This window comes from Vitis vinifera, chromosome 13 (assembly GCF_030704535.1).
Source record: "Vitis vinifera cultivar Pinot Noir 40024 chromosome 13, ASM3070453v1".
Classification (NCBI taxonomy): Eukaryota; Viridiplantae; Streptophyta; class Magnoliopsida; order Vitales; family Vitaceae; genus Vitis; species Vitis vinifera.
The window spans coordinates 17,433,398-17,505,486 of NC_081817.1; the positions used below are offsets into that span (position 1 = coordinate 17,433,398).

Consider the following 72,089-nt stretch of genomic DNA (forward strand, 5'->3'; position numbering starts at 1 on the left):
TCCTCAGAGGTTGCTTGGCTTCCAAGAAAATGATAGAGAAAAATTAAAGCAAAAGAGATCCCTGTATTTCCTTAAGTGTAAAATATACAAAAGTTGGTCTCCTGGAAAAAGCTCCCCGAGAGAGTCCTTTTTCAGTGTTTACAAGAGAGTTTATATAGGAAGGTAATTTACCCTTCCTTGGATACTTCCTAGCTAAGGAATTACATGAGTGGCTGAATACAAGGAGAAAATGGAAATTTAGACAAAAATATCAGAAGAAAAAAGAGTCGGCATAAATATCCCAGTTTCGCACGTTGCATGGTGACTTGCGAAAATTTCGCAAGTTGATTTCGCAACTTAGAATTCACTTTCGCAAGTTGAGATCCAAGTTCACAAGTTTCAAAATCAACTTCGCATGCTGGGCTTCACCGCGACTTCACAGCTGCCATCCACTTTAAATTTCGCACGTTGGAGTTCCAATTTCGCAAGGTGCGAAATTGTCCCTCAGCTTGATGTAGTTGTCTTCCAAAGGCCATATCTTACTCATTTCAGCTCCAAATCGTACACGGTTTGAAGAGTTGGATTCTTGACTTCCTGAGCTTTGAAATGGTATATAGCATGTAGAAAATAGACTTCAGGAAGTACTCCAAAAGTGCGAAGGAAGACTGCAGCTGCTGTCCCCTGTTTTCCTTACTCTGTTTTCCTCTTCTCCATTGTTCTTTCCTTGCATACTTTGAACGACTAAGGCAAAGGACTATGAGGCTCCAAATCTTGGTTTCTTCATGAATTTGAGCTTCCAAAAGCTTTGCCATGAAGAGTATACAGCTCTCCCTCATTCTTGGATTGCTTTGGTGAGCAAAAAGCTATCAAAAAGCACCAAAACTTACCACAAAATGGTTAGAACCAATTACTAAGGACCTTAATGAATTAATTGGGTTAAATGAATATGATTACTACTCAAAGGTGCTTAAAACCATTATGATTAGGTCTACAAAATGGCACTTTTTGGTAGTAATCACTTCCCTCCTCCTATATAAGCCCATGGGGAGGGTCATTTGAAGCATCCTGTGACACTAAGGTCCATTATTAATACCAAGTAACTCTCATTAGAGATCATATGATTCGTATGATTGTCCTCTTTAATGAAATGTAGATTCTTGGTGTTGAGATTAATGGGGAAACCCAGATCAATATGATCCTAAAGACCTTATCAGATTCCTTCAAGTAGTTTAAGCTCAATTACACTATGAATAAGTTAATGATGAGCTTCCTTGAACTCATAAGGAAACTCATATGGCTAAGGGGATTCTCAAGGATGTTAGAGGTGTTCACATGGAAGTAAAAGATTCTTTAGGTTTTTCCCACAATAATAAGAAGAAGAATACTTTCAAGAAAACCAAATAATGAAATATTAAGGCTAGGAAAAAATGTTTGCCTTATTTACTTTTAGTTGAATCATGCTTGGTAGTGGATTCCACCAATTCATGGTGAATAGATTCTGGGGACACTGACCATATCTGTAATTCTTTACAAGGGTTTCAACTAGGGAGAAGTATGAATGAGAAAAAGATGTATTTGACTCTGGCATCTGTTATGAGGGTAGTTGTGTAAGTAGTGTGAAATGTCCCATAGTATTTGAAAATAATACACATCTAGAACCCAAGGATTGTCTTTATGTATTTGAGTCTAGAAAAAATTTGATTTCATTTTCTAGTTTAAATAAATCCGATTAGTCAATTTATTTCAATAGAAATGTTAGGACATTAAGTCTTGTTTATATGTTGAAAATTTTATTCCTTCTTATGTTTGGCCATAGAAGTCTTTTTGGATAGTGACTTACTCTCTATTAAAGATTAAGGGTTGTTGTTTGTCCAACTGAGAAGTCATAGGTATGCTTAAAGAGGTTTGAATTATGGCATATTAGGCTAATTTGAGGTACAAAAAGATTCGGTATCATTTTTAGACTTAACATGTTTTAAAATGATTTTTCAAAAGAAGTAGGGGTCATTCAAGCAACTAATCCCGCTCTAGTGGATCGCTCAAGCAGCGTAAGTCTGCTCAAGCGGCCATGTTTGTCCTGTTGAGATTAGAAATGAATTTCACTCAAACTCTATTTTGGAAACTTAAGATACAAAAACTTTTTGTGGTATTACCTATAAATACCTCATTATAACCCCTAAAGGGTTAGAGATCGAAGATTGAAGATATATAGTTGAGAGACCTTTCATTCCTTATAAAGGATCTCTTTGAGAAAGCCTAACATGCCACATCTTTCTCAATCTCTCATTCAAACATTTGATCTTTGGTTATTAGGTTGAAGACCATCGTCCCTTCAAGGTGGTTGAAGGATCTACTAAGAAGCAACAAGAGGTTGCAGACGTAAATCAAGTTATAGGTACTAAAGAGTAAGCCTTTAAGGTAAAACAATTAAGTAAATCTTTGTAATTTGATTTCGAATAATGGATTTAGATTAGCGGTCTTATACCTCGTGGTTTTTTTATCTCCATAGTTAGTGTGGGGTTTTCTACGTAAAAATATTGTGTCTTATTGAATATTTTTATATTCCTGTTTATATTATGATTGATTATATTGATTTCCTTTTATTGTTTTTTTGGGTTGTGATTGAGTTTGTTAGGGTGGTTATTTTGGTGGTTATTATTATCCCTAACATTTCTTAGCATATATTTTGGATTCTAATAATTATATTATTTTATCCCTAACTAATCATAGGATATTTCTAAAAGGTAAAAATCAGTTCTTTATATATCTAAAGATTTTAGGTGTAACTCATTTAGTTATTTGAGACATCCTTGATATCTATTTGGTTAAAAGAATTGGGTATAATATATAAATATTTATTGAAAATTTTTAATCACCCATGCACCTTCTCTCTTCCCCTTTAAATGTTCCTTATTTAGCTTTCGATGGTTTTCCAAGAAATGTTTTTATTAAAAAGAATGATTTGTTTATTTGCTCAATTCCATTAGTTGACAATCTCTTTTGTATCACTACTATTTCTATCTTGTTTATTGTTGAAAATCATCATATCTCATTAGAGAGGAATACACATAGCACTGATTAAACATATTTATGGCATCTACGCCTAGGTCATGTTAATTTAAAAAGGATCCAAAGAGTAGTTAAATCTTGAACATTACACTCACTAGTTTCGGAAGACCTTCTAATATTTGAATCTTGTATAAAATGTAAAATGACTAAGAGACCCTTAATGCTAGAGAGGTTAGAGCCAAAGAATGTTTGGAGTTAGTGCATATTGATGTGTGTGAACCTTTTATTGTCCAAGCATGTGAAGGGTATGAGTATTTCATCACTTTTACATATGATTACTCTAGCTATGATTATGTTTACCTTATGCATAGGAAATCCAATGTCTTAGATAAATTCAAGGAATTTAAGGCAAAATTAGAGAACTAACTGAGTAAATGCCTCAAGCTACTTCAATTTGATCGATGTGAAGAGTATATGTTAGTAAAGTTGAATCTTTCGTTAAGAAGCATGGGGTTATATCCTATATGACTATCCCTAAACCTTCATGAAAAAAATGAAATAATAGAAAGAAAAAATTGAACTCTATTAGACATTGTGAGATCTATGATGAGTTTTTCAAAACTCCCTACATATTTTAGGGATATGCCTTGGAAACGGTAGGATAATGTCTTAATCTAGTTCCATCTAAATTAGTACCTTTGGCTCCTATGGAGATTTGGACAAGTCATAAACATAGTTTAGATCATGTTTGCATGTAGGGGTGCCCAGTACATGTATTGAAGCCAAAGGTAGATAAGTTAGAACTAAGGTTAGAAGTTTGTTAGTTTATAGGTTACCAAAAAGGAACAAGGGGTTATTGCTTTTATAATCAAGTTGACCAGAAAATGTATGTGAGTTAAAAAACCAGATTTATTGAAGATGACTATATGATGAGTAATAAGTCTAGGAGAAAGGTTGATTTAAGAGCACTACATGCGACTCCTATCATAACGCAGAAAATTATGGATCCAATGCCAACTATTCTCATTTCTAGTACATCGATGCCTTGTCGTAGTGGAAGTTATACAACTAAATCGATTCATGTACTTGAGAGAGACTTTCGAGGTCATTGTAAAGGAACATGAGATCGATCCCACAAATTATGATGAAGTGATAAATGATGTAGATAGAAATCTTTGATAAATAGCTATCGAGGCAAAGTTAGAACCTCTGTATTCTAACGAAGTCTAGGAACTTATAGTAGCACTTGAAGGGATAAAAAAACCATAAGGTACAAGTGGTTTTACAAGAGGAAAAGGGGTGTAGATGGAAAGGTTGAGACCTATAAGACTAGGCTTTATTAAAGGGTTATAGTAAAAAACTTGGTTTTAACTATGAGGAGACCTTCTCATCGGTAGCCATGCTAAAGTCCATCAGAATACTCCTATCTATTATAACATATCTCAATTATGAGATATGGAAAATGGATATCAAGATTGCATTCTTGAATGGCTATCTTGATGAGATCATCTATATGATGCAACCAAATGGTTTCATAGAAAAAGTCTAAGAGCATATGGTACACTAATTATATAAATCTACTTATGAATTAAAGTAAGCATCCCACTCACGGAACAAAGGTTTCAATCAAACAGTCAAGGCCTTTGACTTCGATCAAAATAAGGATGAACCTTGTGTATACAAAAAGGTGCAAGGAAGGATGGTGGTCTTTATGATCTTGTACGTAGATGACATTCTACTCATTATTAATGGTGTAGGGCCACTGTCATCAATCAAGATCTGGTTGTCTACTAAATTTCAGGTAAAGGATCTAGGAGAATTATAGTGTATTATTGGGATTAAGGTCCTAAGAGACCATAAGAATAGGAAGCCAACACTGTCTCAAGCCACCTACATTGACAAGTTTTTGGTCAAGTATGTAATATGGAATTCCAAGAAGGGTTTGTTATCTTTCATGCATGGAATTCTTTTTTCCAAGATCAATGTCCTAAGACACTTTTGGAGAAAGAGTGCATGCAAGCAATACCTTATGCCTCAACAATGTAAGACATGTATGCGATGTTATGTACTAGATCAAATATTTGCTTTCCAACAGACATGGTAAGTATATATCAGTCAAATCTGGGTCTAGAATATTGAACAATTGTCAAGCATATTCTTACTTATCTTAGGAGAATGATGGATTATATGCTTATATTCCAGAGTAGTGAGTTAGCACTTAGAAGACACACGGATTCAAACCTTTTAGTGTAATAAGGATTCTTATTGGTCTACCTCTGGTTTTATATTTACTTTTGGTGGCATGATTGTTGATTGGAGAAGTATGGAACAATCTTATATTGCTGACTCTACTATGAAAGTCAAGTGCATTGCAGCTTCTAAAGCAATGAAGGAAGTTGTTTGGCTTAAGAAGTTCCTCATAGGACTTGAGGTAGTACCCTTGGCTATACAACCCATTATATTGTTTTGTGACAATAATGGGGCTATGACACAATCTAAAGAATCAAGAAACCACCAGAAGGGTAAACACATTGAAATGAAGTATCACTTCATTTGTGAGATAGTTCAAAAGGGTGATACAGTGGTTGAGAAGATACCTTTTGCGAAATACCTAGAAAATCTCTTCACCAAAACATTGAAAGAGAGAGTTTTTAATGGTACAATGATAGAATAAGTGTTAGATGTGTACCTAGTTTGCTATAGTAACATGATGCTTCAAGGACTAATGGAAGATTATTAGGATAAATCCCTTAAAAGCATGACATGATGTAACAAGTTTGGAGTTTACTTTAATCTATCTTTATTCTATGTATTGTACCTTATGAGAATCCAGGGCTATATCTCTTGCATTATTCATAACTTAGGTGCATTAGGAGTTGCATAAAAGATCCAAGTCATGAGTTCCTTAAAAATAAATGATTTGTTCAAAGTCAGTCCATGGACTTAGGCAATCCATTGGAGGTTGTAGTGCACTACCTCCTAATTGGAGGAATGGCTAGTCTTAGCCATCTGGATGGATTTCCTATGGTGAGTGTACTAGTCCATATGGTTACACATTGGATAGAATCTACGGTAAGTCATGATGTAAGGCTATCAGATAGTCATGACTTCACCAAGCTACTATATTCTATTGTCCCTCAACCCTGAGAGAATATTGAGTTTGCCAAAGTTAGCAATGATTTAACCTACAAATGAGATCTTAAAGTGATCATGTATTCCATATGGATTGGGTCATTGTTGCTAGAAGCTAGTTGTAACAACATTTTCAATAGAGGAACCATGATATTTCATGGGATTGAGATAGTATGTCCCCTTAGGTGATCCTAAAGAAATGTGTTCAAGTAAACTATGACCATAATAGTTCCTTAAATGAAACCTGACATAAGATATTTATGAGTTGGAATATCTAAGTTGATCACACCATAGGAGGATCTAAAACTTATGGATGATAAAGGTAATCTTGAGGGGTTGATAGCTTTCACCTTGTTAGATTATGAACACTACTTCATGGGGAGACTATGTACAATGGATAGTAGGTCACAAACCTAAACACTTAGTATCTCATTGTTATTTACATAGGATGTTAACGTGTAGTTAACTTTTTGTAGTGGGATGATGAGTCAACTTCAGAATTGGATTATGAGGGAGCCAATACTATCTTATGGATCCTAATGGTCCCCAATTGAGGTCATGTACCTTGATGGCATAGTTTATGAGGGTTGGATCAACTCTTAGTTCACTTATGTGTATAAAGACATTTTGGTAATTTTATAAGGTTGCATAGGGGTTAGTGAATATGTGGACCGGCATTTTTCATGTGTGCCGCCACTAATTTTTATTTATTTTTTAAAAGAAAAATAAAATAAGAAATAAAACTCTAAAAATGACTCCTTTTTTTGGAAAAGCATGTCTTTGAAAATCGAGTCTAAGTTCGAGGGTCAGGTTACCTATCAAGAATGTACCATAAGGTAGTACCCCTATATGCCTTAAATAAAGGTGTTTACTAATTAAATTGAGGTAATTGTAACAATTGATTTGTAAATCATTGATACCCAAGAATTAAGGGATGTAAAATCAAGACAATAATGAAATCATAATTTACATCACTAGAAAAAACCATGCATACTTGAAGAATCATTGATCAAGGAAAAGAAGGAACGAACATTAATATCATGTTAATCACTTTCATAAAACAATAGAGTTAGTGCACAAGCAATACATAACAAAAATCTCATATCATACATAGTATGCATTTCACCTAAATCAAGAAACAAAGAAATAATAGTATATGACAAGACAAAGCAATAAGTAACAATCATGAGAACAAAGACTATATGTTAATGGAAACAAGTAAATAACGAAAAGAGGAAGCTTACTTTGATAGCATATAAGTGGCTTTCATAAACTATATGGTTAGTTCATAAACAAAATAAAGAACACAGAATCATGGCAAGAATCTCATATAACATACAACATGTATGCAACTTGAATTAAGAAGCAAAGAAATGACAAGGTAAAAAAATATGCAATAACCAAGATCAAAGATTCAACATTTCCAATAGATATGAAATTAAAAAAGAAAAAAAAATCTAAATAAAATATCAAAAGAGGGTTTATGACATAAAGCAAGGTGCATCTATCATGTTCAATATGTTTACAATACATAACAAAGGTCAAAGAATTTTTTAAACAGACTAAACCAAGTGAAATTAAAAAAAAAAAAAAAAAGCTACAGAACACACGACATCAAGTTAATTAGAACAGGTTCATGCACAAGATAAATCCAAATAAAATATGTAGACATGGTATTTCACTAAAATAAAAATTCAACACTATACTTAATAAGTCTAGAAGACAATCCAACTGGCCAAATAGATTAATCATGTCTCATTTAATACCAGAATTAAAATAAATCAGCATCATTCAATCTATAGAACATTCAACATTGGTTAGAATAGAGACACTTGCAAAATAAATCCTAAAACAAAAAAATTAGAAATGGAATTGAAGCATGAAAAATATTGGAAAACATCTACTAGTGTATATATTACAAGCCAAAAAGCCAAATCATTAAATTATATCCCGTTTAATACTAGATTTAATCATAAGCACATTGGTAAGAAACACAACAAATTCAATAGCATATCAATACGAATTAATTTGACTAACCTATAATCATGATAAAATCAAGAAAAATATTGTACAATACATTCAACATGTTTATATAACAGAACAAATAGCAACATGATTAAATCACAAAAGGAGAATTTCTAAACTAAGCCAAACAACCTGACTATAGAATAGGGTTAGTGCAATAGGTGAAAGAAAAAACATTTTTTTAGTCCACCTAGGGAATTCATTTTCATCGAAGCAAGGTCCTAAAATTAACTTTAAGAAGTGTAACTTAAGAAGAAAGTATCAAACAAAATTAAAGAAGTTGTGAAAGAATTTAGTTTTTCAAAATCGGCTCAGGTATCCCGAATTGGGTCAAAATGGGAAGTTTCATCTTCTTCTTTGTCATGATAAACTAGAATATCATGTTATAGTTTATGTCAAAGAAAGTTCTAATATCACATGTTGGTGCAATAACTAAAGACAAAAAAATAAATCATCCACAAAGGCATATAAAGTTTTAATATGGTTTGATCAACCATGCCTTCATACACCAATGAAAGGACATAATTTCACTATACTATAAAGAATATTGTGGCAAATATATATATATATATATATATATATATATATATATATATATAGCCATTAAGTCCTAAAATGTATTATGTTTTTTTTATTCTTTAGATCTTTACCTTAAACCATGACCCTTCACTCTATCATGTATCTACCACTCTTCCTCACATCCTTATTCGGTTTACTCTTTACATGCCAATCTTCATGTCATAACTCCATCCCCTTCCCTCATCCCTACCTTCATATTCTAGAAGATACATAAATATAATCCTAACAACTTTCCTTATTCCATAAGGATATCTATTTAGAAGGAAATACCAATATCTAGAGAATATTTTACCAAAATATGCCAAATAGGAATTTGAGACACTTTTAACAATTTTCACCTTGGATCAAGTTCTATTAAGTCAATATTTTATCTCTCCGTGGTACATGACTTCTTGTATATTTGCATAATATCTTTTTTTTTTTTTTTAAAAAAAAAAAAACATGCATCTATTCATAGGCATGATTGCTTTGGTATGTCACAATTAAGGTAGTCATATAATGTACTCTTCTTAGAAACTCATTTAAACCAAATTCTTATTCCACCCACAATTTCCATGTTATGATTTCTCTATGTGCTACAGTTGTCCTCGTATTCCATAATCCTTTTCATGCATTTAAATTCAAACCGTTTAACCAATTCATTATTTCCACATTTCAAAATCTAATAAGTGTATAGAAGGGACTACTTGTATTCACATAATGAAGGACATCTTCCAAGCATCATATTTTGATGAGAAAATAATTGAATTCATATTCAACTAAAATTTCTTTTGTAATCTTTTCACACATTTTGTCCTTGGATTTTCTACAAATCTTCATCTTAAGCTTTGGTACCATTTATTGTGCCAGTAAAAAGCTTTGATATTAGATGTGGTGCAATAATATAAAACAAATCATTGACAAAAATGTAGGAGCATTTAAAATGATTTAACCAGTCATACCTTTATCAGTAGATATGAGAGAATAATTCCACTATACATTGAGAATATTAGGATAAAAAAATAGATATAATTATTAAGCTCTATAACATCTCATGTTTTTTCATTCTTTATATCTGCACTCTGAACCTAGAGATCTTCACTCTATTGGGTATTTCTTACACTCCCTCATATCTCTATTTGCTCAATATAGACTTTATATGCTAGGCTATATCTCATCACTTTTGTCCCTCATCAATGTAATTATAATTTTTAACCCCATTTTTTTTTATAGGATATGGGTTTCTATATACGAAAAATTATCCAAAAGTGAGATTGGACCTTCATAAGGACCCAAAAGGATCACTTACTTCATGAATTCTTACGGAGGACCAGACTTATCATAAGACAATGTTGCCATTTGAATGATATATTTTATATTACTCATTAATGAACTTGATAGAAACAATCCAATAGTAGTAGTGGATACCCCATTTTCCAAGAAATTCATTTCCCATTTTAAATAATAGAACCTGCTATCTAATAAAGTTTCTTTCATTATGTCAATTTATAAAAGAAAATTCAAATGTAATGATCATCATTAAAATTATTTTATTTACTTCCATGGACTTTCAAGTGATTAAGTCCAATAAAACACTAGAATTATCATGAAAATGATTAAATAAATTTACGTATATATCAATCTAGTGTATTATTTTGTATCAACACCATAAATTGTTTTATATCAAGATATCAATCCAATATATAGGTAAAGAACAATTTAATAAATTTGTTCTATCCTAAGATATTAAAGAACTTATGAAAATGGTGTTGAGCAAATTGAATGTAGGTAATTGAATGAAATAATAACTTTAAAGATGTCTTTTTATACCTTATTGGCATCCAACACATCATACAAGTGTATTAATATCAACAACTCGATGCATTGAAATTACTAATTGATTTTATATATATATATATATATATATATATAAACCTACAATCATTATCAATTTTGCTGCTTTATTTATCTTTTAATATTGGTTTATGACATTGAGCATGCTAGGGATATAGTATGCAACCTATAACTTCTAGTTTCATAATGAAGTTTAAAATATTTTAAATTAGGTCTTCCTGTAACATATTGTAATGTTAGTGTACTTGTATTATGTGTAATGCATTTGTATTGTACCTATATTTTAGAATAAAAGTAATAGTTTTAGAGATGCCTTTTTATATCCAATTGACTTCCAACATATCATACCAATGTATTAGTATTTAGGATGACAACAAGGTAGGTTTGATATGTGTCGCCCTATCCCGACCCTATCCCATTTATACAAAGTAATTCTCATCCCCATCTTAATAAAAAAAAAAAATTAAATTGAGTAAGGCGGGTATGAGAATTTCTCTTACTTGCCCCACCCTGTCTAATTATTTTTTAAAATAATTTAATTTTTTTTAATTACATTAAAAAATATATTATATATTTTTATAAATAAATAAAATTTTAAATACTCTTTTAATTGTTGTTCTCTAAAAATAGTTTTTAAAAACAAGGTGAAATAGAGAACAAGTAAAACTTGTTTTCATCAGTTTTGTAAAACAAAAGGAAAACATAACATTTTAAAAAAAAATTAATAAATAAATAAAATTGAATATGATATCATTCACTTTCTCTCTTCACGATCTAATATCAATATTTAAAATCTTCAAATGTGATATTCCTTTAAATTACACTTGTTTTTCTAAATCACTTTTAACTTCTCTAAAAAATTTTATTAAGTAAATAAACTTCAAATCAAATTGTACTTAATACATAAAATTTATTCATTTTAAAAAATAATTTAAAATTCAAAAACCAATTTAATTAATACTAAAAAGTCATAGAAAAAGTTATAGACCAAAATTTATTTTAAATGTCTGGGTTAGTTATTATATATATACACTATTTTTATAATTTTTATATTAGGTAAATAAACTTGAAATTAAGCAAGGCTTAATGTGCTGGATTTAAGGGTCTCCAAAAAGCCCGCTGCCCGCGGCCCGCGGCCCGCTTAAGGCCCGACCCGAGCCCGTTTATGGCGCGGGCCGGGCCGCGGGCCTAAATTTAGGCCCGGCCCGGCCCGTAGGCCCACCCGTAAGCCCGCCTTTAATTTTTTTAAAAAAAATAATATACTTTATTTTTATATATATATAACTAACTCATTTAATAAGCACAAAAGGAATGTAGCTCAGTTGGTTAGAGCCTTGAAATTTAAGCTTGAGGGGAGGGGTTCGAATCCCCCCCTCTCCCTTCCTTTATTTAAAAGCCATTTTGGCTTATTTAAAAAAGCCCGCGGCCCGGCCCGCCCAGCCCGCCAGCCCGCTAGCCCGCGGGCTCATAGGCCGGGCCGCGGGCCTAGCATTTTAGCTCGGCCCGGCCCAAGCTGGGCCGCGGGCCTCCTATTTACGGCCCGGCCCGGCCCGCCCGTTGGAGACCCTTAGCTGGATTCATTAACGAGTCTAGTAATTTTTTACAAATAAGTTAAAACTCAAATAGTGAAGCCATTATTACAAAAAATTTATGAACAAAAATTATTCTATAATAACTTTATTATTTCTCTTCTACATCAAATTATTTTTTAAAAAAAAAATTTTTCACTAGGCAAATGAACTCCACATTAAATAAAACCCAATGCATTGGATTTATTAATAAGTCTAGTAAATTTTAAAAGTATTTTAAAATTCAAATAGTGAACCAATTAATACAAAAAAATTTATGGACAAACTTTAGTTTAGAAAGACTTTATTATTTCTCTTCTACACAAAATCATTATTTTTTTTATTATGCAAATGAACTCCAAATTAAACAAGACATAATGTGTTGGATTCATTAAGAGTCTAGTAATTTTTAAAAGAAACTTAAAATTGAAATAATAATTCAATCAATACTAGAAATTTATGAACAAAAATTGGTTTAGATTGACTCTATTATTTATATTTTACATACAATCATTATTTCTAGTTTGTTTCACCATGCAAATAAATTCTAAATTAAATAAGACTTAATCTATTAAATTCATTAGCAAGTTTAATAAGTTTTAAAAATAATTTGAAACTCAAATAATAAACTAATTAATACTAAAAATTTATGGATAAAAATTGGTTAATAATGATTATTATTTTTTTCACATAATTATATTTTTATAAATTTTCTCATTATAAAAATGAACTTCAAATCAAGTGACACTTTGTATAGAATTTATTAATGGGTTTAACAATTTTTAAAAATAATTTGATACTAAAAAAATATATCTAATCATTAAAAAAATATAACAAATCAAAACTGATTTATTATGAGCTATATTGTTTTTCCTGTACACACAACTATATTTTTTGAATTTAAGTAAAAAAAAGTTATAAATTAAAACATAATCAATAATTTATTTTTTTAATGAATTTCAAATTTTTAAGAATAATATTGAATTCAAAAAACCATATTAAATAAAAACATTTTAAAATATTCATGTTCATACTTTAGTACTAAATATGTACATGAAATGGAAAGCTTTAATAAAACATTTCAGATTCATTTATCTATTAGTCAAACTTTATTCATTATTCATTTTAAATAAAATATAATTAAAATTATTATTATTCATTTTTAACCACAAAAAATTTACAAAGTTAATATCTCATGTTTCTAACATCTACTAAAATAGTTTTTTTTTCTTTTTATAAATAAATGTAATTTATGATTTTATTATAATATTATTATTTATATTTTACCAAAACCTATTTTTAAAATTTATTTATAATTAAAAACTAATTTTATTGTTAATAAGACTTGAATTAAACACCCTTATTTTTATAAAATACTAGCAAATTATTTTTAGTTTTTTAACTTAAAAATAGGTTTTAAGAACAAGTTTTGAAAAATATGACTAAACGAAATCTTATATTTTCAATAGTTTTTGCATGTTAACCTTAGTAAAATGGAATATACATATAATTTCTTTTTTCATTCATTCTTTATGTTTGAATAAATTAAATAATGATAAAAATAAGATAAAAAGTAATTTCTATAAAAATAAAATTCCACTCAGAATTGAGATTTCAATTCATTTTTAATAAAATGTTATATTAAATTGATAGGCCTCTTCAAACTTGTCATTGAAAAATAAATTAAACTAAAAAACCATTTGTTATATTCAATTGGAAGCAAACGACAAAAACAATGTTGTTGGTTTTGTCATCCTTTGTCGTGGGAATATGACGTGGACTTGCTTTTCTTCAAACCGCATCAATGACGTTGTTTTATGGTCAATGCCAACGTTTAAAACGCCAGCAAGTCAATTTTTTATTTTGCAACACGTTATTGAGTTTCTACGTGATACTAAATTTGCGCCGACATTGTCGGTTTTACAATATTTTTCTTTTCTTTTTATATAAAAGTAAAATTTTAAAATAATTTATAAATTTTTTATTATCTTTGATTTTTGTCTGCTTCTTATCAAAGAAAATATACTCCAAGTGGCTAGACAAAAAACTAGGTACACTTGTTTTTTCTTCGTCTTGGTCTTTTTTTTTTTTTTTTTTTTCTTTTTCTTTTTTAATATGAAAGTATTGCCAACCCCAAACCATTCACTACTAACCCTCGTCATCATAGGTTTATGTCTACCTCATTCTTCTAATATATATATATATGTATGATTGGTTTATCTCTCTACCTCATTCTTCTTAGTCATCAAGCAAGCTTAAGCTTGTTGCCCTTGTCTGTCATGGCTTCCCTCTTCTTGTCCAACCCTGAGACTAACCAGGTAAGTGGTTCTTGTTAATCCATGGAAGCTTTTTCCTTATGAGATTGTTTCTATTTCTTTAGGTTTGATTTTTTTCTTAGTGAGTGCATTTTTACGTTGTATGATAAAGAAATTAAAAGGTCACAGTATTTGATATCACTATCCTTGGTAAAGGATGTAATTAAGGCTTTGTTTGTATTTCCTTCTAATGTTTTTTGTTTTTAAAACTATAAACTTTTGTATAAAAAGTTAAAAAAAATATATATATTAAAAAAGTATGGACTTACCTTATATTTTTAAAATTTAAGGTACTAAAGTTTTTTTTAATGTCTCTATTTTTTAAATCGGTTTTTGAAAAAGAATTATTTTTTTACTTTCCCTCTTTCCAATAAATAAAACAATTAATTTATAAGTAACCATGAAGTTTAATTAGCTAGAATTATATTAATTAGAGATTTGATTTCAATCAAGGACATAATATGGGGAGACCAGAAATTTAATACACTTTTGTCAAAATTTTGAGAAAGGTGTTGATCCCAAAACAGTTTTATCATAAAATTTTAAGATAAAATTCTCTCAAACAAAATCTTCTTCAATGATTATAAATAATAATAATAATAGGACAAGATATATTTTATGGGTACAAATTCTAAGTGTTTAAATTAATTTTTAGAAGAGTAGCTAGTTTTTTTATTTTTTATTTTTATTTTTGTTTTTATTTTTATTTTTTATCCTTTTGTGATTTTTTCCTTTTTGTATGTTTCTCTCTTTATATGCAAAAGAAATATACATTAAAAAACAAAGCATGTGATAACTAGAATAACCTACTCCTAGAATTATATTATATGCTTTTGTTTTCTTCAATTTATTTGACTTCATCTAGCAAATAAAGATAAATAAATAAGAAGGGAAAGTTTTGATCAAATTAAGTCAATAAATCGTTTTTAAAGAAATATTATTACATAGCTACAAGATGTTGTATTTATCTCACAAACTTGTATTTGTATTGCTTGGTGCCATTACTTACCCAATGATCTATTTGAATCTTAAGGTCCTTTTCGAAGAAAGTTCATATGCACGAAAGATGATATTAAACCGACCTCACAAACTAAATAGTCTCACCTATGAAATGGTACGATGTTATTTTGCATATGTCTATAAAACATTTGATATTTAAACTCTTAAATTAAGTTTCATTATTTCATGGGTCTTATGTTTTGTAATAGTTATTTATTTTTTATCTCATTCTGCTTCATTTGGTTCTCCTTGCTAAAGTCTATGTATTTTGGAAGTTTAATATCAATGTTTAAGAATTCTTTTCTTTTCCCCCATAAATTGATTACCCACTCAACTACATACAAATAGAAGATAAGGTGTGTCAAGGGGTCAGTCTAAGTGCAACTGAGTGGATATAAAGTGTGACCATGTCTACATATGTAGACCCAACTATTGCATTAAAGTATTGAGTTTGGATCTTTATCACCAAAGAGGCTTGTGCTCAGATAATGTTCGATCCAAAGCATAAGAGCCATCAAAATAGTACCCTTGTTGAATATGTAGGTTGAACTCACAGGATCTAATGATTTCAATATTAGATGTATGGAAAATAGGTCTTTAAGGTGAATGATTTACAAATTAAGGTAGCTTTAAATCTCAATGAAAATTAAGGAATTCATCAAAGACTGATTTGTCAAATTTTGAAATAACAAAGCAATAAGAAAATCAAGCACCAAACATAAAGATCCACTAAGGAAATCACCTTAAGCCTAAATCCTCCTCAACTAGATGCTTAAGGGAGAAACAATGGTATTAAACCAATGCTTTTAGTCTTTGGCTCAAACCTTGAATATACACTAGAAATACAAATTCTAATTAGTCCAAGTGAATCCATATCAAGTTAGCTCATGCCTGTGCCTAGGATTGCTCAACTTTTGGCCTTTACAACTAGTGAAGTAAGCATTTATGATTATTAGGATTCCCTTGAACTTTACACAAACAATTAACTTGGCTTCACTCACCCCTTGGTGCCTTAATGGATTGAGCTACTTATGTTCTAATAAAAAGAAGCAAGCAAAAGAATTAGATGAAAGGGCAAAGGCATGAAGTTTTAATTGAGAATGAAAACTAGAATTTTATTGATAAGCTAGGAAAGTGAAATGAACTATGCTAAAAGATTATAGAGAAAAATTAAAATTGTTTTTCAAACACAAAACTAAAAATAAAATATAAAAAAATTTTAACCTAAATTTTAGAAATAAAAAAATGAAAATAAGATTAAATACTTAGTGTTGAAGGTAGAAGAAGATGTAATGACAATGATGAATAGTTGATCAAAGAAGATTATTCCTCCCTCTAAAACATTGTTTCATGATGAATTGACTAATTTTTATCCTTTGGAATCTCTCCTAAATTAGATTTGATTTGGCTCACTAACAAAATTAATAAATGACAACTCTTTAGTCATTTTGGTATAATTGTTTTTTAGCTCCAAATACCATGTGGAGATGTTGTCTTAAAGTGAGGAAGAAGTGTCCCTTAAGACTTGTTAGCTTGACATTGAGCACTATGCCTATAATTCAATGCCTTATAAGTTTACATATAGTTTTGCTTATATTTATGCAAGTCTGTATACATAGACTCATTCTTGGCAATGGAGAGCTTTAGATGTGGGCATTCATTGTATTGAAGTGCCTTATGCAAAGGGTTTCCTTAGTGTGTTGATTACTTGTGCATAAAGGGTTGCTTCAGTGTGTAGAGGCCTCTTCATATGTGGAATCTTGAGTTTAGCTATATGCATAATCTTGTGATTGCACAAAATCCATGCACCAGCTTAAGTATGTGTTCATAGAGCTTCTATGCAGTCCATTTTAGATAATTTTCCTTCAACTGTTCACTAATTTCCTCAAGTCCTTTTTCCTTCCAACCTTATCATCAATGGAGAAGCCAAAACCACCTCAAACATACTTAAACGAGCTTAATTTGAAGTCTTAAGTTTGGGTCCTTATTACAAGGCATCACTTGTGTTAGGATAGAGCTCTTAAAAGCATGACATAATGTAACAAATTTGGAATTCATTATTTAATGATATCCCAAATTCACTTTTATCTATCCGTATTTCATGCATTACACTTTATGATCATTCTCGCCTAGCATCTTTTGCATTGTACATAATTTGGGGGCATTAGGAGTTGTATGAAATATCCAAGTCATGGGTTCCTTGCAAGTAGATGATTTGTTCATAGTCAGTCCATGGGCTTAGGCAATCCATTTAAGGCTTTAGTGTACTACCTTCTAATTGAAGAGATGGTTGGTCTTGGCCATCAGGATAGATTTGTCATAGTGAGTGCACTAGTATATATGGTTATACATTAGACTGGATCTATGGTCAGTCATGACATAAGGCTATCAAGTAGTCATGAATTCACCAAGCTGCTTCATTATATTATCTCTCAACCTTGAGAGAATACTAAGCTTGTGCTAAAGTTAGTCATGGCTTCGACTTACGGATGAGATTGTAAACTGATCATATATTCCCTATGAATTGGTTCATTGTTGATGGAAGTCGATAACAATAGATATTCTCAATATAGGCACCATGATATCTCATGGGATTGAGATAGAGTGTCCCTTTGGGTGATCTTAAGGAGTTGTGTTTATGTAAACTATGACCATAGTAGTTCCTTAAGTGGAACTTGACATAAGCTCTTTATGAGCTAAGACATGTTAGTTAAACACACAATAGAAGGATTTATAACTCAAGGATAGTAGAGGTAGTCTTGGAAGGTTGATAACTTTCACCTTTTAGACTACAAAGACCAATTCATGAAGAGACTGAATGCAATAGATAGTAGGTCACGAACCCGAACACTTAGTGTCTCATTTCTATTTACATAGGATATTGGAGTTCAATTGATTTATGTGGTGGGAAGTTGAATCAATTTCATAATTGGATTCTAAAGGAGCCAATCCTATTCTATAGGTCCCAATGGTCACCGTTCGAGCTCATATACCTTGTTGGCATAGTTTATGAGGATTGGAATTGCTCTAGGTTCATTTTTTTTTTTGCATAAGGGTGTTTTGGTAATTACATAGGGTTGCACAAAGGTAAGTGAACAAGGTCTTTGAATTGAGCTAATTGATCAATTAATAGGCCTTGTTGGGTTAATTAATCAATCATGACCACCCATTTTGGGCTAGATTAAGTGACCCAAGCCCTTAGTGGACTCAAGTCACTTAAGCCTAATAGGGAACCCTATAAATTCCCTCTTAGGGGTTAAGGTTTTTATAGCTTTTCCATAAAGTTGTCTTCCACCTCCAAAGAAAGAGAACCAACCTCCACATTCTCTTCCATTCCCATTAGAAGTATGTTAAGATCAAGATTCGAGTCATCGGGTAGAAGGCTTTGAGTTTATGAGACTTTTGAACAACATTGATTTGATTCTTCAACACTTAGAATTTAAGGTTTGGGAACATCTAAACCTAAAAGTCGGTACTTCAACCCTAAAGATATATATATATATATATATATATATATATATATATATATATATATATATATATATATATATATATATATATATATATATATATATATTATAAGAATGGTATTGTTTCTATTGCTTAGATCTAAGATGCCAACAATTGGTATTAAATATTTATGGTATCTATTGCTTAGATCTTTGTTTGGGGTGTGCTAACCTCTTTTTTGAATCCTTGATATCATCCCATGGCCAAGGGATGCAAGCATGTTATTTTTTTTTATTGTATGTGATGATTGAATGGGATAATTATTTTGTTTCTTGATTTCTTCATAGATATGGTTGTAAGCTCTGTTAAAGAAGCATAGATTTTCAAGTTTTCTTATAAAGTTTTAATATCTTCCATATATTGAGATGTAAGCTCCATTATAGTAGTACAGGATTTAATTTTATGATGTAAAGTTATGTTTTTTTATCATCTATGGAGGGCTATAAGAAAAGAATTCCTCAATGATGTCGATAAAGATTTGATTTTTATTAGAGAATCATCTATGAAGTATCAAGGAGTTTAATACCTATGGAAAAGATGAATCTTTACTTTGAATAAAAAAAGAAAACAAAAAAAAAAAAACAAAAACAAAAGGAGAAAAAGATTCTTGAAAGTTTCTTTTCTTTTTGAGATTGATGACAACACAACATTCACTTTGACTCAAAATTGGGGTTGTCTCCAATGATTTTCGTAGGGAAAGCCACATATTGTTTTGAAGCTTAATAAATTAGGAATCCAACGCTTCAAACGTTCATAAATCAAAGTTGGAATGAGGGAGATATGAACATTTGAAGCAAGGTTGTGCAAAGGACAACCTATTTCGGGATTGAGTTCAAGCCAAATTCTTTTTGGTTGTTTGAGCTCGTTTTTTGGGCCACTTGTTAGGCTTAATTTGTGGTGGAAATTGGCTTATCATGGACTAGTATTGGGGCTGAAATAAGTGTTGAACTTCAATGGAGAAAGTTAATATTTTATGGTAGCAAAAGTTCATATTTTCTTAAATTGAGAAATTTTCTATTTTGTGGTGCATAATGGGCAACCATATGGGCTGACTTTGGGCATGCTCACACTTGCCATTTGGGCTACATCTAGGCACACTAATCGTTCTATACTAGCTGATTTGGGCACACTCACAACCGGAAATACAAACTATACTTCAGGGCATTTTTTTTAGCAAATTTTCCATGCCAAAAATCTAGTGCTAAATCATGTTTATTGGTAATGCAATCTACCACACTAGCATAGACAATTGTATAGAAGCATTATTTTGGCAAGTTTTGTTGCCAAATATTGGTGCCAAGTTATGGTAAGTTAAAGACCAATGGCTCTTATTCACAACTGGAAGGTTGCTTGTGAAAAAATATCCCTTGGCCATGGGAACTCTTTTTTAATATTTCCTTTTTATGTATATTATTTATATTTTATATGATGACAAGTATTTTCAAAGTTGGTAATTTTGGATTTTCTTATGAAAAATGAGTTTTCATGAGAAGGTTATTTCCAAAATAATGTTTTATTCAAAATTGGAATTGTGCTACTCTTAAGGAATTTTTTATATGGAAAGATTTTTTAAAATTGTGAGAGAATCCAGTTTCTTTTTTTTATAAAATCTTTAGAAGATTCCTTCTTCAAAGTTTCTAATTTTGAGATCTTCAAGGACTTGAGTTTTTATATTAAGGAAAGATTCTCTTATTTTAAAATATTTATAAAATTAGATATTCCTTATAAGCACAAGTATTTTAATTTAGTGAATAAATAAAGTTTTTGGAAATTCTCATGATGGATAATTTATTTTAAGAAGATTACCAAAATTATTCAAAGCCTCTTATTTAAATAATATGACATTTTTAGTAATTTAATGGATATAAATTTTCTTCAAAATTAGATTCCAAAGCATATTATTTACTTTTCTAAATTATTCTAAAGGATTCTAAACTATGTTCTTTAAAATTATTTTGATGAGAATCCTTGTAGAATAAAAGTTTCAATTCCTTTTTGGATAAAGTGGTCTCTAGTTTTTTATTTAAGTTTTTAGAAATTTTCTTATTACACTAATCCCTAATTTGGAGGTAAATATTTTTTGAAAATTTTCAAGATGGATAATTTATCATTAAGGGAATTATTAAAAGATTTATTTTTGGTAATTTTAATGGAATAAATTAATGTGAAAATTATATTGCATATTTAAGAATATTTATTAAATTTGAAATGTGTAGGAACAAGAAAAATAATATTATGAAGAATTTTGAGTATGAGAGCTAAAGTTCCTTTCTAAGTTTGTTCTTAAGGATTTAAAATATTTTTCTTAAATTTATTTTTTGAGAATCCTTGAAGAATTAAATATTTTTAAATTGGATTAGGTGCTCTCATGTTTTCCAAATTTTATAAATTGGAAGTTTCCTTATTACACTAGAGTTTCCAATTTGGAAAATAAATATCTTATGGAACTTTCATTAGAAATAATTTATCATTAAAAGTTATTACCAAAAGGATTTTTTGTAATTTGATGGAAATAAATTTCTTTGAAAACATTTTCTAGGCAAAATATTTATTAATTGGAATTATGTGAGAAAAGAGATTATTTTTTATGAAAATGGATTTTAAAATTTGAGAGTGGACATTTTATCAAAATTTATTTTTGGATAAAATACTCTTATGAAAATTTTAAAATTTTCATATGGATATTCTCCTATTACACTAGGTTTCCAATTAGGAAATAAATATTTTTGGAAATTCTTAAGGAGATAATTTATTCATCAAGGTATTACTGTTTTAAAAGTTCTTAATTATTTCAAAATATTAAGTGGAAGAGGACGATAGACAAGCCCATAGCCTCCAAGATCAAGTCTATCTTGATTTTGGGTGCATTACCATCCTAAAGATGGGGTGACCTAAGGAATCAAGGGATATAGATTATCCTTTATGGATGAAACTATATATGTTTGTAGCAAGAGTGGCAATCCTGAAGATGAAACTCTTCATTTAGTAACATTGAAGTCAAGGATCTTGATTATACACTTAACTAGGACATGAAGTGGTAGAATCACCTAAAGTGCTCCCACTTGGATGGGTTAAGGGCTAAATTAAAAGGTATGTTAATTATTACCTTAGGATAACCTTTTAAGGTTTAAGGCAAGTTAATTAATTAGAAAGGATTTCTCCTTAGTAATAAGAATCATGACTTGCTTGAAGTAGGTTTGATACTTATGATACTAGGATACCTTGCAAAAGGACATATAGTTTGAGAGCATTACATTTTTGCTAAATTAATTACCTACTTGCCTTGAATGCTCAATTCTCTTAATAAATGCATGGAATTATTTTATTTGCTATAGATATCATGTCGTTAACTTGATCACCTCTTATCTCTTGTTTAAATTGGACCTAGTTATAGATTGAAATTCAATCTAGATATAATAATTAGTTGCATAGAAGCTAATTTTAAGCAAAGTTTATTATTTCCTTTGACCAAACATAACAGAAACAAAGAAAGGCACATAAAAGATGGCATAAGACATATCAGAAGACCAAGTGTCTCATACTTGGATTTTTGGATAATGTGTTGTAAAAGTAACACATGTCTATTGTCATGGTTTATGATATTCTCTTTAAAATTACAAGGGTTGTTTGATGGTAAGGGCAAGTCAATTAGAAAAAGTTGCCCTTAGTATTATTATGAACACTAGGATTCATGTGATATTAGAGATCTTACCAGATTCCATTGAGCTAGAAATAGGATTCTCAAATATTTAAAGGGTGTTCATATGATAGTTAAGGTTTTTTTGGCTCTTCTACCAAGAAGAAAAAGAAAAACACCAAATAAGGAAAGTTCAAGAAAAGGATATAAGAGAGTAAGCTCAAGGGCAATGATTCATTTGTAACCCTTTAAGATACACAAAATGAATGCTTGGTTTACCTAAAGAAAAAGAAAAGTACACATCATGTTCTCGTTATTGAATACGTAGTGGTGGATTTCACCAATTGTGGTGAATAGATTCCAAGCCCACCATCTATAGTTCTTTATAGGGCTTTCAACTAGTGAGAAGGCATGATGGAATTATACTTGCCTTAGTTTTTGTTGCAAAGTCAATTGTGTTGGCTAGTGAGAGGTATTACCGTTCTTTTATTTGCAACTTCATTATTACTTTGCCAAGTAATGAGAATTGTTGACTTTTATTAATAGGAATGAACGTAGCACTAATCAAACATTTGGTGTCTAAATATAGATCATATTAATCTAAATAGAATCCAAAGACTAGTCATATCTAAAGCTTTTGATTCTAGATGATTTTCTAGTTTGTGAATCCTATATAGATGGTAAAATGACCAAGAGGCCCTTTACTTTTAAAGGACTAGAGCCATAGAATGCTTGGGGTTAGTGCATATTGACATGTATGAACCTTTTAGTATTCATGAATTGGGAGGTATGCGTACTTCATCACTTGATGAATACTCTAGGTTTGGATATGTACATAAGAAATTCGATGCTTTGGATTCATTCAAGGCATAATTAGATAACCTATTGAGTAAACATATCAAGGCACTTCAATTAGATTGAGGTAGTGTGTCTAGTATGTTTGATTCTTTCTATAAAGAGCATTAGATAATATATCAATTGTGTACACTAGGGACTCTATTACAAAATGGAGTGATGGAAAGAAAATATTGAACTTTGATAGACATAGTGAGATTGATGATTGGTTTCTCATCACTTCCCATATCCATTTGAGATATTTCTTGAAGGTTGTATCTTACCTCCATTACTAGATTGGTACTTTTAATTTCTAGATAGATGTGAACACATTATAGACTTAGTTTGTGACAAATTCACATATGAGAGTAGCACTCGTGTGAAATAGAAAAGTAGACAAATTGGAAGTAAGGTAAAGGGTATATTAGTTTATAAGATATCTAAGAGGATTTTAAGATTATTACTTTATAGTCAAGATTATCAAAAGATGTCTGTTGCTACAAATACCTGATTTATGATAAAGACTAATTGATATGGAATAAGGCAAATAGTGATATAAACTAGAGAACAATAGAAGATAGTCCCACTATACACAAGATACTATGGATCAAGAGGTATAGAGACATACCATTCATATTACTTCTAGTACATGAGTACCTCATCATAGTGGGAGGTTTATACCTCACAGATTATGATGAAGTGATGAGTGTGTTAGTGCTCATAACTCGACAAGGGGCTATGAAAGGATAGTTAAAATCTTTGTGATTCTAATGTAATCTAGATTCTTGTAGAAGCACCTAAAAAAATAAAATCCCATAAGTGTAAGTTGTTTTACAAGAGGAATAAAGGAGTAGATCGAAATGTTGAGATTTATGTGGTTAGGTTGTTGCTAAAGGCTATAATTCGAAACATTGTTTCTACTATAGGAAACCTTTATACCAATAGCCATACTCAAATCCATCAAAGTACTCTTATCCATTGTGGTGTATCTCATTTATGAGATATTGTAATAAGATTTCAAGATAGTTTTCTTAAACAATTATCTTGATATTAACATCTATATGATGTAACCATATATTTTCATAGAAAAGGGTTTTATGTTTACAAGAAAGTGCAGGGAAGCATGGTTGTGTTTTAAGACCTTATAGGTAAATGACAATCTACTCATTGAAAATGATGTAGTAAAGATATTGTCATCAATCAAGATCAATTTATCTACTTAGTTTCGGATGAAAATCTATAAAGGACATAATATATTCTTGGGTTTAAAGTCGTTAGGGATTACAAGAATAGGAAAATTGCACTATGTCAAGTATATACTCAGATATTTTTGGAGAATGAGGGATTATGTGCTTGTGTTCTAAAGTGTTGGGATAATATAGAAGTGTGATGTGATGGTTGACAACATACCTTCCATGGAGAACCTAGCAAATTGTTTCACCAAGACATTGATTGGAAGAGTCTTTGTTAGTCACGGGGATAACATAGGTTTCAAATGAGTATCTAGTATGCTTTAATTTTTGAGGGCTAATGAGGAATGTTAGGATAGAGCCCTTAAAAGAATGACACTTTGTAACAAATTTGGAATTCATTAGGTCATGATATTCTAGTTTCACTTTTATTTATCCTTGTTCCATGCATTACACTTTATAAACCATTCTCGCCTAGCATTTCTTGTATTGTACATGACTTGGGTGCATTAGGAGTTGCACGAGAGATCCAAGTCATGTGTTCCTTACAAGTAAATTATTTGTTCACAGTCGATTGTGGACTTAGGCAATGTATTTAAGGTTGTAGTGGACTACATCCTAATTGGAGGAATGGCTGGTCTTAGCCATTAGGATAGGTTTCCCATGGTGAGTTCATTAGTGTGTATGGTTACACATTATAGGACCTATAATGAGTCATAACACAGAGCTATCAAGTAGTCATCACTTCACCAAGGTAGTTCATTGTGTGGTCTCTCAACCTTAAAAGAATATTAAGTTTGTACTAAAGTTAACAGTAGCTTTGACCTACTGGTGAGATCATAAGCCAATAATATATTCCCTATGGATTGAGTCATTGTTGATGAAAGTTAGTAGCAATAGGTATTCTCAATAAAGACACCATGATATCTCATGAGATTGAGACAGTGTCATTTTGGATGATCTTAAGGAGGTGTGTTCATGTAAACTATGATCATAGTAGTTCTTTAAGTGAAACTTGATATAAGCACTTTGTGAGCTAAAACATGTTAGTTGAACACACAATTGCAGGATTTGTAACTCAAGGATAGTAAACGTAGTCTTGAAAAACTAATAGTTTTCACCTTGTTCGATTATAGACATGGGAGATTGAAAACAAAGGATAACAGGTCATGGACCCAAACACTCAATGTCTCATTGTTATTTACATACTAGAGTTCAGTTAATTCTTTGTAGTGAGATGTTGAATCAACTTTAAAATTGGATTCCGAGGGAGCCCTTTACTACTAAGTGATACAAATCCAAGGAACATTTGTAGTTATTGCATACTGATTCCAAATGTTTGATTAATATAACCTAGGCTTAGATTTCAAATGTTTGATTGGTGCTAGGTTCTTTCCATTTTAGTGAAATTTGACTATTTTCATTGCTTGGCAAACATACTAAATGTAATATGAATCTTGATGGAAATTGCTAAATGTAACTTATCCATCCATGTTAGGATTACATAATAGGGAAAACACTAAAGCAAATATTATAATACTAAAAGTAATAATAATAATGACAATAATAATAATATTTCATCCATCCATCAATGTCAAGAAGATAAGATTACACAACAATAACAAATAACAACAACAACAAGAATAATAATAATAATAATAATAATAATAATAATAATAATAATAATAGTAAAAGTTTACCAAAATGTTTGCTAAAATTATGAAAAAGTTACGATCATTTAGGTGGTGTCGTGTGTGCAATTTGGATCTCATTATTTTATATTTAAGTTCCATTACATTATACCTCATATATGGATCTATTGTTTTGTATATTATTCATTTCTTTGTTTTTTTTTGTTGCATTTGTTTGTATCCCAATTTAATGGATCAAATTTTACTTTGTTATACAAGCATCATTGCTTTTAAAGGTAAAAAAAAAATATAAATGATTTTGTAATAATGCTTTTAATTTCATAAATATTAAATATTTAAAAAATCACAAAAGTTTAGGCTTTACTTCTTTTAAAAAGTAAATAAATAATTTTGCAATTATGTTTAAATATTCATAAATGTTAAATATTTATATAAATAATTTTCACTTGTATAAATATTAAATATGTTTATTAACTCTAATTTTTATTTTTGCTTTTGAAACAAAAAATAAGAAGTAGAAATTTATTATAATTATTTTTATAATTTTGTGTGCATTTAAATTTTTTTCCATGTTCATATGTAAAAGATGTTGTTTGATAAAAAAGAATAAGATGTGGCTGAGTTGTGGATTGTCTTTCCACTTTAAAACTTGTTTTTAAAAAAATTGAAATTAAAAAAGGTTGATAACTATGTTATTTTCATTTTTATTATGAAATTTAAAAATAAATGGTAAGGAAATTATGATTTTCATAATTATAATATATAAGTACAATTAAAAGGTTATTTACTCTTTGAAATGTTGTTCCAATTCTTTTACATTGCTTGAAATAAAACATTTCTTTGAATGTTCTATTTAATACAAAAAACACATTTCAAAAACTATATATGATATCTTGCACAAGCTACCTACTTGTGATACCGGTTCTAGTAATATATAATTACTCATATAAATCTTTATTTCTTGATGAAGTGGATTTTAGTCATCCTTTGAATCTTGAAAACAACATGGAAAGGGAAAAAGAGTACGATGGATGTTAATTTTTCTTCCTTGAAAATGATGAAAAATGAAAATAATAAGAAATATAATAGAAAATTGGAATTCTGAGAGAAATTTAATACTGTGAAACTCATGTCTTTAGAAAAAGGTAAAGTTTTCCTTTTTGTTCTCTTTCTCCTATAATAATTAAGACTTAGGTCCACCACTAATTCAAATAAATGTTGTTATGGTTGTACCATTTACTTTTTATTTTTTTATTTTTTTTATTAACATTACAACTATGTTATAGTTGATTTTGGACAATGGTGATGTGTTGATAAAAAACAATTGATCTAACCATACATCCTTACTACTGCCATAGATATTGAATCAACAACTTTTAAGATGTGTTGTTCTTAATTTGGATCCCTAAGTGAAGTAAGGGCTAAGACATTGGTTGTAGAAAACAAGGTGTGGTTTTTGGTTGACAAAGAATGCATGCTTAATTATATTTCCAGTTTTGAAGCAAAAATGTTAACTTTGCACTTTTGAGGTTGGTTGAGTGGAACTATGCTAGAATTGATGAATTATTCATCTTAGCATATGTCCATCAATGCAAGGGACTGCTTCCCAAAGCTCCTATGCAATATTCCAAGTAGGTTGTGATTAGGTTATAACCTAGTGAGGCAGTATTGAACATGAGGGTGAACTAAATGTTGAGTAGGACAAAAACTCTTTGATTGATTTTTTCAAGTAAGAATTGGAACAAAAACAGGGGAGGTTAGAATCTCTTAGAATTTTGGAAATTTTAGAAAAATTATAAACTAAAACTTGCTAAAATTAATAGGAGAGGATCGTTATTCATTGTTACAGATGGGAACACTGAAGGGTGATATAATCAAAACATTTTCAAGAAATGCATCAAACACTCATCATAGGTGGTTGCAAATAGTCCTCAAATGTGCTAAGTGGTGGGGCATTGTTAGCTTCGTTATCCTCATGACTGCAAGGCTCCTTAGTTATCTCTAGTTGGGTATGTTAGGTAAAAGAGGCTCTAATTAATCAATCCTGACAATCTCTATTCTAATTAGGCCTTCCTAAATATACCACATACATGTACGACCATTTCTCCACTAAGGAACAATAAATGCTAAGTCCAAAAAGAAACAATCTACAAGCCATTACATTAAAATTACTACTTATAATCTACAAAACTAAAAAATAAATGAGAGTGGAATGAATTCACAAAGTTGTGATACTGATCACAACCAAATAAACCCTCACAAAAATTCTTTGCCACACCTTTTTGAATGCTCTCTTTCATAATGATGCCAAAATTCCTATGCGGTATCCCTATGTATAGGGTTGTGATTGTAGCTTTAAAACCCATGAGCCAAGTGTTGAATCTTAGGAAGAGGTGGTGAAGGTACAAGGGAGTTATACAATTTTAAAAAGTGAAATAATTATGAATTGAGGGAAAAACTATTTGACTGATTTTTTGAAGTGATATTTGGAAAAAAAAAAAATAGAGAAGTTTAGCATCTTCTAGGATTTTGAAAAAAAATTAGAATAAGACATGCTAAAATTAATTAGACCAAATAAGTTGAGGATTAGGGTTCATTTAGACTTTCCCTAAGGCACAAATGTACACTCTCCCATTACTGCACTTGGTAACACCAAAAGATGCTCCACTTAGATGATTTTCAGTAAGAAAACTAAATATTTTTCTTTCCAAAAGCCTCAACATTGCATCATTTGTCATTTTTTCACATTAACATTCTCTTATATTTCCCATTTTCCAAAATTCAAACTTACGGGTTCGATAGGAGGAATATCAATGTGAAATGATCCAAAACCACTAAAGAACATAAAAACCCACAAAAGCAAACCTTAAACCTTAATTTCTAAGGACATGGATTTTCTTGCCTAAAAATAGGGTACCAAGTTGCAAAATGATGTTTTACAATCAACCTAACATAAGAGATGCATTTAATACCCTAAGTGTCCCATGGACTCTTTCTCGTTAGCTCATAAAACTACTTACTAACTACTATCATAAGTATAAAAACTCATAAATATAAGATTGAAATTGATAATGCCATTAATAACCTTGACACGTGTACCAAAGATGTATAAATTTATAACAAGATAAACTAGAGTACTTAGAACCAACAAAAATACATTGAAGTTAATAAAAGATAAACAAACACTAATGGAATCGATGGATTATACGGAAATCAATAGTTAGAAGCTTAAAAAAACCTAACTCCCAAAGGCACCAAAAATTCTCTTCATAGTTGCAAAATGGGCCCATATTGGTCCTCAATTGTTTCCCTAAGTGTTTGGCTAGGTGGAGGGAAAATGAAATAGCTTACTACATCCAAGAGTAGAGGAGAAAAAGCAAAAAAGATGTGGTCTCGAGCAAAATCAAGAAAGATAATACCTCTACCATGCTTATGCAGTAAGAGACAAGTCATCCTCATTGCCACCTAAAAAGGAAGTGTGTAAAGTAAGGTGCCATCCACTAAGGGACATGGGCCATGTTGCCCTACTATGTCACCCAAAATGCTAGTGTTGACTTGCTTGTATGTTTTAATGCATCTCCTTGTTTCCTTGATTGCCTTGTTTAATACACCTTAGGTATTCCTTTGAGTTTTTTTTTTTTCAAAATGATATCAACACAATGGAAGAGTGAGAGAATCGACCAGACAAAATTAGGTATTGGGAAGTATGTTTGATACTAAAAAGGTGCTAAGGATATTACTTATGACAAAAAAAAAAATATACAATAGATGATCTCAACTAACGTGTGGAGGATATGACACCTACATAGAAAGAATGCGGCAAATGAATCTTGAATTCCTAATGATGAGGAACTATTGATTTATGGAGTTTTCTCACATTGTATGTATGAATGGAATTGATTTTCGACTATTTTGTAAGATTTTGAAGTATTTTTTACTTTCATAGCATCATAATTTTCATTTTATGTACAAAGATCAAAGGTATTAATTTACATTTTTTTATATTAAAGATACATATTCTATTAGAACATCTTCTTGATCTTTCTACCACTCTCTTCTTACACATGTACACTCTTCTTCTCGTACATTTATGTATATGATGTGGACAAATTAATGAGATGTTGAATTAAAAGTGATAATGAATTGATGATTCTATTGATTATTATTTTACGTGCAGATTTCTCAAATTTTAAGGAATTTGGAAGTGTATGAGAAAGATCCCATGATCAAACTTTTGATTGTAAAGGTAAAGAAGAATTGTATCAAGAAACATTTAATCTAAGATTTGATGAAACTACAAGCATACTATAACATGTGGTAGTGAATGAAAACTAAATATTTAGAATAGATAGTCTTAACTAGTTACACATGCAACCTTTTCTCTGTAATAATTCAGTATGCTTATGTTAGGGACTTCATTAAAGGCCTCAGTTCTTTAGTGAAAATGAAAGGTAATGCTCATTATTAGTCAAAAACTTAGGCAACAATTTGGAGTCATTTTAGTAAACTATCTAACATAATAAAATCTTACCATTCTCTTAACATATAGTAAAATTATATTATGGTTCAACACATGCATGGCTAATTGCTTTTTGATTTCAAAAGTTATTTAATATTATCTTCTCACTAAATTTCCTTTTATAGGGACAAGGAAAAGCATTTTGCGCTGGTGGAGATGTTGTAAGAGTAGTTCTTTCTATAAATGAAGGTGAGATTTTTCATTTTCTTTCTTGCATTATCCTCATCCTCCTTATCATCTTATTTCAATTCATCTTCTTTGATAAGATAAGCAAGGTACATATTGTTGCTTATTTCTCTAACCCCTGAACATACTCTCATATTCTGTACATAAAATAGAGATGACAAACAATGACAAAGTGTGGCTTTTAAAATGAAGATTGTAATCTTTTATTAATTGAGGTGTCAATGGATATATGTTATTTCCTAATATATATTTCAAATGAATAGGACATTGGAGCTTTGGTGCAAGCTTTTACAAGAAGCAACTCACCTTAGACTATTTCCTTGCAACGTGTACAAAACCTTTGGTGAGACTTTATATTCATTTACATGTAGGTGATAAACAGTTGTATTTTTTCTCCTTGCAACAATGTGTTAATTTATAATTAATTTCCTTGAAGGTTTCACTTATTAATGGAATTGTAATGGGTGGAGGTGCTGGACTGTCTATGAACTCAATGTTTCGAGTTGTCACTGAAAACACTGTACTTATCTATCCCCTTTTTATTATTCTTTTAATAACTCTCATATTAGTATTATCTTGTAAAAATATGTTAATTTTTTGAAATGTTGTAACCATTTCCTGTTTGTTTTCCTTTTCATTTTTAGTTTCCATGTCATATGTGCCTATCAATTAAATTTTGTTTATTAATTGATTAGATAAAATAGACACTATCAAGTATCTTCCTATCTCACTAGGAGTTTCTAAATATGGTGATTATTCTTCTTTGTGATTAGATAACTTGCATGATGATAATCAAACACAAATGATGTAAAAAAATTAAATCAAGTATAAGGTTTTATTAAAAAAAAAAAATATGTCATTAATAATAAGTTAAGAAAATGATTCTTTTTTCCATATTAGTTGAACTTATGTTTGTATTGTCGTGGAATCTTGTTCATATGCATTCAATATTTGCAATCAAAGTGAAATATATATATATATATAATATTGAGAAAAAAAGAAAAAGAAATTTAATGTGGCTTGAAACATAAGTGTACTCTTTTTGTAGAAAAAAAGAAGATATATAAAAATACAATAATTAGAACTCTTACCAAATCACTCTATCAATTCAATGTCCTGTACCTAAACCCTTAGATATGTTCAAACTATCTAATGTACTTTTTTTATAATGTTTTGAATAAATATAAGAAATAGATTAATAATAACTCAAGTACCCATAAAAGTTTTAGTTTGAATCATGTGTATAATTATTAAGAAACATTGACTTGGACGTAGTAGCATTATGCAAGTCAAAGATTTACTACATAGTGTTCTTGTACAAGTTTAGGTCTCTTAACATTCTATCTCTAGCTTGAAGACTTATTTTTTCTACTAACAAGAAAATACTCCAAAGTTACTATGTGAACTTCACCAAGTATTAGGTAACCACAAACGTCCTAAGAAAAGTCTTATGTTGAATGTACTCTCTTGTATGAGTTTCTTTACTATGATATACTTAGATTTACATATTTGATACATTATCATCATTAGTAAATCTTTTATAGTAGGATTTGACCATTTTCCACTATTTCTCCTAATAAGTGATACTTAGTCTTTATGTTTTGTGTTCTTTAGTGAAATATTAGACTTTTAGCCAAATATATTATACTTTGACTAGTGCAATGTATCACAATTACCTCTTTTATGGTACTTGAAATTAGTAAACAATACCTATATTCAAATAGCTTCTTCACTACTTCTATGATTTCTTTATACCTAACTTCTATTATAAATAACACAAATTTTGATTGTAGCTTATACATCTAACTAAAGCACCACCCACTATAGAGAACATATGATTAGTGGTAGAATCATGAAATATATATATATGTTCTAAATCTTGACCTCTTGCATAGTCTCATTGACAATTCTAACCAACTATATATCTTGAAAACTATAAAAATAATTAACACTTTGAAGTACCTGTCAAACAATGAAGAGTCCATTGCATATCATAGGAAACACTAGGCTCCCTATTACTCATGACTAAGATACTTCATACAAATCATTTATTTCCTCAACTTTTATGTTCTAGGAGATTGTTTTGAAGATAACTAGCAAGTAGTAGGGAGCAAAGTGTTGACTAGTTTAGCATCTTTATTGAAGTAAGGTTACATTCTATGAATATAAAATTTTTGTGTTATCCAAAGTTTCCTATTTTTCTTGTCCTTGAATATAGTCATCCTAAGAATTTGATTGGGAACTCTTAAATCCTTCATTTCAAAATTTTTAGACACAATGACTTTCATATTTGCATTTTCATCTAGAACTAACATGCCATTTACATAGAATAAGATTATAAGGCTAACACTACAATAACTATAAAAAGTATACACAATGGCTAGAATCACATATCTAGGATTCTAAGCTCATAAAAGACTCAAATTGCTTATAAAAATACCCTAATGCCTTTTCCAAACCATATGGAATCCTAAGTTCATAAAAGTCCCAAAACCAATGCCTTTATCATCATCATCTTCTTCTTCTTTAGACATAATGACCAAATCACATATCTAGAATCCTAGGCTCGTAAAGGATATAGATTTCTTATAAAAACACTACAATGTCTTCGTCAAACCATTTAGAATTTTAAGCTCATAAAGGACTCAAATATAACCAAATTATTTTTCTTTTTTCTTATTTTTCAAACTATATGGAATCCAAAACTCATAAATGACTTAAATCAAAACAAATGTTCTTCCTCTTCCTCTTCCGCTTTCTATTCAAGATTAGCATTGAAAAAATTTACAATTTTTACATCTAGTTGCTTAAGTTCCGAATCAAGTGTAGCTACTAAACTCAATAAAATATATATTGTACCAAAACTATGGAAAAATGCAAATTTTACATCTAGTTGATTAAGTTTCAAATCACGTGCAACTACAAAACCCAACAATATATATGATACCCAAACTATGGAAAAATGCAATTTTTACATCTAGCTGCTGAAGTTCCAAATCAAATGTAGCTACTAAACAAAATATATCTAATACTCAAACTTAATAAAGGAGAAAGTTTATCAAAGTAATGTCTGATTTTTTTAAAATAAATTTTACTATAAGGCAAGCTTCAGATATATATATATATATTCATATTTCAATTAGCATTCCTTTCAACTTAATTTAAACCCATTTGAACTAATATTCTTCTCTATTGATGATTGAATCAAGTCCCACATATTGTTCGAATATAAAGCCTCCATCTCCTCCTTTATAGATGCTCCCTATGAGTTAGCTTTTTTAGAATGATAAGACTCTTTACATGAATGAACACACACCACTTTTCTTTCCTATGCAAAGTATTTACTATCTTACACTAGTTGACTTTGATGGCTCCTAAGTTTAAAATCTTCTACCATATTATGTTGGTCACTATTAGCATTATCTTTAACTTATCATTATGTTGAATGAAATCAACATGTTGGTTGCAAACTTCATTAAAGTTTTAAAATTGATCATCTTCATTATTTGCAAGTTACTTTGTCTTTTACCGTTCTATAAGGAATCTTCATTGAAAACATCCTAACTAACATTAAGCTTATAGGCAATATGGTCCTCAAATCTTTATATATTTGTTCCATCTATATAGCTAAGAAAAATAAAATTTCGAGATCATCTATATATTTTAAGGCTAAAACACATATATAACAATTACACAAAGAGAGATAACTAATAGGAGAGTGATTTCATTTCATGGCTTCTTCTAACCTCTCTACAATTTCCAATGTATGTTAAGAGTCGAGTAAAGGCTTCATTTTTCTATTGTACCTGTCTTAATTGTTTTTGTTGAGTATTTTTCTTATGAATCTTGTACTAATTTCTTGGAGTAAAAGGGTTAAAAACAAACACAAATAATCATATAAAAGAGATATGACTAATACTAGAAAAAATTAAGAGAAACTCATAGTGTCTTCAATCATTCTTATTCAATTAGTTCAAAAGTTCGTATTTATTAATATCTATACCTAACAAAATAAAAACTTTTAATAACAAAAAATATAGAGATATTTTAGGAATTAATCACTTTAATTTAGAAACATCAATCAAATAAAAATATTCTTATTAACTTTTAGATATCAAATTAAATTACTTATTTTAAACGGTCTGTAATTTAAGTTTACTTTTCAATCATTTTGATTTCTTTTGATCATAAATACAATAGCTAGGATATAAAGGAAATGACTTTCATAATGTTTTACATGAAAACAAAAAACCAAAAACCAAAAAAAAAAACAAAAAACAAAATAAGAAGGATACAAAGACATATAGCATGCCTTAGTTACTAATTAACTAAACCAAAATTCAAATTGATTTCAATAGTACATTTTTTTTAGTGCTTATATTCAAGCTAAAATCTAGGATTAAATGACTAATGAGGAAGATGTGTGTTAAGAAACCACTTAATCATATTATGAAGTCATAAAATATACATAAAATAGAAATAAACATAAGCAATAAAATGGGATGAAGAGTAAACTTTGTTGGCTAGCTCGCAAAACCTAAACATGCATCTATATGAGAGGAGTTAGGTATGTAGTCCTAGCCTCTTCAAATTATTTCATGATAGCAAATAATAGGTAAACTTCATACTATGTGAATTGATCTTTCAGTAGTATGCATAGGTTAGCTTATGATTTCTTAATTAATTTGAGTTACAATCAGTTCCTGTTTGGTTCAAAAGTAGAGCCGGATTGGAACTAAGGGCCTACTATCAAATATATGTGTTCTTTCTTGGTAGCATTAATTCATTGGTTTATTGAAATTGTGTAGGTATTTGCTATGCCAGAAGGACAAATAGGATTTTTCCCAGACGTCGGTGCATCATATTTCCTTTCTAGGCTCCCGGGATCTTTTGGTAAAGTTATCAATTCTTCTTAAGACTTTATAAAATTCACCATAGTTTTTTATCAAAAAATTTGTATGTAGTTCCCAATCCCCTTTCTCCCTTTTAAATAAATAGAATTTTATATGCATGTAAAATTTATGTTAGGTTCATGTGGTTTTGTCTCATTTTCCTTTAATTTATGTTAACCGATGTGAAGGAGAATATTTAGGACTTACCGGTGCACGACTAGATGGAAATGAAATGCTTGCTTGTGGTCTTGCAACCCATTTTGTCCTCTCAAAGGTACTTTCTCTCAGAGATAATTCAAAGTCATCATAAAAGGTACTTTCTAAGTGCAATTCCCATAAATGAATAAATGGTAAGAGTTAAAAAATTATTGCATATTCTTCGTTGTTATAGGATCTTCTTTTACTGGAAAGTGCACTATCCGGGGTGGCTTCTTCGGATGCATCAACCATTTCTAGGGTTATCAGTGGATTCTCAAGCAAAATATCCTTAAAGAAAGATAGCGCCTATAGGAGGTGATTCTCATGCAAATTGATTGTATGAATTCCTAAGCATTTGTATTGAGTTTGCAACACTGTAACTATGCATATGACACCCATGACTTTTAGTGATGACTTTGATCCATTGATAAATAGATTAGAGACAATCAACAAATGTTTCTCAAGGAGGACAGTCGAAGAAATCCTATCAATACTGGTGACTATGATTGAAAAATTGTTTCTTTCATTATGTATTCTATCTTTTGTACAACAAAAGCAGCAATGTTGACTATGATATTTCTCATAATTAATTAGAATTTCACTTGTTTTAGGAAAATGAGGCTGCAAATGGAGATAACAAGTGGATAATCCAAGCAATAAGTTCCATGAAATCAGCTTCTCCAACAAGCCTTAAAATTTTTCTTAAATTGGTAAGAACATTATAGATGCTTATTCATTTTCAAAGGAAAGTTCCTTGTAACAAAAATTTGTTTTACTAAAAATAAATTTCCTTAGTTAACAATTTAATTCTATTCTATTAATAGAATATTTATTTGATTCATCCTTAGATTAGAGAAGGGCGGGCAAAGGAACTTAAAGACTGTCTAATCCAAGACTATGCAATCGCTTGTCATATGTTTCGAAGGTCATTCAATCCTGATTTCATTGAGGTACTATAGATTGGATGGCTATTTTTTTTTTTTTTTTTTAGTTGTTTTGATACCTATTACTCATATAGCAAAAACCTATGCATTCAGGGTTCAAGAGCAAAATTATTTGAGAAACGCAAACAACCCAAGGTACTTATAATGCCATCTCTTCATGAATTGGCAGCAGTCATATTCATATCGTGGACTCTTATAATCTTTCTTTTTCCTTTTTTATTGTTTTTTTTTTCATTATGCAAATAGAGACTTTATTTATTTCTAAGGTGATAGTAGATCTAGATTATGACACACCTAGAGGGGAATGAATAGGTGTTTACTTGTTTTAGCCTAAAATTATTTTATTTTTAATTTCTTTTTAAATATTGGGGAGTGAAAAGAAGAATCAATTACACATGACATATTAATTTTTACATAGAAAACCACTCATACAATCTCTCAAAAATTACACAAATATAAAAACAGAGAGGTTAGAAACTATAAAACACAAATCCACTATTGAAAGAACAATAGATAATTTTACTTCACAAATGTTATCCTAAGTCTTACTCCCCACTCAACCCCTAAGAGGATAAAGATATCTCTCAATGCCTAAGGGAATGAGGGCACAATCTTTTTGAGAGTTTTGGGATGTAGGAAAGGCTATTTAGGGTTTTTCACAATTTGTATCATCAAACAAAAACCTTTTTGACATGCTATTTATAGAATAAAAACCCTAAAGGACAAAATCTAGAATTTTCCCAAAATAAAATATTGAAAATATGGAAAGAAAAAAAAAGAGATGTCTTAGAATTCCACAAAATTCTGTTGTGTTAAGAGCGCTTGAGAGCTCAACAAATTTTTTAAAAATATTTTAAAAATACTTTTAATTTTAAAACCTAATATCCACTTTATGCCATAATTGAATCCTATTAACCTTTCTTGGACCTTTCTATATTTACCTATTCCCAATATATTATGCAACCTTAAATCTTCCGTAGAGAGACATGTAAAATTAGAAAAGTCCTATGCTAAGATGAATGAAACAAAATTGTCAATTCAAACTATGTAGCCTACCGTAGTAACACAGGGAAAAAAAATAAAGAACTTATTGAAGCTTTCAACATCCATCCACATTATCTCTTGAATTTTATTACAATGAAACATAGAGCACTAAAGAAGAGAGAAATGAAAGCATTAAAATGAAAATGACAATGTGGTATACTCCCTTTAAGAAGGGTTTATGTAAAAATATTCAGATCTTCCTTATACCATCTAAATAGTAGGTTGGATATGTCTCAGTAATCATCAACTAGTGTCATTTCTTCCTTGTTCAAAGCATTTATTCAAAATAGGATTGTGATCGTCAAAATAAACAAATTTTAAAAAAAATATTTAAAAAAAAAAAAAAACAGATCAAATGCAGTCAAACCATCTTCAGTCATTCTTCCATCGGATCAAGTTAGGAGAACAGGGGTGCAACTGCACAACTGCCCATCAAATCTTGGATCCCATGACAAAAGCCCTCGCATTGATTTGCAGCAAGTGGCGCTATCTTCCCCGTCATTCAAAATCTTTCTAGAACACAACTTCAGTGCCCTAAAATAACCAAAGAGTAGTAAGTAAAGGGGAACATAAAAGTAGTACTCTGTCCAAATCCTGAAATTTCCCTAGAAAAGAATAGTTTGCCATTGAAGTTGAGGCCAAAATGTTAGCCTAACTGCAGTTGAATTCAATGCAACCTATTGGGTATTTAATGTGTTTTGAGCTTGAAATCAAATGGGCTCATTTCCATATGATTTGATCCAATTACTGAAGATGATGAATAGAATCTTAATATGGTAGAATAAGTTTTTCAATATGAAGTAGTTTGACTGCAGTAATCATTAAGAGGATGAGCAAAAAATAGAGAGGAACATTTTTACTTCCTTTTCAGTAAGAGCTTTGTCTCCTTCTACAATTCTCCTAGCATGGATTTCCTATTCATTAATAATTGTCGAAGATTCTAAAATGATGAAAAAACCTAAATGCCAAATTTTCATATTCACTGATTAATTTCTAACACCTCTTTTTGCATTAATTTTTTCTAATAGTGTGCAATTATGCTCTGTATCTCTTTTGCATGCACTCTAAAATAAACAAGAAATTGGATGGGAGTAAGTGGGTGTTTGATCAAACTTAATACTTATCATTTAATTACTTAAGTTCACTTTAAGTTAAATTATTTTTAAGTTGTTAACTTAAAACTTATTACTTATTTTTTATTTGAAATATTAAGGTTGTTTAGTAAACATAACTTAAAATTCATTATTGATCATCAAATTGACATATTTACCCTCATTAATTTCAATTAATATTTATATTTTTACTAATCTTAAAGCAATAAAGTTACGTGTTAAGCATTCACATTTAAAATATTATAGATATATAAGATAATTACAAAAAAATTTATTATAAAAGATGAGTTATGAATATAGAGTCATATTTATAAAACATACTCTCATTAAACATAAGTAAATGAGGTAAAGGAGATTTGAAATTAAAAACAAATTAACTATTTTCACTTGATACTTAAAGTTATATTTTTTATTTAAGTTGTAATATTAAGTTATTTTAATAAACATGTTTAATTTATTTAGTGATTTAAATTAATTAAGTTATTAAGTCATACTATGTTATTAAGATGGTGGCTTTTTTTGGCCTTATTCTTAATAGAACTTAAAATTGAATAGTACTTAATAGTGTTAAATATTAAATTATTTGTTTTTTAATATTTTATTTTTTGTTAGTATCAAAAAGTAAAGAAAAACCAACATGTTACTTTTAACATTTAGAAAAAACCAAATATTTTAACTTTTTTTATTCAATAAAAATTTTTATAAATAAGTAATAAATTACCAAAAAAACAACTACACCTAAGTTGATTTATTAAACACCTTCCAAGTGTTTTGAATAAGAGTAATTTTGTTTTCTATAAATGATTCTCTACGTGACTTCTTGGGAAAGACAAAGAATAAACATCTTTAGTTTTGGAAAATTATAAAGCATATCCTTATTATTGTAGGACATTATGCACTATCAATCATGTCAGATAGCATTCATGTACATCTTGAGCCAAAATAAAGATCAGGAGGAGATGGTATATGTGTAGGATTGATGTCTAGGAGGGGAGAAAACCTCCACTTGGAAAACACTATTTCCTCTATCTCTCTCTCTCTCTCTCTCTACACTTCAAAGATATTTTTATGTATGACCTTAAAATGATATATTTAAAGATATAGGACCTTGTCATTTTAAGTTAACCTAACATTCTTCCAAGATAAGGCCTTTATTATACCATACGGAAAATCTATATATTTTTATTTAGAATCATCTTTGTTTACACTACTTGAAAGTAACATTATTTTAGCTTGTTCTTTGCTTGATTTCTGATAGTGGGAGCCTTCAAAATTGGAGCTGGTTAGTGATGAATTCGTTGATCAGTATTTTGAAAAAGTTGATGATGATGATTGGGAATATCTTCAACTTCCTCCTCGAGCAAACCTTGCCAAAACATGGGAATCAAAACTCTAGCTAGTTGGATTGTGAAAGATGGTAAAGGAAAATAAGGAGCAATAACTCTAATTAACTTTTATGAACTTTAAACTAAAATTAATATCATATTGTACCGTATTATTAAGCTACTAGACTGTTCTACAATGATTGTATTGTTAGTCATCATGTGATGGGAATGGCAATTTATTTCAAATGGTTTTATCAATTGAAAAAAATTCCTTGATATGTTGTTTGAAAAGCTATATATATAGTCTTATCTTTGCCAATTATCATCTATATGCATGGGGGTTCCCCTCTACGTGTCTCTTTCAAGCTCAAGACCCCTTGGTCGTCTAGGACAAGTATGTAACCCGTTTGGGATCATTCCATCCAGACCAAGGTAAGTTCCATCCGGCATTAGAAGTGAGTGGGTTCCCTTCTTCCACAAGGCTACATGAAATCGGCAACCTGGGCTCGTTGGACTCTCAAATAGGAAGATATCTCCAGTCAAGTCTTTAAGACTTTTGACATGTGTGATAAATCAAGCTTAACGTCTGAACATTGGCTTAGACACCTAACATCCCAGCAATGGACCAAACTTCATTTACGTCCAAAAGTCAATGTCAATTAATTGTTGCACACAATCCCAGACATTGGCAGGCTAAATGGACAGTCACCAGCACGATTTGAGACTTTGGCATATCATCAGATGGCACCTACCAGCTGCCCTGATTTGTGATGGTTGCCCAGCCACCCTAAGGGCAATCATCATTACCAGAAAGGTTAGAGTGCATAGTTAGCACTACAGTGATAATGTCATCAGCTCTATATAGACCCCTCCAAAAAGCACAAACGAGGTATGTGCACACATATGCCCATTCTCTCCTACAAAATATTTAGAGCTACTCTTGTTTGACTTAAGCTTCGAAGGGGCATGCCCGGACCACCCCTTCAGACATCATTTTGTGTAGAAAATGAGCCAGTCTAGCTCCAGTATAGTTGGATGGATTCTTCAAGAAGCACAAAGTAGGAAAGAAGTCCACTTGACTTCAGCAAAGCTAGACAGACTTAGACCTTCCCACAGAAGCCGATCATCAACTATGGGCAGCAAATGCTAGTTTGCCTGGAATGAAAGTATGAAGAGATGCTAGCAAGAAAGTGATCAAAAGATGCAATCTCTGCTCCACCAAATGAGATGACTCAAAGAAGAGAATGAAGAGTTACGAGCTTAAATGTCATCATCGGACCCTTCTCAAAGTCGACAACCTTAAAGCTAATGAATAGCCTTAAGATGGACTGATGGGGCATCTTCCCCTAGGAATGCAAAGTTCCCTTCTGGTAGCCACACGACACGGTCTAAGAAGGAGTTTTTGCCAGCTCACCAGGCGCAACTGGACAAAAGCACCGACTCTACCCAGGTATCAACGAATGGGAGGCATGACAGAAGGTCACGTCTATCAAATACGATGCAAGCCCAATTGGGACCTCAAACATCAAGCATAAAGGGAAAATTAGGCATGGTAAAAACCCTAGAGGCCCATCTAGGTCCCTCAGTCACAGCAATTATGTTAGAGTGGTCTTCTCATCTGCCAAGGTAGTAACAAGAAGGGGCCCCAACAAATCGAGTTCCACCTGGTTCCATGATCTGAAAATTGGATGACATGCTTTCCACGTCGTTCAACCCCTATATTATTAACTATGAGCCCTCTAGAGGGTTCACAGTGCCAAAATTCACGACATACGACGAAACAAGCAATCTATTTGATCACATCATGCACTTCAGGCAACTTATGACCCTCGATATAAGGAATGATGCACTGTTGTGCAAAGTCTTTCTAGCTAGCCTACACAATCAGACTCTCTCTTAGTTCCACCATCTCCCAAATAATTTCGTGAACACTTTTTGGGATATATCGGAAGCCTTTGTGGGCCACTACTTATGTTCAACTCGCCATAAGGAAAACATAAGCACCCTGCAGAACATCAAGATGCAGGAGAACGAGTCACTCAGAGACTTCATGAGACGATTCAGACAAGTTGTGCTCCAGGTGGAATCCTGCAACATGGACGCCATCTTGTAGATCTTCAAGTGAAACATTTTTTCGGGCACGTCATTCTTTGAGTCTCTTACAAAAAAGTCACTTGCAACAATGGACAACCTGTTTAGACTAGTAAACAAATACTCCATGCTCAAAGACGATGTCCGTGCAGCGACTCAGTAGGTCTTGGTCACCAATCGTTCCACCAAGCACAAGGCAAGAAACTCTAAACCCTCAAACCAATCGAGGCAAGCTAGCAAGAGGCGGGATAGCCATTAATAGTAGAATCAGGTGAGGTTAACCCCCCTCAGTATCTCATATGAGAGTCGATCAAGATAGATCTGGCTAGCTGGGATTGAAATAGAAAGTGTGCCTATCATAAGGATCACAGTCACACCATCGAGCAATGTAGGAGTCTCTATTACTTGGTGGAAAAGTTAATCCAAGCCAGACACCTAAAACAGTTTGTTCGCTCAACTGGTGGGCAAAGAGAAATGGCTCAAGATCTAGCCGTCCAAGCCCCTGCATCTTCGGCAACTCCCAGAGTTGTCATCAACTACATACACAGAGCCCTCATCGACGAAAGATACAGTTCTAAACGAAAAAGGAAAAAGTTGTTCCACACGACCTCTATAAGAGAACGAGTCAGCTCTATTCAACACAACTTTTCGGAAAGAAGTATGCGACCCGCTGACAACACAGTTACCTCCCCCCAATAAATGCTAGTAGAGTATTGCAACCGCACGAAGATGCCCTAGTCCTAACACTAAGAATAAGCGGGTTCGACATAAGAAGGGTTTTGGTTGATCTAGGTAGCTCGGCTAACCTCTTGGAAATGTCAACCTACATGCAGATGGGCTACTCACCATCTACCCTAGAGAACCCAGGGTAATTATTGTCCAAATTCAATGGAGCCACGACAACTTTTCAGGGTGACGTTGTGCTACCTGTCCAAGCTGACCCGGTCACCCTAGGCATACAATTCTAGGTGGTCAAAGACTTATCCCCTTTCAATGCCATTATGGGACATGCATGGCTTCACAGAATGAAAGTCGTTCCCTCTACGTACCATCAGATGGGGAACTACCTCACTGAGGAAGGACAAGTCGATCTCCTTGGTAGCCAGCTAGCCGTGTGCCAATACTACCAAGTGGCATTAGATTTCGGACATCCATCCAGTGAAGAGGCACGTCCAGAATCATCAAGTGCAAGGGAGCAATAGCATTGCTGAACCCGACGGAGATCCACTCCAGCCACTATGTCTCTCACATGGCACAGATCAAATTACCTACACTAGCTCTCTACTCATGCAGGATGAATTGGAACTGCTCGGAAGCATGCTTCAACGAAACAAGGACACCTTCGCCTGGACTCACTCTTATATGCCAGGAATCTATCCATTTATGGCCTCTCACAAGCTTAATGTAACACCCTCCTCGCGTCCTATCCAGCAAAAGGTTTAACATTTCCATTCGGATAGGTAGAGAATCATTTAGAAAAAATTGACAAGCTACTAGCAGTTGGATTTATCAGAGAAGTCAAGTATCCGGACTAGTTGGCAAACATGGTGGTCATTCCAAAGAAGGATGGGAAACGAGTTTGTGTTGATTACACCAACCTAAATAATACTTGTCCAAATAATAGTTTTCACTTACCCCAAATCAGATAGTCGACGCCATTGTCGGGCATGGGATACTTTCCTTTCTAAATGTTTTCTCCATATACCACCAAATCCCCATGTTCCGGTCGGATGAGGATAAGACAACCTTTGTTACACCACATGGGTTGTATTGCTACAAAGTCATGTTGTTTAGGCTCAAGAATGTTTGTACTACTTATCAGAGACTAATGACGAAGATCTTCAAGCCCTTGATCGGTCTACATTAATGACATTGTTGTAAAAAGCGAAACCCGAATTGAGCACGTCCATCACCTAGAAAAAACATTTCGCCTGATGCAGGCATACAATATGAAGCTCAACCCAACTAAGTGCGCCTTCGGTGTCAATGCAAGAAAGTTTCTAGGGTTTATGGTGACCCAAAGAGGAATTGAAGTTAATCCAAGTCAAACAAAGGTGGTTCTTGAAACACCTACCTCAAATAGCAAAAAGGAGTTGCAACACCTCACAGGCCGTTTAGCAGCTTTGGGGCATTTCATAGACAAGTTGAGACCTTTCTTTCTCACCCTCAAGGGAGCAAGCACGTTCAGTTGGACGAATGAATGTAAGCAGACATTTGAAATAGTCAAGCGCTACCTCACTGAACTGTCCATTCTAAGAAACCCCAAGTCCAACGAACAACTCTACATGTATCTAGCTGTATATGAATGTGCAGTTAGTGCCGTCCTATTTCGGCATATACAAGATAAATAACAAATGCTCGTCGACTATGTGAGCAAAGCAATGGTAGACGTAGAGACTCGGTACTCCAGAATGGAGCAAACAGCCTTAACCTTGAGGAATGCCACTCAGAAGCTTTGTCTGTACTTCCAGGCGTATCAAGTGACCGTACTCACAAACCAGCCACTCTGAGTTACCCTGCACAAGTCAAATCTATCCAAACATATGTTGAAATGGGCCATCGAGTTAAGTGAATACGGAATCAAGTACCAGCCTAGGTTATGATTAAAGGAACAAGTTATGGCCAACTTTATGGCTAAACTCCCTAAAAAACAAGCACATCCAGCTCATCCACTTGGAGAGCAATGGTGGACACTTCATGTAGACAAAACATCTAAAACATCCAGTTTTGAGATAGGTTTAATCCTATAATCACCAACCGAAGAGCTACTAGAGCAAGTTATCTATCTCAACTTTTCTACCTCCAACAATGAGACAGAATATGAAGTTGTCTAGCCGGGCTAGACCTTGCCCTGACACTGGCTGCAACAAAATTAGAAATCAGGAGCAACTTCCAACTAGTTGTTGGGCAAATTCATTGAGAGTATAAAGCAAAGGATGAACGCATGGCTCATTACCTCGCCATGGTGGAAGATCGTTTGAAAAAACTGAACAAGTGGATTGTTAAACGGGTAACCTGAAAAGAGAACGTAAAGGCGAACGCCCTAGCCGGAATAGCTGCCACTCTCCCTATAAAAGAGGTAGTGATGATACCCGTCTACCTCCAAGTCACAACCTCAATCACACCCGAACCAGTGTACAATAGTAATGAAGTGAACCCCGGCTGGATGCGTGACATCATTAAATACCTCTAGACGAGGGATTTACTAGAAGACAGGAAGAAGGCGCACAAACTCTACGTGCAGGCAACCCACTTCACATTGATTAGTGACCAGCTCTATAAACGATCATTTGGAGGTCCATACCTAAAGTGTTTAAGCGAGATAGAGGCCAATTAAGTCCTGGTTGAACTACATGAAGTCATATGCGCCAATCATCCAAGATGACAAACCTTGGCACATCGGGCTTACATGCAAGGGGTATTATTGGCCAACCATGAAACAAGATGTTAAAAGCTATGCTAGAAGGTATGATTGGTGTCAACGACAAGCCCCCATTCCCTGTGCACCTTTAGGAATGCTCAACCCGGTCACCAGTCCTTGGTCGTTTGCACAGTGGGAGATGGACATAATCGACCATTTGCCCATTACAGCGGTGCAAAAGAAATTTCTACTCCTAGCAACCGACTATTTCAGCAAGTGGGTAGAAGCAGAAGCCTATGCCAGCATCAAAGGCAAGGATGTCTCTAAGTTTGTATGGAAAAACATCGTGTGTCGATTTGGATTTCCACGAGCGCTTGTGGCAAACAATGGGCCACTATTTGACAGAATTCTCTTTCGAACATTCTGCTCAGAATTAAACATCAAGAACCTATATTCAACACCTCACTATCCTCAAAGCAACGAACAAGCGAATGCGAAAAACAAAACCTTATTGAGTGCACTGAAGAAAATGTTGAAAAAGGGCAAAGGAAAATGGGTAGACGAACTACCTGGAGTCTTATGGGCTTACCAAACAACATCCAGACGGCCAATAGGGGCTACTCCTTTCTCATTAGCTTATGGGATGGAAGCCATTATTCCAACTAAGATTGACATGCCTACCGCTAGAAAGACCGTACAAGATCAAATGGGCAATGATGAAGAACTCATAAGATAGTTGGATTAGGCGAATGAAATATGAAGAGACGCGACTATCTGGATGGCTTCTTACCATCAGAGAACGATCACTCATTATAACAAAAAGACACGAAAACAGTTTTTTCGGACAGGAACTTTAGTCCTTAGAAGAGTTTTTGAGAACACAGTCGAAATAAAAGCCAGAAAGCTCTAAGCCAACTGGAAAGGGTCGTATGTTGTAACTAAGGCTAGAGACTCGGGGGGCATGTTATCTCCAAACACTAGACACTGGGCGTCATACCCCTGCTCCGCCCGTGGAATGTATCCAATTTAAAACAATACATTCAATAAAGTTATGTATGAAAAATAATATATGAGAAACGGATAAAGCAAGTATATTCAAATAAATAAGGCAACCATTGTCTTTACAAGTTTAGCAGTCTAAGCCACATCTGGCTAGAGTAAATAAATACAAGATCAAGCCTGCTCGCTAAAGAGATTGGCTCCAGAAGCATCTCCTCTTCCTTGGGTAGGGTCGTCTAGAACTTCATCCTCATCATCCGAAAAGAAGCTGGGAGTATCTTGGGTGATGCCATGTTTCTTTATACAACATTGATAGTAGTAGAAGAACATGTCATCTATTTGTTTTTGGTAGTCGGCCTCCAAAGCTTCCTTTTGCGTGGTAAACCCCGCCTGGAGATTTTGCAGCTCCTGCCTCAATTGGGTAACCTTTTCTTCAGCTTTCTCCTTGTCGGCTGCCATAGCATCCTTCTCTTCAGCTAACCGACGAGTGTTAGTTTGAACTGCCTCCTTCTCCTCCTCGACCTTCCTTAACAGACTGGTTCCTTCCTCAACAAGCTTCCAATAAGCAACAACCTCACTCTTCATCGTCTCTAAATTGGTGCGAAGATCCTCACTCCCGTCCATGTTATGAGCAATGTATGCCCTCATGGTCTCGGTTGCTTCCAACTGGTAGAAGAGCTAAGCATGTTGCCACATAAGGTTGCGGACTCCGGCTATCACCTGATGAGGCAACAAGGAAATCATTATGAAACTAGAGGCTAAAGCAAAATAATCAAAAAATGGGAAGTGGTTTACCACTTCTGCCATCTGGAAAGTCGTGTAGTCTTGCATGGGCATGATGCGGGAAATGGCGAAGTCTAGAGTGCCATAGGAAAATCGTGTTGTAAAGGATCGGCTAGGATCGTTGTCTATCTCGACTGGGATCCATTGAGTAGTTGAAAAGAGCATTCCCATGTCTTGCATTGGAGCCTCTCTTTCGATGAAAGAAGGGATTTACCTCATAAGCTCAGCTATCTCATCCCGATTGGGGACGTAGGTTGGCTTTGGATGGAAGGGAGAAGAAACCATGTATTCAAACGACTCTTCGCTGAAGTGATTTGAACTAATAAAGGGTCTCGGCTCGTGATGAGCAATGTCATCAATAGAAGGAATTTTCTCATCCAACTCAGGAGTAACAACAAGAACCGGAGGAACTGGCACGGGTGTAGGAGCTAGAGCAGGTTATGGACAAGCCTTCTTGGAGGGAGTAGGATTGACAGTGATGGATTTGGACAAGCGTTTGCACTACCTCTCACGAAATCCGACCCTCAAGTTTGAAGCCATATATTCTTTTTCTTTTTCCTTGTCCTCACAAGTAATAGGAGGCACTACCCGGTCAAACCTTACTTTTGGCTCACTATTAGAAGCTGAAGAAGATGAAGATGACGAGGAAGATAAAGTTGATGAAGAAGAAAGAGATACAGGAGGCGAAGTCCTTGCCTTCTAAACAGGCTGAGCAATAGGTTCTTTCATCTTCTTAGTGGGATGATGGACAAAAGAACTGGAGAATGGACAACCATCAGTAGGAGCTTGCCTCAATGTCCTTCCTGACGTTTTTTCTCTCGTACCTCTAAACGGGTCTGGCGTGCCTTTGAATCTGCCAAGCGAACGACCTCGTAAAAAGACAAGTCCTTCAGCACGAAGTGTTCGTTGGCTACCAGAGATGGGAAAGCCACATGAGGGAATACAGGGATGATGAACGGCTTAGGATCGTTGATCAGCACCATCAAATTTTTGTCTGACAGAAGAACATTGTGATTTCGTTCAGACACGTCTATTTTGAATAGCTTGTTGAGTCGGGTGAAGGAATCTTTTTCCACCCACTCTACAAGATGCCCGACCTTTTCTTGCCTGTATCACCCAAACAAAATAATCAACAGTAAATTCACAGTGGGGCAAAAACAATTGCATAGTATAGACAAAGTTACAGAGACGTATCCTACTCATAATCTCCAACGAGTGTAGATGAACAAGACTTCCAGCAATGAGATATCCAACTGGAAGAGCATGTCTAGGACGCTATATCCCATCAATACCCGGACAACGTTCTGATGAACAAAAGCTAAAGGGATTTTCGTAAAGTGAAGGAATTGCTTGAAGAGAGAGGGGAGGGGTAGACGGAGCCCCGCAACAAATTGTTCCTTAGTGAAATATATCGCCTTATTGGGCTGATCAGCAGAGGATAGAGTCTCGTCGTCTATTAGGTGAATAGGAATATTATCCAGAATATGGAACCGAGCCCAAAATTCCTGTTCAAATAGGAAACCAACTAGACACTTCGATATCAAGTGCCCGACTTTAGTCTTCTGTCATCCACTTTTCTGAGGCCTATTGCTTCCGCTGGTGAAAGCAACACCTCCTCTTACTATCATGCTAAGTGGTTATGGGTCGTGTGGAAACCTGCACTGGATAACGTAGTTATCAAAATCAGTCACTCGGCCTAACCACCTTTCAGTGATGCCTTAGCAATACAACAAGAAACCTAGATGGACCAAAAATCCGAGTTTAAATGGACTGTCTAGCGAAACTTGCAAAGCAAGCCTCTTGACTAATAATCAGAAGAAGAATCGTCCCTATTGTGCCGGCACGACAATAGCAAGACGAAGTGCCTAAACCGACCATTGAATGTACTAACAATAAAGTAGAAAGAGAAACCTTAAAAACCCTAAGTCTGACCGTCGGTATGATCATCATCTCTAAAGTGTAAACGCAGAAAAGCCCCAGAATCTGGACGCCAGGGCATCCATCTTCTATCCAACCAAACATCCGCTACCACGACTAAAAAATAAACAGTAAATGGAAGAGAAGATGAGAGGATGAAAAATTACAGGAAACAGGTGTGAGCACTCTTTGGAGGGAAAGGAGTTCGTCAGAAGCAAGCCTGGAAACAACGACAAGGAAAGCAAAGAACGACCAACGACTAACACAACAGTAATGAAGTTGCAGAAGTGGAGAAAGAGAGAAACTCTAAAGTGGGAAAGTCCAAAAAGTAACCCAACGGGTGTGGAGGCCCCCTATTTATAGGAATCCAAGAACCTAAGTATCCCAAGAGACAAGCCGTCTGGAAACGCATCCCGAAGAGGCACACCATCTAATAGCCAACATCGATGAATGTGACCTATCATTACCACTTCAAGTGACACGTGTTCCAAAGGGCCCAAGTAACTTGAGGAGACAGGTGACCCATTCTACCTCTACCCATCGGCTACTCGGTCAGGTACATGTAGAGAAGTTAAGGGGGCATTATGGAGGGTTCCCCTCCACGTGTCCCTTTCAAGCTCAAGACCCCTTGGTCGTCTAGAACAAGTATGTAACCCGTTTAGGATCATTCTGTCTAGACCAAGATAAGTTCCATCTAGCATCAAAAGTGAGAGGGTTTTCTTCTTCCACAAGGCCAGACAGAATTGGCAACCTAGGCTCGCTGGAATCTCAGACCGGAAGATCTGTCCAGTCAAGTCTTTAAGACTTCTGGAATGCGTGATCAATCACGTCTGACGTCTAAATTCCGGCCCAAACACCTAACATCCGAGCGGTAGACTGGACTCCATTTACGTCCAAAAGTCAATGTCAATTAATTTTTGCACACAATCCCAAACATTGGCAGGCTAAATGGACGATCAACTGCACGGTCCAAAACTTTGGCACATCAGCAGATGGCACCTGCCAGCTGCCCTGATCTATGATGATTGCCCAACCGCCCTAAGGGCAATCATCATTACTAGAAAGGCTAAAGTGCATAGTCAACACTACAGTGACAATGTCATCAGTTCTATATAAACCCCTTCAAAAAGCACAAACGAGGTATGCGCACACATATGTCCATTTTCTCTTGCAAAATAGTTAGAGCTTGATTCATGCCCAGTCGGTGTATCAGTTGATTTATGTCCAGCTGGTGCTCCTTGGCTGAGGGAGTAATCAACAAAATTTTTAACCTATTACACCATGAACTAGGGTAGCAAAGACAAAGCTACTATAGCATAGTGGCTCTAGGATCGTTCACTAGGAAGGGTTTTCAATTCATAAATGATACCAATTCAAAGTTGAATTGGTGCCTTTTCATTTCAAGGTTAGCTTCAAAAGAAAACATAAACTTTGATTGAAAAAGGTTTGGTTTAATCTAACGGTAAAGAAAGTAATAGAAATTACTTATAAAGAAAAGCATTCCTTGGAGGTTTAGGTTCACAAGGTAGGTTTCTCGTGCAAAAACAGAACTCAGGTCATTTGGTTCATTTCCTCGCATTAGAGAATTAACATATAGTCAATTCTCTAACCAGTGATGTACAGATGCTTCCTCTTAATGGGTTCAAACATTAAATCCCTCTCACTGATGCACCTTGCAATGGTTCGTGCCTCTCACTAAGCATTTGCCATTCAAGGTGATTCTTAACCTTGGATTACCCGTCAAAAGCTCACAAGAGATAACTAATGGATGTCTCCGTGGAATCCAAAAGCTTACCAAGTGTTGGCTATTCTAGAAAATCCTACCTTCAAACCACCTCTCAAAGGCTCGCAAGAGATAAACTAGTGCATTTCAATGGAAGGAGATCACTTGCCTTATCAAGTGTTGGCCCAGGTGATTTAAAGGTGTTTTAAGTTAACTAAAAAAATAGAAATCATTAACGAGTCACACTTTCTTTTCATTAATGGCTAAAACCACAAAGCTACTAATTCTTGCATTTGGAACCTTTCCCGGCAACCTTAACTCCAAGGAACTAAAAGTCTAGCCACTCATTCTCTGAAGAAACTTCCTCAGAGCTTGTTTGGCTAGAAATAAAAAGAACGAGAAAACACAAATATATATGTATGAAAAACAGAGCAAGTGCTCTGTGTATATATTACTTAAACAAAGGGTTGTCTCTAAGAACAAGCTCCTAGAGATCCTCTCTATCAAGAAGATTACAAACTATATATATGGGTTTATTTACCCTTTGTTCTTACTTAAAGACTAAGGAATCCTATGATAGGTGGATTACAAGGAGACTTTGGGAATTTAGACATCAAATATCTAAAGCAAAATATCCCAAAAGATCTTCAAAATGTCGATCGCAAATATTAGGAAGCTTCAGGAGAACACTGCAGCTGTGCAACATTCTGCCTTCAGCTTGGAGTGATCCGGGTAAGCGCCATGGAGGATACGGACATGGCTGATCGAGGAAGTTGAAACGCCTCCTTTCCCATCCGGCTCCTGAATTTCGGATGTAAGACATCGGATGGAATGGGCGGTGCAGCAGAATTCTGGATGTCATCCGGAGGTGGATGCGGTGCCGGATGTAAGTGGCGGTAGCGGGGGAAGTGGCGTCAGCCGGATTCCGGATGTGATACATCCGGATGGAAATGGCGGCAGCCAGATGGAATTCCTACCCGGATGGAATTCCTACCCGGATGTAGTTGTCTTACGAAGGCCATATCTTCCTCATTTCAGCTCCAATTCATACACCGTTTGAAGCGTTGGATTCTTGACTTCCTGAGATTTGAAATGGTATATAGCATGTAGAAAATCGACTTCAGGAAGTGCTCCAAAAGTGCAAAAGAAGACTGCAACTGCTGTCCTCTGTTTTCTTCACTCTGTTTTTCCTCTCTCCGTTGTTCTTTCCTTGCATACTTTGAACGACTTTGGCAAAGGGTTATGGAGCTCCAAAGCTTGGTTCTTCATGAATTTGAGCTTCCAAAAGCTTTGCCATGAACTATATATAGCTCTCCCTCATTCTTGGATTGCTTTGGTGTAGCTAAAAGCTATCAAAAACACCAAAACTTAACACAATTTGATTAGAAACGATTGCAAGGGTCCTTAACATGTCAATTGAGTTAAAAGGTAATAATTACTACTCAAGAGTGTTTAAAAGAGTTAATTACAAGGTACAAAATAACACTTTTTGAGTAGTAATCAGAGCTACTCTTGTCTAACTTAACCTTCGGAGAGGCATGCCCGGACCACCCGTCCTCACATTCTTTTGTCCAGAAAATGAGCCCATTTGGCTACAATGCAGTTGGACGGACTCTTCAAGAAACACAGAGTAGGGAAGAAGTTCGTCTGACTTCAACGAAGCTAGACGAACCTGACTTCAATTGGGAATAACCCCAACAATATGTATTTCCTTAATGGTTTAATGGGCAGGATTTATGTAGTATACACAATAGACCACACCATATGATTTAGGATGTTATCTTGATGAACATTGTGTGCCAAAGGGAACTAAAGCTTGGGCCAACAAACCACATAAATGATGGTTTCAATCTATTTATATGAGAATTGAGAACTGAAGGGGTTTCGATACGAGAACTCAAAACCAAAGAGTATTGAAGAAGGTTGACGTGAGAACCAAAGGCAATTCATGCTACTGTGATACTAGAATAATGGAGAGAACAAAGGATAAGATTACAATGAACCCCACAAGGTTACAGAAATCACCACCCTTTGAGTCAACTGAAAAACTTGAAACTCATCACTCAATGGAATCCATCAAAGTTATGCAAAGCTTTTTGAGAAAATGACTCTCTATTAAACTGAAGATATCTTATTTCCAAATGGCAAGAGAAAATCCATTCCACTGAAGACATCTTATTTCCAAATGAAAAGAGAAAACCCATTCAATGTAAGTTAAGACTTATATAGATTACAAGAACAACCCTCTAAGAATAGGCTTCCAAAGTACCCGACTTACATTCTCCGCACAAACTCAATGGGTGTTCGGTAAAATTTAATACTTATTACTTAATGAATTAAGTTGACTTTAAGTTAAATTATACTTAAGTTGTTAACTTAAAACTAAGTAATTCTTATTTTAAATATTGAGGTTATTTGATAAATTACACTTCAAATTTATTCTAAATCATCAAACTGACATATTTATCTTTATAAATTATAACTACGACAAAGGAGATCGAGTAATAAATGAGGTCATGGAGTAACAAAAGAGATCATAGACGTAACTAGGACAAATAAGAGTAAAAGGGTAAAATAAAAATGAAAACTTAAGAATAAATTAATTATTTTTACTTATTACTTAAAGTTGTTTTGGCTTTAAGTTATACATTAAGTTATTTTACTAAACATTTAATTTACTCAATGACTTAAATTAAGTTATTAAGTCACTTTAAGTTATTAAGTTGGTTTACTAAACACCCACTAAATGAAGTCCCAAAAATTTTCTGGCTGAAAATAAATGACGTCTTAGAGGACTTATAGAAGGAATGAAATTTCACCTAAGAAATTGAGAAAAGTAAGAAAATGAGGTAAAACTGTCTTAAATGAAGCATAATCATTTTTCCAAAATATGCTAGACCTTCATTTAAAGAATTTTGGCCAAATCAACATGAGTTTTGCCATAAAGATTTCTCAAAGTCTGGTTCTAATTTTACTTAATTGTAGGAATTTAATATGAGAATCTAAAACCCCTTTGATTTAGATTCTTGAGCCATGGAGAAGGACACTCTATAGTCACACTGATATATGAACCAAAGGCATGCAGTTGGTAATAGCAATAGGCAAATCACATAATTGTTATAACAAATAATTAGATAGATAACTAATGGGTGAGGACTCCAGATCTTCAGTTAATTACAAATCCAATATATATATATATATATATATATATATATATATATATATATATATATATATATATATATATATCGTGAAACAAAGCACAATATGAGATCAAAATAGCACAATTAAATTTATGTGCTTCAGTTGCTAACAAAAACAACATATGTACAGAAGAGAAGAGAGAGGATTTGATTATTTTTTATTATGGAGAGATTGAAGTAATGCAACTTATAGAAAAATTACATATACATGTATATTGCAAAGATAGATTTCAACTTCAATGATATCGAAATGAAAATTAGCATTCACTCACTTTTCTCTTCTCTATCAACACTCTTGCTCAATATGGTGTGAAAATATTGATAGACCCCAACTTAGTTAACATGTAATGGAGCATGACATGCATTGTTCCTTCAAATTAATATAACTTAAGCTTTTAAGAAAATTGTTTACTCAATATGGTATTAGAGCTTTTCTTATCCAAAGGTATTGGGTTCAAGTTCTCCCCCATCTACTCAATATGGTATTAGAGCTTTTCTTATCCAATGGTCTTGAGTTCAAGTTCTCCCCCATCTATTTATATTGGAGCAAATATGCAATATAAGATCAAATCCTAACAACTTAAACTTTAAGAAAAATTAGTTTTCAAATAGTTAAGAGCTGAAGAGTAATGTTCAAGTATGGGACCAAAGGGTTGATGTAAGAATTAAAGGGTAATTTATCTATTGTGTGCCACTTCTTATATGAGTAACAAAGAGAAGCTAAGGGTTTATATGAATTGAATACATAGATTTATTACTTCTATTAATTGACATGAGAATGAAAGAGAACCAAAGGGTTGGCAATAGAACCAAAGGGAAAGTATAAAAGTTGACACTGAAAGGTTTATATGAGACCCATACTATTGCTTATATGAGGATTACCAAAGGCACTGAAGGCTTGAGATGCGAATTAAAGGTAAATATGAGAATTGAAATTGAAAACTTAATATCAACTTAATATTATTTTATTTACCATTGCTCTTGTTATGAGAACCAAACCAATAAAAATACCAATTTGAATATGTTGATATGAAAACCAACTCTAAATTTACAAATATAGCTCCTTAACATATGTATTAGTTTAAGCATCATTCCTTAAAATAAAAAACTCCTTATGAGAAGGGAAAATTTATGGTTTGAACTATAAGAGAGTTTCTACTACTACCTCAACATAGGCATTAGCCCAAACATTATTTCTCATAAAAAGGACTTGTTCTACAAAGGGAAGAATCAACTTGAATTTAAAGAAAATTTACATAGGCATTAATTTAAACATTTTTCTCAGGGAAAAAAAAAAGAAAAAAAAGTGTCGGTTTGACATAGGCTTTAGTTCAGATATTCTTTCTCAAAATTAAAGAGGAAGGTTTGGTTTGACTTATAGGAAAATTTATTATTTGTTAAATAGAGTCCTTATGAGAAGGGAAGTGACTTTTATGCAAATCATAATATTTTCTAAGCTTAAAAAGGGCATTTTATGGAAAAAAACTAAAAAAAAAAAAAACAAACAAACAAAAACAAAAACAAAGCAAAATACAAGTCAATCAACTTAAACCTATAGCTAGTTCTCTTTTGGGAAATAATTGTGGAAAATTGTAAGATTTAATTTAGAGACAAGGAAAAGGAACTCTTGGAAACAATTCAAGGGAATGAGCAAAGCAAGCATTAAGGGAAAATTCAAGAAAGAAATAAGAAATGTAGAAGTCAAATTAATAACAGATTCAATAGATCTTGATAGCAGGGCACAAGATCAATGTAGGAAAAAGGTATTGATTGTGAATTAGTATGAAGCTATGGTGACGAATGTGAATTTTCACACTAGGGAGAGCATTATTGCATTGATTATTAATGAATTATATACATAGAGAGTGGTCTTTACAATAAAAATAGATTACAAGTTAGTTCACCGAATAAGGATGGAAAGCTATTAGTTGACCCATGATTTCTGCATATTGATATATCTCTTAATCCTCTTGAGATGTTGCTTGATTTGTTTCTTGACTAAAGATGTTTGTGGCTTGATCTATGGGGTTGTTATTCTTGAAATGCCATCTCAAACCAGCGTGAGAATGAATATCCAGTTTTCTTTTAAATGATTAAAGGTAACCTTTGCTAATAGCTTTGTAAAGATGTCAACAAGTTGATTCAAGGATGGAATATACCTTGTAACAAAATTGCCCATTGCAATTTTTTCCCTTACAAAGTGATAGTCAAGCTTAATGTGCTTTGATCGTGCATAAAACATCAGATTAACTGACATATGAAGTGTACTCATATTATCATAAAACAACTATGATGGTTGTGTTCATGTTACTCTAATATCACGGAGAAAGAAGGTTAACCATGTTATTTTAGTTGTTACAAAGGCCATGGCTCGATATTCAACTTCAGAGCTAGATCGGAATATGGTGGGATGTTTCTTTAAACACTAAGAAATGTAGTTCGCACCAAGAAATGCACAGAATCCAATGGTACTTCTTCTTGTGGTGGGGCAACTAGCCCAATCAACATCACTAAGGATGTAAAGAGTGGTAACACATTGAGCAATATAAGGAATATCAAAATTTTGTGTCATTCAAGTATCTTTAAATATGATTTGCTACCTTTAAATGGCTTAAGTTAGGGTTGCCAAAAAATTGAAAATTCTTGTTGACGGCATAAATGATATCAAGCCTTGTAAAAGTGAGGTATTTGAGAGCCCCTTACTATGGAAATTTGTTATATCTGCAGGTTCTCAATTAGAGGAGTGGATTTTATCTTTAATTGTCATTGGTGAAGCAAGAGTAGCACTTTCAAGCATTTGTGTTTTATGGAGCAAATCACGTATGTACTTTTGTAGAGAGAGGAACACACCACCAGGTTTCATTTATACTCTTAGAAAATAGTGTAATGATCTAAGGTCCTTGATTATGAACTCCTGGCCAAGTTTTGCAATTTTGAATAAAATCATCATTATTTCCTATAACAAGAATGTCATTGACATATATGAGAATGATGGTGATGATCTTATTAGTATGATAGATAAAGAGTGAAGCACCAGATTTGCTACAATAGAAGCCAAGTTGCAGTAGGCATTGAGAGAATCTATTGAACCAAGCATGAGGCACTTACTTCAGTCCATAAAGTGATTTTTTAAGCAAGCAAACATGGTCATAATTGATAGAATCAATGAATCCCAATAGTTGCTCCATGTAAACAGTTCCTTAAGGTTTCCATGCAAGAATGCATTTTTGACATCAAGTTGCCTCATCTTCCATTTGACTGACAAAGATAGATCAATTATTTATTGAATGGTAGTTGGTCAAATTACAGGACTGAAGGTTTCATCATAGCCAGTTCCAGAGATTTGTGCAAATCCTTTTGCAACCAAGTGAGCCTTGAAATGATCAAAGGCTCCATCGTCCTTGGTTTTAATATGATAAACCCATGTTGAGCCTACAATGTTAATTAGAGGAGGTCTAGGAACTAGTTGCCATGTATTAATTTTTTTTAATAGTGAGTTCATGTTGCATGGCTTCTACCCAACGTGGATCTCTCAATGCTCTATTGAGAGTTTTTGGTTCGGGTGGCAAAGATAAGAGAGGCGTTTTGGCAACGATATTTGCATAGTCTTGCAAATATGAGGGTGTGTTGCATTTTCTAATTGGCCAAGGGATTGGTTGAGGATTAAAATTTTAACTTTCCATGAATAAAAGTTGATTTTCCATATTTTGTGGCTGAAGTGTAGCATGTTTAGATGATGTCTCAATTGGCAAATTGATGTAAAAGTCTACGATTAATTCAATATCTGTTTGAGAAGGTCACCATGTTGGTATCTTAGTAAGGGAAAACACAAGCATCCAAGCACCTGCATATCTTTAATTAAATACACAATTGTAGAAAAAAATTCAACCATAAAGATAGAGACATATTAGCATGAAATTACATTGTGTGCCCAGTCTCAACTAAATGTCGATGCTTTCATTCTGCTACCCCATTTTGTTGGGGAGTTCCTCAACAAGAAATATGTAATTCAATGCCACTATTTTGAATATGATCGATGAAGCTATTTGAGTTGAACTTCCCACCTTCATTACATTGGAAAACATTAATCTTTTGATTAAATTGGTTTTCAACTAGCCTCTGAGACTTGATGAAGCAATCAAGGAAATCAGACTTTCATTTTAAGGGGCATAGCCATGTGAATCTACTAAAATCATCAATAAAGATTGCATAATACCAAAACCCTTGATTTGAAATTATAGGAGTTGGCCTTCAAAGATCATAGTGTATCTTTTGAATAGAAGACTTGAAGATTTTATTGTTGTTTTTGAAAGGAAGTCTACAACTTTTACCCATTTGGAAACTGATGCATATGTTAGGTTTTTCCATTCAATGAGAAACATCAATAACATTTTTCTTTTTAAGTAGAGATAACATCGTTGAGTTAGGGTGTCCAAGTCATTGATGGCAAATTGTAGAAGGGAAGCCTATTTTCCTTATCGTGTTCAAAGCTTCATGAAGGACTCCATCCAAGGCATAAAATTGCGCCTTTTTATGCCCCCTCAAAATTAATCTCTATTTTTTATCCTTAACAACAAAGTGAGAGGATGTGAACTTAAAGGTGCAAGAACTATCCGACAAATAGAAAATTCCTTTTTTAATGTGGAATAACAAGCACACCATTTAATTTGAGTTTTCCTTCTTTTGTAGAAACACATGCATCGTCCATTTAAGATATTGGTAAGACATTTCCATCACCCACAAAAATCATAGCATTGCCTTCATAAAGTTCTAAAGAGAACAATTTATTTGCATCATTGATCATGAGTGTAGTAGTCCCAGAATCAACATAAAATAATGGATCACTTTCAACCCTGATCTTAAGCGTAGCAAGGGCTTATGGAAAGTCTTCTGACTAGTATGAATAATCAAACCTATACTAGCAAGTGATGGCCTGGTGATTAGCTTTCTTTCCCACATATCCGGTAAGTGGTTTTATCAACATTATTGAAGTTATTTGTGAATTGTTGTGGTTGATTTTCCTAATTGGGTTGATAACTTGGGTTGTTGGGTGGCAAATTTGCAATTTGACTGGGTTGAGCAGGAACGTTTTGGTAGTTGTTGTAACGCCCAATAGGCGCAAAGCCCTATCCACGAGAATTGAAATGTCTTCCTTGTCCATTCCATCCATAACCTCTTTGGACGAAGAAGGTTTGAGTATGCTAGATGTACATCTTTTTCCTCCTCATGGTGGGATGCTATAATTTGTTCATGGCCTTGGAGAGCCAAGACGAACTAGTTGAAGAATTTATATGGTGCCTTTGTGAGCAAGGTTGTACAAAAGTCCATATATTGGTTACCTCAGTCTTTAGCAAATCGGGAGACCTTATCAAGGTCACATATTGGCTTCTTAATGGTTGTGAGATTATAACAAATGAACTTGAATTCTTTTCAAGTACTATTTAATCGAATGAGAGCTCTTCTTGACTCCTATCAACATGTTCTTCAAGTTTCCCTCATTTCCAATGATAATAGGAAGCAGTTGTTGTTCAAGTGGGGTTCATATGCTTCCTATTTCTTCAAAAACCATACTAAGGACGTTTTCTTCAATTGTTCCAAAAAGCCACAAAGTTAGAAGGCCATCATTGGTCATCCAATTTTTATATTATGGGTTTGAAAATTTCTCTCATTTTTCATCCACAATTTCTTTAGCTAGTTTTTCATTCATAGTAATGTGATGATAGATACCAAGGCTGTGAATAAGACGGATAATTTGAGAGTCCCATAAAAGAAAATTGCTAGACCTTAGTTTGATAGAAATCAAGTAGGAACATTGGTGGAAGAATTGTAAGTTGAGTTCTGGTTCTTGCTTTGGCAAGGAAAAAGAAGGTGAAGACATGGTGCTTTGGTTTGTGGGTATAAACTCTGATACCATGTGAAATTTCACACAAGAAATAATCTTATCGCATTGATTTGTATGAATTATATACAAAGAAATTTGTCTTTACAGGAAAGGAGATTATGAGTCAGTTCATTGAATAAGGATGGAAAGTTGTAGGTTGACCCATGATTTCTACAAATTGATATTTCTCTCAATTCTCTTGAGATGTTACTTGATTTGTTTCTTGACTAGAGATGTTTGTGGCTTGATCTATGGGGTTGTTATTCTTGATATTGAAATAATCAAAGCTAGGGTTTTTTGTTGATTACTTATTTCAATACATTGGAGAAGTGTTAAAAAGAAAATCGATATATCATTGAGGTATAGAAGTCTTAGTGCATTGAGGTTTCATAGTCTTCATTTTCATACCTGATCAAAATATCAACTTTAAATCCACAAATAAATCTGACATTGAGGCAACGTATCATTTCTCATTCTGATAATAGAAGCATGATGAATAAGTTTGACATCTATCACCTGTTATGGATTTATAGCATTCATGGTGTCAAAATTTTGACACTAGAGTCTTGTTTTGTGTTTTTAATTGTTTTACACCATTTGTGTTTCAAGATTGTTGCTAATTGATCTTGGTTTTGCTCTAGTTAAGTTTTGATGATGTGGCATATTGATATTGAGCCACTAGGCATGTAAACATTATAAATAGGTTAGTTGTTAGTCAGAAACTATCTAAATCTTTTAGGAGAGAATTCTAATTTTGGAATTCAAAAATTTTCCCTCTCAACTCTTTGTTTTTTTTTTGTCATTTTTAAGCTACCAAGCATAGTGAAGAAGATATTCTCGAAGATGGTTGTTAAATTTATTTTTATTTTTTAAAAATAATAATAAATAAAAATTTTTATCCTATTCAAAAGAGAATTGTCATAGGAAAAGATAAACATGAAGACGAGTTGATTCTCAGGTATATCTCACTTCCTACTATACCATCTGTGATTTCTCACCCTATTCAAAGATCTCTTGATATATCTCTTAGATTTGCCATAATTGATTCTTAAAAGACACTTTGAATGCTTTCCTTTAGAAGATAATCTAAATTTCAGATCAATACCATGTGGATCTATGATTGGATTATAGATGATATAGAATAATTTTTTGCTTGAGAAATGAACATTAATAGATAAATCAAATACTAATGCTAACAAAAATAATCCATCCACTTAAAAAAAAAAAAAAAGGATTTTGTAAGCCAATTCATCACTTATAAAACAAAGCAACACCACATTAAAGAAAAAAAGACATGTTTGTTGGGGATTTAACAAGTTTGATTTTGAAAACTTGATCAGTTTTTGGAGATCTATTTATTGTTATTTAATTTTGTCTAAATCTATCATTTCTTAGGTATTTTGTTAGTTCTATTTTTTTTTTTTTTTTTTGTTCTTTGTTTTTGTTTTTACACTTAAGGTTGGGATATGTACTTTTTGGTTTATACATTATAGCTAAATAAGAAATAGTAATGGAATATTAGAAAGAATCAATGATGAGAGAAATCCAAGAGAAAGCATGGAAGGCCAAGCATAAGATCAACATAGCTAAAATATTTTCAGGCGAAAGCCATTTCAACAATTTCACTCTATGAGGGATCATTTAAACCTTCAAAGGATGGCTTCCTCATTCTATTTTGTACCTTAAATAGAGCATATAACAATCCATCCATAACTTGTGCCATTGCTGCTAGTATTTAGAGGTGCATAAATAGAAAACCCTTACACTCATCTAAAAGAAATAGAGGAAATTTGCTCAACATTTCAAGATTAAAATGTGCATATATGAACTTATTGAGAATGAAATTGTTACCACTTACCTTAAACAACATGGCAAAGACATGGTTCAATTCACTAAAAACTAAGAAGTATTACAACATTGATTGAACTTCAGGCTGTATTTCTAAAGAAGTTCTTTTCAGCTCATTAGACTAGCATTTTGAAAAGAAAAATATCGAACTTTAGAGCTAAGGAAGAAGAAAAATTCTTTAGCTTCTAAAATATATTCAAGAATGCAATTAGTGTTTGCCCTTATCACAAATTTGACAATTAAATGTTGGTAGCAATTGTTGCACCATAACTCTTACTAGGACCAATGCCAATAAGCCTTAAAGATCATGTATAATCCTTCTCTTAAACTTTTATAAAGGCATGCTTCCATAAACGACAACTTATAGAAACCATGTGTATAGGGGACTTCATGAGTAAAAGTCCTAGGGAAGCGATACAATTTCTAGAGAATGTTGGTGATTTGATGCCAAGGGGAGACTAAAAGAAAAAATACAATCATCCATAAGGGACCATACAAGGAAGAATCTATACAATCAATTAAAACTTACATTAGAAATTTGAATTTTCCCTTTTGAGGTTTTTTTATGTGTGAGTATACATAAATACATAAATACATAAATACATACATACATACATACATACATATATATATATAGTGGTGTATATAACTATAAATTAGATGAAGAAGAATAATTCTTGATTCATAGATAGGTGATTTATAGGGATTGTTAGTTTATTCATTTCCTTTAATTTCTTTATAAATATAGGATATGAATTGGGATTGTAACAAATAAGTAAATAAGAATCCAAGACCATTTTTAACCACACGATATCAAAGCCCATTTGGCATTCTTTGTTAGTCGTCATTGCTTATTAAATTTTTGTTCAAGTTTTTATCCTTCATTGTTGAAATTTTTATGCCTTTATCACTATGATTCTTTCTACCTTAATTTTTTTGTGTTCTATTTATTTTATTTTTTTTATTCTTCATTCATTCTTCTACTATAACCTCCACCTGTAATTTCTTAGATTTCACCATGTTTGACTTGTCTAAGTCTTCCACCACACTTATAATTGTCTTTGGTAAAACTTTGCATCATCAAACCACCAAATAGTCATATAGAATATCAACTCAATGTATTGGTTGAATGGTTGTAACTATCTTCAATGTTCTCAACAAGTGCAAACCTTTTTCTTTTCCTCTTTTTAAAAAAAAGGCAAACTAAGACATCTAATTGGCACATATATAGGACTTAAAGATCTAAAGTCCAATTAATAGGATGAAGAAGGTTCCATGATCATGTCATGTTTATGGAAATTTATGTTGGTCAAGATCAGTGCCACTTGTTTGTTCCTCACCATGACTAAGGAGATTTGGGAGATAGTAAGATAAACCTATTCTGAGAGGATGCAGCTCAAATCTATGAAATCAAGCAAGAAATAGAACAAGAAGGGTGTTTTAATATTATAATCTTGTGAAAAGTCCTTAGCAATATATATATATATATATATATATATATATATATATTATTACCAAAATATTCAAATGAAATGTAGTAAAGACGTCGTAGTGTTAAGAAATTTGGTTGAAAGGGAGTGGTTTTCTAGTTTCTTACTGCACTTAATATTGAATTTGATCAAGTTTGAGTTCAAGACTTGGGAAAGGAAGATTTGTCATTCATTAGTAAGGTGTTCTCCATTATTCCAACAAATGAAAGATGACAAGTTGCTATAATTAATTCTCAACTAGCTGAAGTTTTGGCTCTTACTATTAGGATAAAGCCCTTAAAAGCATGACATGATGTACATGACTTAGGCACATTAGGAGTTTCACGGAAGATCCAAGTCATGGGTTCCTTGCAAGTAAATGATTTGTTCAGAACTAGTTTATGGAATTAGGTAATCCATTTAAGGTTCTAGTGTACCACCTCCTAATTAGAGGGATGGCTAGTCTTGGTCATTGGGACAGGGTTCCCATGGTGAGTGCACTAGTGTGTAAGGTTACATATTAGATAAGACCTATACTGAGTCATGACATAAGACTATCGAGTAGTCATAACTTCACCAAGCTACTATACTATATAGTCTCTCAACCTTGAGAGAATATTAAGTTTGTGTAGAAGCCAGTACTGGCTTTGACCTACAGGTGAGATCATAAGTTGATCATATATTCCATAGATTAGGTCACTATTGATGAAAGTCGATAACAATAAGTATTCTTAATATAGGCACCATGATATCTCATGGGATTGAAATAAAGAGTCCCTTTGGGTGATCCTATGAAGGTGCGATCATGAAAACTATAACCATAGGAGTTTTTTAAGTGGAACTTGACATAGGCTCTTTAAGAGCTAAGAAATGTCAATTAAACACACAATAGGAGGATCTATAACTCAAGGATAGTAGAGGTAGTCTTGAAAGGCTAATAGATTTCACCTTGTTAGACTATGGACACCGGTTCATAGGGAGACTGAATGTAATCAATAGCATGTTATAGACCCAAGCACATGGTTTCTCATTGCTTTTTATATAGGATACTAAATTTTAGTTGATTCTCTGTAATTAGATGTTGAATCAACTTCAAAATTGAATTTTGAGAGAGCCAATATTGTCCTATGGGTCCTAGTGGTCCCCGATCAAGTTCATATACCTTGTTGGCATGGTTTATGAGGATTGGATTAGCTCTAGGTTCCCTTATATGCATAAGGGCATTTGGTTAATTACACAATGTTCCATAAGGGTAATTGAACAAGGTCTTAAAGTAACCTTGCACTTAAAGGGTTCGGGTGTCTTGTGTTTATTCATATTCATGCTCACCATTAAGAAAAGTTGGATCCAAGTACATTAAATTAAATATGTTTTTGTTGGATATTTATCGACAAAAAAAGGGTATATATGTTTCCATCCTCCAACTAAATTTTCTTTGTCTCCAAGGATGTCACTTTTGTAGAAATAGAGGATTATTTGTAGATTCGTTATCTTCAGGAGGAGATATCCTTTGTGAAAGATAATGACATGTTCTTGTTTGAGTTTCCTTATACTAAAAAAATATTCCCTATCTAAACCTTCTAATGGAACCTAAAAAAGTTCCAAAAGTCATGAAAAATGTCTAAAAATTTCATGTACACTTCAAATAGTCATAACACTCTTAGAAATAGTTGAAACCCCTCTTATTTTAGATGTCGGAACAAAAGAAAATGAGTTAGGGTTTCAAGATCTTGTCATTCTATCCCTATAGTTTAAAGAGAGAACCCTAACATCCAAACTTGATATCTCTACCATCTCAGTGCCTAAACTCAAGGAGGAGTCATCAGGTGGAAGACCATGGCATTTACGAGATCTATTATGGTTTTGGAGCTTTCTACACCAGTAAGAATTGGTCTGGGAACATTCAGATCATAGGTTTGTGGTACTTTCTCTATATGTATATTTTTTGTGGTATCAATATTATTTTTTGAATACTAAGTTTTCTATTGTGATAGATCTAGAGAACCTAAGATAGATTTTCATGCACCCTAACAATCCAAGGCCTCAGAATGGATGACCAATCTTTTCTATTGTACCAAAATACTTAAACCTAATACATACTAGCTCTAGCTAAGAAAAATTAGAGAAAAATATACCACGATTTTTGTAATATTCCAAGTATCGTCTTCAGGGACTAGCTTATGGAATTTGTCAATACTAGGATAGATGAATCACTTTTATTTAAATCTTAAAGTGAAAAGCAATCTGGGAATTAACTTTTATGAAATAGAACTAAGTAAAAGAAACTAAATTAATAACAAGATGAATATTGATTTTAAATTCGATTAATTCTATCTGGGGCTTTCCACGATCCAACTTAGGGTATAGAAATAAAAAAAGCAAGGGTTTTTTAAGTAAAGTGATCTTAGGGTTTTGAGATCTTTGGCCGCTCGTGATCAACTTGAGTTCTATAACTCAAAATTTCATTTGAAACATAATTTTTCTTTTTTAAAACAAATTCTAAAACCATCAAATAAATGAGATTGACTACTAGTTTAAGGTTTAGCTCTTCAACCCTTCCACCTCTTATAATTTTGTTTAAGGAAAATAACAATAGGGAAGACCAAGATAACTAATGATCAAGAGTTACCAAGAATCACTAGTATCGGGTAATAACCTATCTGTAGACCTTCTATTTTGTCTTCCTCGCACATGTCGTTTATAGCAATTCCCTAGTGGCCCATTAATACTCGTGTAACCTATCTTTTCTAAGCCACCTCGAAGACTTTGGTTGAGGGATTATCTAACCCCTTATTGTGACTCTTGGCATCTCTAATTTAGACTTAGGCACTTTAGGCCCACTTAGGCACCACACTTGGCCCATTAGGCATCACCCTAGGTCCATTTAGACACTTGGCCCATTAGGCATCACCCTAGGCCCATTTAGACACCTTAGGTTCACTTAGTACACCTTAGGCCCATTAGACGCACTTGGCCCATTAGGCACCGCCTTAGGCCCACTTAGGCACTTTTCAAGGTTTAGTTTCACTTAGATTGGTTTTCTTGTTTTTCTTTATTTATTTATTTTATTGATTGCTTTTAAGATTAAGTGAGTTTTGATCTATTTATATTATTTCATTATTATTATTATTATTTGTATTTTGTTTATTTATTTTATTTTATAATTGCATGAAATGAGTTTTTATTTATTTATTTATTAAATCTAATAATTTCATATTTATGCAGGAAACTTACCAAATGGATGACTATTGGAGCAAGTCTAGAAGGAAGAATTTTTCAGCGGATTCTTGAGAAACTGATTAGAAGGGATGTGATTTTGTTTTTGGGAAGGTGAATTACCAAAACGGTTTGGCATGAAAATAAAAAAAATAAAAAATGCATGCAGCATGTATAAGGACGAAATGTGGGCTATGTTCAGAGAAGAGAGAGTTCTGGTGAGCTGTCTTCCCATGTTGGTGGAGTCAATGAGCGGAAAAGAGAGATCCTGGACTGGGAAAAGGATTTTGGGAAGGAAGAAACACGTCGGTTTGAAGGAAAAGGGAAATGATCTTTAGCATGTGGAGAAGATGAATGAGAGGCTAGTGGAGGAATTGATCTGATTTTTCGAGGAAGATATAAAAAGGGTTTTTTTTAAAAGGTATTGCGCTGATTTTGGGAGGAGACAGAGCGCTCTATAGAGAAAGGAAGGTGGCTGGTTTTTTTTTGGGGGAGAATAGGGTAGAGGCTGAAAAGAAAGGAAGGAACAAGGGGTGCCATCTAGAGGGGAGAGAGGTGATTCACATCTCCATGTTTGACTGGGAAAGAGAGGTGGCGACTAGAGATTACCACTTGTCTCAGCCTTGAGAAAGATCAGCATCGTGCTTTCTCTCAAACCAACCAGACGTCTCACCACGGGGACACCAGCTTCACCACTGCCAGTCCGCTCATCTTGATGATTCGCCTATCACCATAACGAGAAACACGTGCGATGTCGTATTAATCATCGTCGGACCAATATCTTCTCATCTCGCCGCATGCTTCTTCCCCCTCCCCTCACGATTTGCATCCGTCATCAGTCTACGCATCAAGCCTTCATCCACACGATTGCCACTTTGAGGGAAGAGCAATCCACGCACCAATAGAGCCTCCCCGGGTGGCACTTTTGAGCACCATCTCCATGCTGCAACCTATTGCTACCTGTCCCTAAACACCACAACAAACCAAACACCATTCGGATTGCTTTGGAGCAGGCATAGCCGACCAGATTTGACTCATCATACCATCCACTTAATACAGCTGCCACTTTTGAGAAGAACAGTCCACGCACCTAACCGTTGGTAAGTTGATTTGTTTTCTACATTGGGTTGCTTTGAAAAAAAATATATATATAAAAATCTGGTTTCATTTCAGTTTAGATTATTATATTAGGTTGAATGCTTTATTGGGTCCAACACGTTTTCCTTTGAATATGGCAACAAAAAAAAAAAAAAATGTTACTTGTGGTTTAATTGTTTAAGTTATTACATTTGGTGGAGCTTTGATGTCTTGTGATGTACTATTTTCGGATTATTATATTGGGTTGAGTGGGTTGATTTGTTTATTAGCTTCAACACGTGTTTGTTTTAATATGGAAATACAATCTCACATTTGTTTAATTTTTTTTATTCATCCCATTAAAGGTTAGTTTTAATGTATTATATTAAATTCATAAAATATGATTTTAGGTAGCTTTACTTGAAAAAAATAAATACATATTTTAATCTTTATTTGATGTGGTTTTAATTCATTTAATTATTGATTGTTTATTTATTCATTTGTTACCAATTTAATGCTTTGTAATTTATTTAATTATAATTAAAATTGATTCTATAGGTTAGAGATTTGGTTTTTAAAAATCATTTTTGTTAGTTTTTAATTTTACTTTAGGTTCAAGCACTCTTATAAAATTTTAGTTCATTAAAATAATTGATCATATATATATATTTATCCAATTATAAATAAATTATTTTTGATTTATTATTCTAGCTTGAAAATTATGTTTTTGTTCAATGTAGTTACAATTTATTTTCTTAGTTTGACAAATTAGTTCTTTAGTATTGGTTTAGGCAATTTTTGTTAATAATGGAAAAGTTAAGATTTTTTAGAGTTTAGATAAGTTGTTATGATAGTTAAAAATTTAGAATTTTGATTAGCATTATTTTGGCTCTCAATTAGGAAATTCATAATTTCTTTTAGTTTAGTTTTAATTTATCTTTTAGTTTAGATGTTATTAAAATTTAGTTTATTAGTTCAATTGATTCCATATCACATCTTTTCATATCTAAAGGTTGTTAAATTTAATTCATGATTCATTCTTTTAGTTTATTAATTTTAGAATTTAAGTTGGTTAATTTATTTCATTCTGCGTTGATATATTCATGTTTTAAAATAAAAATAATAATAATAAAAATAAATAGTTATTTTAATTTTGATTGATCCTGTTTTAGTTGATATTTTTTTAGAGTTTTAATTAATTTGGTTGGTTTCATATTGTTTAGTTTATGTTAAGATTTTTTTATTCCATTTTTCCATTAATTCTATGCTTTTGAATTGTAGACTATTAGTTTAATCTATTCCCATGTTGTCATTTTGTGTTTAAAAATAGTTCATTTCAGTTTTTAACTAATTTTATTTATTCTATGTGTTTGTTTTCTTTTATTCAATTGTTTAGTTAGCCGATTAGATTTATGACTCAAAATTGTCAATATTAGTTAATACGTATCGCTTGTACTATTTTAAAGGTCGCATAATATTTAGTGCTTGATTAAGTTTATCTTAAGATTAAATGTTTTTAAAGTTTCAGTGCTTGTAAGATCTAAGGTTTTGGTTTATCACTTTGGTCATCCTTTGTCAAAATCAATTTTTAGAGGCTATCAAAAAATAGTGAAGATTGGCCTCCATTCCCACCACTTCAATTTTATCGGTTGTCAAAAATTCTACTTTGTGATTTTGTTCTTTTTTCTTTTGCTTGGTATTTTGATTCATACATTTTATTGTTTTCAAATTAACTTCTTTTATCTTTAAAACATAACAATATTCTCAAAATCTCATTTCCTTAAAAAAAAAACCATTTCAAAAATTCATTTAGAGTTCTCAGAATCAAAATCTCATTCCCTTTAAAAATTCATTTCAAAAATTCCTTTAGGATTCTTAAAATCAAAACCCCATTTTCTTAAAATAATATGCAACCATTTTTTGATCGGTTTGCATCTTTCTCGGTTTTTAACGAAAATTTTGGTTTGAAATCAGACACGAATCAAAGCTTGTGGTCCCACATAAATGGGATAATTTTGAGCTAAATTCGTGTATATCAATTGGGGAATTGGTGAAACCCCTACATAAGAAAATCTTTTCAAAATTTATTTTTGTTGCCACATTTGACACTTGTTGAAATCATGTCTGTCTATTTTTTTTAGGAATTATATACAAGACGTATGTGATAATTGATGATTCTGTATACTTTGATCACTTTTGCTATGCTAATTAGATAATGAGCATGCTAGGATTTCTATATTTTATTATTTATTATCTAACCCCTTACAACTTGAGGAAGCACGTTACAAATCATCTATGCTATCCAGGTATGTCATCTATCACCTACTTTCTGAATTCTGTGAATATGCTTGTCATTGTGAAATAATGCTTATGTCTAATAATGCTTGAGTGTTCTGATATACATGTTTCCTTGTTTGATTATTTCTAATAAAACACATGCTGGATGATATATTGTTTAAATTAACCATCGATGTTTTATGATAGCGCTTGAGAAGCGGTCTGGGTACACATCCTAACCTTCCTTTATTATGATTTGATCTTGTTTGGCATGCTATTTTTTGGAACCACCTAGCCTACTTAGGTATCCATAATTAACCGATTAATTGCCACATTCCCCTTAACTTAGTTAATAGAGACCTTTATAGGGCTTAGAGGGGTGCTACCTTTTAAAGGTGCCTTCCCAATGGGTAACCTGATCCCCGGACTTAGACTCGGGTTTTTCAAAGACATGCTTTTCCAAAAATTATGGAGTCACTTTTTTTTAGGGTTTTTCTTTCTTGTTTTATTTTCCCTTTAAAATAAAAATAAAATAAGTGGCGACTCCAACTTTTCTAAAATTAATTTTTCACAAATAAAAAAGCGAGTCTCGCCGATCAAGTGGGGGCGCACGTGAGAAATGCGGGTCCACACTATCGTATCATTCCCTAAACTAACTCACAGAAATAGGATTAAAAAAATTGATAACTTGTAACCTAACTAATAATTAATCTCATTATTATTATAATTTACCCATTGTTCCTATAAGTTTCTAGCCCTTAGGTTTTCATGTTTCAAGTCCCAAGTTGGCTTTTTAGCCTCTCATGAGGGTGATGTAATAAAAAAGAAGAAGAAAAAAAACAAACAAACAAACCAAAGTTCATCTTCTTCCACATTTAATCTCAAAACTCCTAGAAAAGATCCAACCTGCCTAAACCCCATAACTAAGAGAGTTTATATAGTATCATCAATGGCGTAACATGTGGCACAATCTCATTGGCCACTTATTACCAATAATTACCTAAAAATGACTAAAAATAAAATAAAATGATGATTTCTAGTCATGTGGGGCTCACTAAGGCGAATGGATTGCCCTAAATGCAATTCCAAAGGTGGAAGAGACGAAACATCAAAATGGAAGTGGGTGAATTCAAAATTAGGGTCATTTTGAATTGGATTTCAAATTCATAAGTTGAATTTCGAAATCATTTCTAAGTGATCCTTCAACTCTACGTAGTTGCCTTTAAATGGTCATGACTTCTTTGTTTCAACTCCAATTGCACACCATTTAAAGCGTTGGATTCTTGACTTCTAGAGCTTTGAAATGATATAGCTTTCCCAAAATGAACTTTGGGAAGTACTCCAAATCTCACCTCAAAGTCAGAGTACATGTTGCCACTAGATTTTGAGTTCCAAAATTCCATGCAACTTGATGAACTTGCTTCATGCCTCATTATCCATATTTTCTTGCCTTCTTTCTTACTCCATAATGGTCATTTCTCAGCTTCCAAACTCATGATATCCTTGTCTTCCCTTTCCTCATAGTCCATGAGTCTTGACTTGCTCATTTCCTCATTTGACCCTTTCTTGATCTTTCAAAATCTAAAGTGATTGAACTTGCACCCTTTTCTTGCCTTGAACGTAAGATAAATCTCCAAAATGCAAGTTAAACTCATGGCTATAGCCTTAGCATCAATTTGAGTCAAGTCAGATGGTTTGAGTGTTTTATGGTACATAAATCACATCAAATATGTGCCATTAGAGCACATATTTTGGCTCTAAT

The 72,089-nt window shown here is 32.8% G+C and overlaps 1 protein-coding gene across 1 annotated transcript; it reads left to right on the forward strand.

Moving 5' to 3' along the window:
* The first annotated feature begins 14,365 nt into the window (after window positions 1–14,365).
* On the forward strand, window positions 14,366–40,709 carry LOC100257498 (3-hydroxyisobutyryl-CoA hydrolase 1). The gene is made up of 14 exons (XM_010660748.3): window positions 14,366–14,443; window positions 15,474–15,554; window positions 30,440–30,508; window positions 30,907–30,970; window positions 31,231–31,310; window positions 31,404–31,487; window positions 35,776–35,860; window positions 36,048–36,133; window positions 36,251–36,372; window positions 36,493–36,553; window positions 36,669–36,767; window positions 36,906–37,007; window positions 37,095–37,136; window positions 40,416–40,709. The coding sequence occupies exons 1-14, from the start codon at window positions 14,405–14,407 to the stop codon at window positions 40,551–40,553; spliced, it is 1,152 nt and encodes a 383-aa protein (XP_010659050.1). The 5' UTR covers window positions 14,366–14,404; the 3' UTR covers window positions 40,554–40,709.
* The last annotated feature ends 31,380 nt before the right edge of the window (window positions 40,710–72,089 follow it).

Excerpts from the sequence above, each read along its gene's own strand:
- LOC100257498 (XM_010660748.3), top strand. The coding sequence starts at position 14,405 with ATGGCTTCCCTCTTCTTGTCCAACCCTGAGACTAACCAG. Across the intron at positions 14,444-15,473 it reads CCAACCCTGAGACTAACCAG|GTCCTTTTCGAAGAAAGTTC; the intron begins GTAAGTGGTTCT and ends TTGAATCTTAAG. Across the intron at positions 36,373-36,492 it reads AAAGATAGCGCCTATAGGAG|ATTAGAGACAATCAACAAAT; the intron begins GTGATTCTCATG and ends ATTGATAAATAG.